At 35.9% G+C, this 72,089-nt stretch overlaps 5 protein-coding genes and 1 pseudogene across 5 annotated transcripts; all 6 read right to left on the reverse strand.

Annotated features, from left to right (window-relative positions):
* Window positions 1-22,843: 22,843 nt before the first annotated feature.
* On the reverse strand, window positions 22,844-23,639 carry LOC149139956 (chaperone protein dnaJ 8, chloroplastic-like). Its single transcript, XM_089450858.1, has 4 exons — window positions 23,558-23,639; window positions 23,438-23,472; window positions 23,130-23,198; window positions 22,844-23,014 (listed from the first exon to the last, which is right to left on the reverse strand). Exons 1-4 carry the CDS (start codon window positions 23,637-23,639, stop codon window positions 22,844-22,846), a joined length of 357 nt encoding a protein of 118 aa, XP_089306984.1.
* Window positions 23,640-26,143: 2,504 nt separating this feature from the next.
* Window positions 26,144-26,938, reverse strand: LOC149139957 (chaperone protein dnaJ 8, chloroplastic-like). The gene is made up of 4 exons (XM_089450859.1): window positions 26,857-26,938; window positions 26,737-26,771; window positions 26,430-26,498; window positions 26,144-26,314 (listed from the first exon to the last, which is right to left on the reverse strand). The coding sequence occupies exons 1-4, from the start codon at window positions 26,936-26,938 to the stop codon at window positions 26,144-26,146; spliced, it is 357 nt and encodes a 118-aa protein (XP_089306985.1).
* Window positions 26,939-28,906: 1,968 nt separating this feature from the next.
* LOC149139958 (chaperone protein dnaJ 8, chloroplastic-like) lies at window positions 28,907-30,352 on the reverse strand. Its single transcript, XM_089449414.1, has 3 exons — window positions 30,008-30,352; window positions 29,700-29,768; window positions 28,907-29,584 (listed from the first exon to the last, which is right to left on the reverse strand). The coding sequence occupies exons 1-3, from the start codon at window positions 30,200-30,202 to the stop codon at window positions 29,414-29,416; spliced, it is 435 nt and encodes a 144-aa protein (XP_089305540.1). The 5' UTR covers window positions 30,203-30,352; the 3' UTR covers window positions 28,907-29,413.
* Window positions 30,353-32,713: 2,361 nt separating this feature from the next.
* Window positions 32,714-33,442, reverse strand: LOC149139959 (uncharacterized). Its single transcript, XM_089450860.1, has 3 exons — window positions 33,309-33,442; window positions 32,999-33,065; window positions 32,714-32,884 (listed from the first exon to the last, which is right to left on the reverse strand). Exons 1-3 carry the CDS (start codon window positions 33,440-33,442, stop codon window positions 32,714-32,716), a joined length of 372 nt encoding a protein of 123 aa, XP_089306986.1.
* A 2,493-nt stretch (window positions 33,443-35,935) lies between these two features.
* Window positions 35,936-37,061, reverse strand: LOC149139960 (chaperone protein dnaJ 8, chloroplastic-like). The gene is made up of 3 exons (XM_089450061.1): window positions 36,603-37,061; window positions 36,295-36,363; window positions 35,936-36,179 (listed from the first exon to the last, which is right to left on the reverse strand). Exons 1-3 carry the CDS (start codon window positions 36,777-36,779, stop codon window positions 36,009-36,011), a joined length of 417 nt encoding a protein of 138 aa, XP_089306187.1. The 5' UTR covers window positions 36,780-37,061; the 3' UTR covers window positions 35,936-36,008.
* Window positions 37,062-39,305: 2,244 nt separating this feature from the next.
* LOC149139961 (chaperone protein dnaJ 8, chloroplastic pseudogene) lies at window positions 39,306-40,037 on the reverse strand (annotated as a pseudogene).
* Window positions 40,038-72,089: the final 32,052 nt, after the last annotated feature.

Here is a 72,089-nt window from a genome sequence, read left to right on the forward strand (position 1 = left end):
ACATGGTACCTGGAGGAGACAAAATTGTAGGCCAGCACCTACGTACTAGTATCTAAGCTAGTACAAGAGCTAAGGGAAATCTATGGAGCATTGTAGCAGGTAGCAGCCTGCGTACTAGTAAATGAATCGACTAGTACAATAGCAAAGGGGGTTGTAGCTCCCGTACTGGTATAAGACTGCACCAGCAAAATATTGTAAAAGAATTTTCTTATTAAGAAGAAGATTGAGATGACTTGCAGCAGGTGGTTTTCTCCCACATTGGGTTTCCACCTTATATCATGGTGTTCATGTGTGTGACTTATGTGTGATGATCTGTTCTATTTTACTGCACCAGTTTACTGTTAATATGATTGATAATGTTCTAACGCACTCAACTAACTGAATCATAAGAAGTTGTGGAAGTAGCATATGGAAATGAAAAAGTTTTATTAATGTGATAATATTGATTCACCCCCCCTCTCAGTATTATTTCCAACAATTGGTATCAGAGCAGGTCCTTTTATAGAAGCTTGATCACTTGAAGGAGATCCGTGGAACAATGGGAAAGAAGCTTAAGAAGAAAGCACCTAAGAAAAAGAAGTCATCTCAGAAGAACTATGACAGTGGGAGAATCGATTGGGGATTAGGTGTAAGAAGCTCTTCAGATTCATAATCAGATTCAGAATCATTATCAGGTATGAATATATTATCCTCTGATGTTCCAGCTATCTTTCCTTTCGGAAGAGATGAAAGTGATAGCGAAACTACTGAATTTGCTCTTATGGGTGAACAAGAAAGATATCAAATAGAGGCAGAATTTAAAAGGCTGACAGACAAAATTAGAGATCAACAAGATCTATTGAACAAAAGGGAAGGTGACTTCAAAGAAGAAGCTACCAAACTAAAGGCCCAACTAGAAGAAGGAAACAAGGTAAGAAAACTACTCAAGGACAAGGAAGACCAATGTCAAAAATTGCAACATGAAGTGACATCATTAAGAAAAGAAGTCAACGAAAGAAGCACAACCATCAAGAAACTCAAAGATAGATCCAGCTACTATGAAAATCTTGAAGCTACAATCCTCTCACTAAAAGGAGATCTTGAAGAATAAAAAAAGAAGAATGAAGATCTACATCAAGCAATTGAAAAACAAGACAACGAAGTCATCAGCTTAAAATCTCAGCTGGAATGTGCCTTTCGAGTTCGTCAAATGCAGCAGGATCTGAATGAAGAACAAGAAAAGGAGATTCTCAAACTAAGGGAACAAATGGAAGAAGGAAGGAAAGCTGAAGAAGAAAAGGAAGAACAGCTTCAGGTTGAGGTAAATATCTTGAAAGGTAAATTAGAAGAAAAGGATAAGCTTTTACGATTTCAAGATAGTTCTAAAGTCTTGGATGATATTCTTAGTAGTCAAAGGTCTCCTGCTATAAAGACTAGTCTTGGTTTCCATGAATCTGTTGAAGGTGAATCTAGTTCACAAGGTGAGGCAAGGAACTCTAAAGAGAAATCTAAAGTGATCAACGAAGAAATGAAAGATCAATCTCATCATCAACGAAGGAAAGAGATTCCTCAAAGAAAATCCTTTACTCCTCCTATGAATAATGTTGAATGTTATGTATGTCATAATCTTGGACATGTTGCAGCTAGATGTAGAAGAAGAAGGGTTCAGTCCCATTATGCAGAAAGATCATCACATTCAAGGTACTTTAATGGATATTGCTTTGCTTGCAATATGTATGGTCATAAAGCTACTGACTGTTACAGGAGGAATATGAAACATGTAAGATGTTATGCATGTAACAAGCTTGGACATATAGCTAAGGAATGCAGGAACAACGTGTGGGCACCATATCAAAAGGAGAAAATGTCATCATCACGCTTGAAGATATGGAAGAAAAAGGAAGTACAGTCAGAAAAAGGCAGCACAGCACAACATACAGACATACCAGAATCAGAGGGAGCTGAAAGTACAAAACTTCAGTGTCCTGAATCTCATATGCAAACTCCATAAAGGGAAGTCACGTATATACGTGAGCTGGATACTGCACAATCGCATATATGATTGTTTGAAGAAAGGCAGTATGGAAAGTGAAGTTGGAAGTGAATCTATGAAGTGTGATCTCTCAAGCACAAGATCCGATCTAGGAATCTGACTGTCAGTAGCACAAAGGAGGACTGTTAATTGGGTTCTAATCAGAGGTACGCAGACCATTCACTGTGAAAGTGCGAGGGTACGCAGCGCAGCAATGGTCCTGGTGCGTAGGTACGCGGCGACATAGGAGGTCGAGCTGCGAAGGTACAGTATAAGTGCGCGGCGTAACAAAAGGGCACATGCGGACGGACGCGGCGAGACAGAAGAAGCGGTGCGGAGCAAGATCGGAGGTACGCGGCGCGATAGAAGGAAAACCTGCGGAGGTACATAGAAGTACGCGACGCGATAGAAGCAAAGAATGCGTGGCCACAGTAGAGGTACGCGGCGCAATTGATGGCACAGGTGCATGGGTACGCGCTGTAGTAGAAGGCTGTCTGCGTGAATACGCAAAAACACAGAAAGTGAAGTGCGGGGATACGCAGAGGCGCGGAAGGTGACGTGCGGAGCCACGCAGGCCATATAATGAGAAACTGCGGATCTGTCTTGAGGCATTTATTGGCTGACTTTTCTTACTGATAAGATCTGACAGATGGCACCAGTTTAGGGGGAGCATATGTTTTTAATGCATTGTTGGCATTATGGTTAATAGTCCTTGGTGATGAAGATTATATGGCTAAATGATATATCTTGCTATGATGTGGTTATGAGTTGTCCATCTCATATGATTCTTGGATTTACATAGTTGATTTTCAGATCAGATTTATGGTTGATTCTCTGATGCTACATATCTGGTGCTTACATGGTGATCTTCATAAAGATAAGAAGAATTATGATGCAAGATTCGTATTGTTCTTGGCATATATGAGGATTGTTAGCTGGATACATGGGTGATTATTCAAAGTTGCATTGTTGGAGACATGATGATGATGAGCTCTTACCTATATGATGATAGGTTGTTTCGTACATATGTTGATTGATGCAGATATTCCCAAATGATGATCTGGATGACTTTGGTGTTTCTCCTTATGATAAAAGATGTTATGGAGCAGATCATACAGTGTTGTTACTGATGTTTATCTTAGGTGATTGGTCTCTGTAAAGGTCATATCAAGACTCATGATGTAATACTATCTATTGTAGTCATCTTTTCAGGTCATGTAACGGCCTATGTTGGTTTCCCCACTATGCCTGGGATGAAGATGTAATATTTTTGATGTATCCCCACTTGGTTGGGTAGATGATCCTCACTTGGTTGGGTGATGGATATATGTATTGAGTCTTTTGGTGATAGGAAGGTCATTTATGATGTATAGAGTCATGTTCTTCTTGTAGAACATCTTTTTGCAGACCTTGCTTACTGTCAGGGGGAGCTTGAGCATGAACAACACTATATAACAGAGCAGACATTTCAGCATGATCAGATTGGTGCACCATGGCATATATAAAGGGGGAGCTCATCTGATTTATAGTCAGGGGGAGCATGTTCTTAGGGGGAGCATAACCCTTTGCCCTTGATGTCAAAGGGGGAGAGTAATGCGGTGTTGTTGCCATCAAGTCCAAAGGGGGAGATTGTTGGCATTATGATGCATGTGTTGTACTTGATGGCAACCCACTCATAGAAGAACATCTCACTTATATACATTCAGATGAATCTACAGAAGAGATATCAGATGTAACATAATTCATGGATGCAGGGCAGTTCAAAGGAATCAAATGACAAGTTCTTAGTATGACAAGTAAGCTTTGCCATCAAGTCCAAAGGGGGAGATTGTTGGCATTATGGCTAAAGTATTGTCCTTGATGGCAACTCATACAGGTGATGGATCACTATACAACAGGTCAGTAGCAAAGATTGATGATTAGCCCACAATAATGAAGAAAATAAGAAGTACACAGTTACACAGTACAAAAGGCGCGGACCCGTAGGAATATCATAGATAAAGTGCGTACATACCCGCAGGTACACCATGTAAAAGGTGCGGACCCAAGTTCACGCACTTTCATGCAGTGAAAAAGTATTCTCACGTGGGAATCCAATGGTGGACCATAGTATTTAGCCCGACGTATTTGATCCTATAGTTTGGCCAGTGGTATTGTTTTATATTATTATTATTATTATTATTATTATTGAGCCCCATGTTTTTGGGCCCCTTGTATTAGTTATATATGGTATTGATTCATGGTTTTAGCAAGAGCTTGCTTATATAAAGCAAAGGAGATCATTTGGCTAGACACTTGTGAAATTAGAAGATCTTAAGAGAAGCTAGATCTGAAATTCTTGTAATCGGTTAGTGAGAGAGAGTTGAATCAATATCAAGGAGAAACATGAGAATTACAAGTCGGATCTACTAATGGGCTGATATCTCCTCGGTGCATGATTAGATATGTAGATCTGATAGTCTGGGTTATCCTTGAAGTCTGAAAATTGTCTATACCCACAGGACCGCAAGTGCAGTGAAAGAAAAGTGTGGAGATACGCAGGCGCAGAAGCGTTGCAGGTGCGCAGATACGCAGGCGCAGAAGTGCTGCAGGTGCGCAGGTTCGCAGGCCCAGAATTGCAGAAGGTGCGGAGGGGCGTAGGCATTCCATTGGACACAGAGCGGAGGTACGCAGGAAGTCCGTGAGACACAGTGCGTGGGTGTGCAGGAAAGCAGTTGGAAACAGTGCGGATGTACGCAGGTGTTCTATGGGTGAAGCTGCAGACTTTTCATGAAATCTATTTAGCTACCCCTGTTTATTATTGTTGTGTTCTGGGTTTTGAAGTGATGTCTGGTATTATGTTCTGATAACAACAGTGATTGATTGAATGATTATGATTAGCTTCAGTATTGATAGATGAATGTATCAGGTTCATAATGACTGGATCTGGTTGATAACTCTCATTGTATATGTATTGATCTGGTGATTGGGTGATTCAGAAAGTTGTTTGATTATGAGCTTCATTGTTGTTGTTGGGTCCAGTATGAAAATTGGATGAAATGTGGCCTTTCAGATTATGTGTTGTGCTTCAGTGTATCCAGTCTGAAAATTGATGAAACGTGGTACTTGGAGGAGAGAAGATTGTAGGCCAGCACCTACGTACTAGTATCTAAGCTAGTACAAGAGCTAAGGGAAATCTATGGAGCATTGTAGCAGGTAGCAGCCTGTGTACTAGTAAATGAATCGGCTAGTACAAGAGCAAAGGGGGTTGTAGCTCCCGTACTGGTATAAGACTGCACCAGTACAAAACATTGTAAAAGAATTTTCTTATTAAGAAGAAGATTGAGATGACTTGCAACAGGTGGTTTTCTACCACATTGGGTTTCCACCTTATATCATGGTGTTCATGTGTGTGACTTATGTGTGATGATATGTTCTATTTTACTGCACCAGTTTACTGTTAATATGATTGATAATGTTCTAATGCACTCAACTAACTGAATCATAAGAAGCTGTGGAAGTAGCATATGGAAATGAAAAAGTTTTATTAATGTGATAATATTGATTCAACCCCCCCCTCTCAGTATTATTTCCAACACCCATTGCAGATATCAACAGGGGCAGTTGATCCATGGCAAGAACCTTTGCTCGCGGGTGAACTGGAAGAATTAGTTCTAGGTTGGGTGGTGGTGCTTCGTTTTCCAAGTGTGTTCTCTCTTCTAATTCGCTTGCATGGGATGTTCTGCATGTTGGTTTCTTACCCTCTATGTTGTAAATTCATTTAGCATATGAGAGAATTTACTTGAGTTTTTTTCGCTATGAGAATGTTTGAATGAATTGCATGTGGTCGTTATAGATGAGTAGATTTACCTGTGTTAATGGTGTTTATGAGATAATTTTATGGATGCATGTGACAATTATGGCACATCAGTAATGGGACATAGCATGTGAGTTTGATGCAATAATTGATATGTGTCACATATTTAAACTTATGAGCTATCTCGGTTCTTAAGATGATGAACAACTATGCATGAGATAGTATATATATATATATATATATATATATATATATATATAATATATATATATATATATATATATATATATATATATATATATATATATATATATATATATATATAATTCTGTTATAATACTTAAAATTATGTAGCCTAAGGTTCAGACTATCTATGCTATGTATTTTACATTATGGAGTGATTTGCATCTACTGAGGCTTATTGTGCATAAGATATATGTCAGTATTCTTCTGACTACACCGTAGGATTTGGACAATGATAACTGTAGTGTATTTATGTTAATGATTTGATTAATGCTTCTATGAAGTCATCAAAGTACCGACATTTTGAATTATGAATCTCATCATGTGAATGCCCATGATTTTTTATTGTCTCCGAGTTGTAATGTATATGCATAAAAATGTTGAAGGGTTATTCTTGATGTAGTTTATGCCTAAGGGTATGAGCATGGTTCCTTACTTAATGTAATTCAATTGTCAAGATTAGGGAAATAGTTGCAGAAATAATAATTGTTCATGTAATACGGGAATAATTATACTTGTGAAGACGATTGAATTTTAACTTTAAACCGAGGAAAAATAAACAAAATGAGAGCCTAGTAATTAATTCTTTGAATAGGCTTAAGAGGTATGTTACATCCAGCTGTTGAGAGTTTGTGCAACTCCTCTAAGAAAAAAAGTTTCAAATTTGTCATCAGGTACATAAATTATTCCCTTAAATAACAATAAATCCTAGTTTACTATTGGAAAATCATTTTTCTCCTCCAATTTTTCAATTTTATGCACTTTTCCTTGATCTTCAAATATTCTAAATCAAAATTTACAGCTACTTTGACTTGTTCTACTAAATTTGTTAACCAACTAATTGATGATGTAGTACAAATGTGATTAATTTTCCTGTTGAAGGCATCAACTATTCTATTTTCTTTTCCCTTGATATGTGTAATCTCAAAATCATATTCACTAATAAATGCTAACCATCTTGCTTGGCTGGAATTTAGATCAGGTTGGTCAAACATATATTTGAGACTAACATAACATTGTTTGTCCTTAACCGAAATTTTCTCCCTATCAGGCAATGTCTCCACATTTTGAATGCATGAATGATGGCTGTTATTTCTAGATCATGAGTAACATAATTTTTCTCATGTTTTTTCAACTTTCTAGACTCATAAAAAATAACATTAACATCTTGCATTAAAAACCCCCCTATGCCTTCCTTACATGCATCAGTACGTAACAAAAAATATTTGTTGGGATCAACCAATTTTATATTGGTGCTATGGTAAAAAGTTGGTTTTAACTTGTCCAAGTTATCTTGACACTTTTGACTCAACTCAAAATTAATCCCCTTCTTCTGTAAAGAGGTATTTGGATATGCAAGTTTGGAAAATCCTTTTATAAATATCCTATAGTATCTTGTGATGCCCATAAAATATCTGACTTCTTTTATATTCTTTGGTGCTAGCCACTCCATTATTTCTTTTTTCTTTTATGGATCAACAACAATTCCTTCTTTTGATATTACATGTCCTAGATAATGAATTTGTTACTAGAAAAATGAGCACTTACTGAATTTGGCATTAATTTCATTATCTCTTAGAGTTTGAAGGACCATCTGCAAGTGTTGGTCATTCTCTTCTTAATCTTTGAGTATACTAGAATATTGTCTATAAAGACAATTACAAACATATCTAGGAATGGTTTTAGCACACTGTTCATAAGACACATGAATGAAGTTGGTGCATTAGTAAATCCATATAGAAGTACTACAAATTCATAATCGCCATAACATGTGTGAAATGTTGACTTGTGAATGTCCTCATCCTAAATTCTGATTTGATCATATGCTGACCTTAGATCAATTTTAGAGAAAATAGAAGCCCCTCTAACTTGATCAAATAAGTCATTTATTCTGGGCAAAGGATATTTGTTTTTATAGTCATATTATTTATTTGTTTACAGTATACACACAACCTCACTGTACGATATTTTCTTTTCATAAACAAAATTGGTGCTCCCCAAGGAGACACACTTGGACTTATATACCTTTTTCCCAGGAGTTCTTGTAATTTAATTTTCAATTCCATCAATTCAGGGATAGTCATTTTGTAGGGAGCATTTGATATTGGAAAACTTCAGGTATTAGATCAATGGTAAAATCAATATCCCTCCTTGGAGGAAGTCTAGGTATTTCTTTTCGAAAAATATCCTTATACTATTCTAATATAGGATATTCTTCTAATGATGGTTATTGTTTATCATTAAAAAGATATTGTACTTGGACAATGAATAATTGACACCCTTTTCTAGCATACTTTTTCATTTGTATTGCAAATATTTGTCTAATATAAATCTTTCTTGGAATTCCTTGAACCATACAGGCTTCCCCTTTATCATTAATACATGTAAAGGACTTTTCTAAGAAATTTAGTATCATTCTATGTGATTCTAACCAGTCCATACCTATGAGGATATCATAATATCCCAAAGGTAGAATATTCAGATTGAGGGTGGTATGCATTCCATTCAGATTTATTATGCAATTTTTTCTTATTTCAATCACCTTTATTTTAGTTCTTGTGGCCAACTGCACTAACCAAGGCTTATATTGTTTTTATTTTGTAAGTTTACACTTTTCAACTGCAACAAGGGAAACATAACTTGATGTAGATCCCGAATCTATAAGTACAGACACATCTTTATCATAAATTTACTTTGAACTTCAACCATGGTTAACTGATGGTCTTCTTGCCTCCCATCCAATGCAGTACTGATTTTGGGTATGTTACAACAACATCATTCATAGTAAATGCTTCCTGAACATTATTTAATGTTGTCTTTTTCTTTAAATGGATTTTTTGGGTAGTCTCTCCATAGGTGGTTTTCACCACAACCCAAACCATTAATTGGTGGTTTTACTGATCCACTGAAATTTCTGCTCCATACTCCCGTTCCTCCTTTTTGACCATAATGCTTTTGCTGATTAAAATTTTTGTTATAATTTCATGCTTGTACACTTTTAGAAAAAGTAGGTTTCTTGAATCCTTTTCTCTTATTACTAAATCTATCAAGTTTGTTCAATACTCATCCTTTGTAGATTTCCCATTTTTTCTTACTCTACTTGAAACATAATTTGGCTTTTCTAATGGTTTTGTCTATAGTTTTGGGTTGGTCAAATTCAATTCTTTCTATATATGAAAAAAGGTAGGCAACAGATAAATCTTTGTATTTTTGCCTTCTCTTTTAAATAGGGTACATATCTTAATAGACTCATGACTTTATTAAGAAATTCATCCATTGTATACTATCCTAATTTTAGCTCATGAAACTCCCTAGCCTTTTCATCAAAATACCTCTCAATTAAATATTTCTTCCTAAATTATTTCTTGAACAATTTCAAAGTTAATTTTTTTCTCCTAATTCTTTTGACAACTTTGTTTTCTTCCCACAATAAGGTTACCTTCCTAGTCAATTGGAAAGTTTCCAATCTTTCCTTTCTATTACTTGGATAATTATATACTTTAAAATATTTAGACATATTGAGGAGCCATGCCGAGTCTGCTCCCTCTTCAGATTTGACTTCAAAATTAAGGGGTCTAATTTTCTTAAACTCTCCCTATAACTGAGAGGAAGATCTCATTTTTCTACACAAAGAGGTGTTGCTACTTGATTGTTGTTCTCCTTGATCACTGGACTCATTTGATTGACTTTCACTAGAATTCATGGAATTAGTTCTACTAATAGATGTACTTTTAGAAATTTTATTGTGAGTCCTTTTGTTGACTCTTTCATCTTCCAATTTTCTTAACAAGTATCCATTAATCTCCTCATGTTCCTCTTTGGCTTTGACCAACCTTCCCTAGATCTATTTTTAAACTTCTTATTACTTATAGTAATTTAGATTCTTGTTTCTCTGCATTTCCAATTCCACCACCCATCATTCCCAATTCAATAACAGGTTCCTCACCACCTCTTATTGATCCTACAAAGGTATGTCCATCGAATTTTCCAACCATGCATCAATCAAACATCGCATGTGGTTTAATATTATGTTAAACATGTCGTATACCATAATTGTTTATTTAAAAGATGGGCCTTGGTCCATTTCGAAATATATGAATGTGTGTGGCGCTGACCATCGGCTATGTTTGCAAACATATGTTATACCTTTACACTACATTACCCTTCAAAGGTTTAATAGTTTTCACCTTGTAAAGGTCATGTTTTCATTCGAAATGTTACCACGGTCAGTTTTATTATTACCACAATCCTGTGATTTTGGCTTTATAAAGGGCAGTGTTCCTCTAATTATTTGTGAATGTGGTATTAATGGTTTACACTTGTGTATTGATTGTATCAAATTTCACATAGTAAATACATAACTTTTGGATAGTTATACTCCTATATGTGGAGCATATTCTTGAAGCCACGTATAGTATATCGACCTAACACATTAATGATTAAATATGGTTTGTTAACTTATCAATGGAAAGGAATGCATTTGGATTTTTATGGCAATGCTAATGACTTCATTGAGTTTTTACTTCGCTGCATTCAATTCGCTAGAGTTCTCTTCCAGTCATGTTTCTTTATGAGTAGGGTTTCAAAGATATTTCTTACTACGTGTTTTTCTCTCTTTTCAACATTGTTTTTATCCATTTATGCATTAAGAACTATTGACTTCCTATTTTGTGAAGTGGAACACATTCCTTCAACAACATGTCAACCTTAGTGACAGAGGTGACAGAGGTAAGCACTATTTAAGTTTTCTTCATGGAATTTGTACTTTCACTTCATATCTAATTATCATTGTTGAGTATGTGAGTAACACCTCTTTTTCTTTGTATTTGTAGGTTAATCAGGTTCCCGACAACATCAAGTTTTTTTTTTTAATTCCAATTTCTCTTATTTATTAGTTTTCATTCAAAGAGTTAACCTGATGGGGTTTGTTTAGAATTTCTAAAGCAGAGTTCCCATGCTTCCTAGATTTTTCATGTCGCCCCTTATAGGTAATCTCTTTATCTATATATATATATATATATATATATATATATCTTGTTTTTCAAGCCTACTTGCCTTTGTTACCTATTTGATTTTTCTAGATTATTTTCAAGATATCTCTGCTGTCTTAAAATATTTACTCTTGGTATTTTTCTTCAAGTTATCTAATTCTTCTAGACACCATAGTTTTGTTCATAGACTATTGTGGATTAATAAAGGTTGGACACTATTTGATTTTCTTTATTAGCATGACCGTATCAACCATGATATCTAGTATTAAGGAAGCTTCACCTTTTGTTTCTATTTCTCCTATAGGGTTAATGCTATTGTATTATATCTTTGTAACTTTGAATAATTCCTTTTTATTACAGAGAGAAGATTATCGTGATTGTACTATGGTTTTTTTCTTAGTTTTGTGTGTGCGCTATTACATAGAACATTTGTGTTTCTGTTTTCGACCATAACAAATCATGGCCATGTACCTTTAGTGGTTACTATGGTTCTTTATTTTTATTTTCAAATACAATTTACAGAGTTTGGGTACTACTATACATAACCCAGTTAGGGTTCAGTTTGGCTTTCAAACCCTAAGGGTCTTGACGTATCATTGCTACTATTTTGTTAATTTACTACTTAGTCATTTTGGTCTTTGTACTCTTTTATTATCATTTATTTATCCTCTCGTTTTTTAGAGCATAGTAAATAGTTTAATTATTTTCTATTCTTAATGTTTCGTTTTAACCACTTATTATTCCTCTCATCTTTTGACACCTAATCTTCATGATTGGGTGAATTTTATGTAAATAATTAAATTAGGAATGTGAACAGTCATCGGGAGATGAACTGAACAGTCACTCCCTATTGTATATAACAATGACCTACCTATGGAATAATATGAATCAGTTTTACTGCCTATTGGAGTTACTACCTGGCCTGACATGGTATCAGAGCCAGCTCCTTGTTTTAGCTATTATGCTCCTGTAACTTCTCTGTCCTGGCCTCTGTCTTGGCCTCTGCCTCTGCCTCTGCCTTATTGCCCTCAATCCTGAAATAACCTGCCTGTGCCAGCCCTGCACATCTGTCCATACTGTCCAGACAGAAGCGTTGTACGTTAAATTTTTTATAGCGCTGTCATTACTTTGATTCCTTAGCAATCGATGTTTCCTTGAATTTGCGTTGAATGCTGAGTGGTGTATGTTGAATGAATCTGCGTTGAATGCGGTATTGAATCATAGTAATGCTGTCCATATCTGTTGAATCATATTAACGTTGTCCCATATCAGTTGAATGCGGTATTGAATCATATTAACGCTGTCCCATATTAACGTTGTATTTCCATTTGAATGCGGTATTGAATGGTATTAACACTGTGTTTCCTACCATGGTAACAGTTGAATGTGGTATTGAAGGGCACACTTTCGAATCCTCACAGGCACCTTAGTAGGAGGAGCTCTGGGATTCTATATCAAGTATCACGTCGAACTTCGTTACAAGCAAAAAAAATGAGGGAGGAAATGCTTAAGTATGATATTGAGCAGCGACTGAAAAGTGAGAAAAGCACAGCAGATTCATCAGAGCTCTTATCTGATTCGTGAGAGATTTGAGAGTGACAAACTGTATCCGTCCGAGTATTAGTCGTACCGTGTCATAGCCTTGTAGAGGCCAGTCTAGTATGTTTTAGGATTTGTTAGTAGTCTATTGTTAAATGTTTTAGTTCTAGGAGAGAACTTCCATGACAGAACGATGATGCTTCATTTTCAAGATGCTGCAAACTGAAAACCAAAAGGGTTGTTTATGAAGAAACCTTCTATGCACGAGATTCAGGGCAACATTTTAATGTTGTCCCATATTTTAAACATTGTCCATCACTTTAACACTGCCATATTTTTTATTACTGGCTTCAAGGTTTAGAGAATCAAAGGGATTTATGGTGTTTTCCTTTCAGTGAGCTTTTAAATTATGATGTCGTTGCTGCTCCAACTTTGTAGAGCTCACGGTTGATGTCGTTGCTGCTCCAACTTTGTAGAGCTCGCGGTGAATGATTTATTATTGACTGTGATATGAATTAAACAACCAAAATTGTTTCCCACAGAAATTTTTGAGTAAAATTTCACTGTATATCAGCAGAAGTGTTTTTTCTATCAGCAGAAGTATTTTTTCTATCAACAGAAGTATTTTTTTTTACAGAATGTATTCAATCATCTCTATGGTAGGAATAGTTCTCACTGGCGAGGAGAACTATCCTGAATGGTCCCGGATGATAAAACACACCCTCATCTTCAATGAGTTGTGGAAAGGAGTGTGTGTCGGAGAAGGAGACAATGACCCAATACAGCCTACATCAGACAAAGAGCTCGTCATTTGGGAAAACAAGAACAGCAAAGCTTATGCATTAATCGCAGCATCTGTAAATGAAGAGGTGAGTCGCCATATTTCATCATATTCAACTACTTTTGAAGCCCTACAAAAACTGAAAGAACTCTATGACTCACATTCTGCACTTGAAGTCGTCCAACTCATGATTAAACTCTTCACTCTTGAACTGCAAAATAATGATCCTCTTGCTCTTGCATCTGAAGTAAAGTCTATAATGCATGATATCAAATCCACTAAGGTTGAGCTGGATATCCCTCTTATTGCTTTTCTCAAGGCACTTTATCCTACTTACTCCAATTATCTTGAGTCTTTACAAGCAAATGGAAATCTTAAAGATATAACCTTTGACTCTCTTGTGAAAAAGTTTGTTGAAAGAGAGAAAGCTTTCGGAAAGAAGACAGCCCCTGAATCTTCTGAAGAGACTGTGTGCCTTGCTCATAAAGAAAATCATCCTGCTCAAGATTCTACAAGAGGAAGAGGTGGACGAAGAGGAAGAGGAAGATATTTCAGAGGCAGGGGGGCAGACATTCTCAAGGAGAAAAGCCAGACTTACACTGCATTCGCTACAAAAGAAATGGATCACATGATGCCTCTACATGCAAGCTACCATGGGACAAAATTGAGTAGAAAAGAAACCAACAGAAAGGTAAAATTGATGATACAGACAAAGGTAAAGCACCTGAATCCGCTCACTATGTTGAGGCACAATGTAACATTGGAGTAAATGAAGATTTGTTTAATGCTTCACTTGCTTCTTCAAAAAATGATTGGTTGCTTGATTCAGGAGCAACCTATCACATGACTCATAGAAAAGATTTTTTTGAATATTTCACTGACAATGTTGATGGAGCAGTATACTTTGCAGATCAGTCAAAAATCAAGCCATCAGGGCTTGGCACAATCAGGCTTAAATTGCCTGGTCTTCCAAACTTTCTTCTGGATCATGTTCTATATCTCCCACAACTCAAGAGAAACTTGCTATCCTTGGTCCACATCCGCCAGCAAGGTCACCCCATTCATATGTTTGATGGCAAGCTTGAGGTAAGAAAAGCATCTAACCACTCACTTGTCATGAGGGGAATAGAAGAAGAAAGGCTTCTCAAACTGCAAGGAACCTCTGCTCATGCACAACATTTCTCATCATGAAGAAGGTACAATTCCATCAAGTTTATTATGGCATGCTAGATTTGGACATTTAAACTATGACAGTCTCCGCTTATTGAAGAAAAATGGTGTTGCTGGTTTGCCTACAATTCCTAGAAAACTTAAGCAATGTGATGCTTGCATTCTAGGAAAGAATAGCAAATAGTCTTTTCATGATTCACATTCAAGAGCACATAGGAAGCTTGAACTTATTCATTCAGATTTATGTGGTCCAATGCCTGTTCCTTTTGCAAATGGAAATAAATATATCATGACATTTATTGATGACTACACCAGAATGTGTTGGGTTTATTTATTGAAGAACAAATCTGATGCTTTTCAAACATTTAAGAATTTTCATAAATGGATTGAAAATGATGCACAATCTCATATTGGGTCTATTCGCACTGATAATGGAAAAGAATATACATCAAATCAATTTGAAAACTATCTTCGCCAACATGGGATCAAACATCAAACAATTGTGCCTTATAATCCCCAACAGAATGGTGTAGCTAAAAGAATGAATAGAACAATCTTGAATATGGTACGATCCATGCTTTTCTTCAAAAATGTAAAGATAATGTTTTGGGCTGATGTTGTTCTATGTGCTGCATATATAAAGAATAGATGTCCATCTAATGCTATAAGAAACAAGATGGTATGGACATGTTCCTTCGGTAAAACATCTCAGGGTCTTTGGTTCCACCTGTTATGCTTTGATACCAAAGGTACATAGAAACAAACTTGGTGCTAGAAGTCGTAAGTGTATCTTCATGGGGTATTCAAACACCTCCAAAGCATATCGTCTCTATGGTGAAGTAAATAAAAAGTTTGTTGTATCTAGAGATGTAATTTTTCTTGAATCATCCAAATCTGACATTGTTGTTGAGCGGCAACTTGATCGCTTGGATAGATTCGCAAAAACAAAATCATTTCAAGAATTTGATAATCAGATTCCACATCTTGAAGGGGGGATTCCTATTCTAGATCAACATGTGGAATCTTATTCTGAAGAACACTCTCCCCCGACTGAAACTCCAACAACGGATGATGCTTTAAGTGATGTAATTGATAGAATTGGGAGACTCAATCTTGATTCAGTCCCAACTCAATCAATGGAGTAGCCTGGACCATCTCAGAAAGGTCCCCCAAAGTGGCTTACAAAGACACTTGAAAGTGTTCATCCTTATGAAATTGGAAAAACAGGAACCAGAAATTCAAACCGGCAAAATGGAGGTGATGTAGATGACTCTAATTCACCTGTTGATATGGATGTTTCTTATGATTGTGAATTGAACTTGTCTACAGATTTTGAACCAACTTCCTTCAAAGAAGCTACTTCTCATGATGAATGGAAAGAAGCGATGCAAAAGGAGTATGATGCCCTCATAAAGAACGGCACTTGGAAGCTGGTTGATCCTCCATTTGGAACCAAACCAATTGGCTGCAAGTGGGTCTACAAGAACAAGTACAAAGCTGATGGCTCACTTGACAAGCACAAAGCTAGGCTTGTGGCAAAAGGTTTTGCATAGAAGGAAGTGGTCGATTATGAGGAAACTTTTGCCCCCACAGCAAAATGCGCCACCATCCGGACACTCTTTGCACTAGCAGCTCAGAACGGTTGGAAAGTCCATCGAATGGATGTAAAAACTGCCTTCTTGAATGGAGATCTAAAAGAGAATGCTTTTTTGTCCCAGCCTGAAGGATTTGTTGTGAAAGGACATGAACATAAAGTATGCAAACTTGTGAAGTCCTTGTATGGCCTCAAACAAGCACCGCGAGCCTGGTATGAAAAACTAACTGAGCATCTTCTGAAACTCAACTTCAATCATTTTGATCGTGATGATGCAACTTTATTTTTCAAGAAAGTTGGAAAAACAATTGTATATCTTGTGGTATATGTAGATTATCTTTTAATGACAGGGAACAATGAAAGCTACATTGCATCCATAAAGAAGGAATTAGGGAAAAGTTTTGAAATGACTAATTTGGGCTATGTTCATTACTATCTTGGCATTGAAGTAACCCAACATCCAAAGTCCATATTTCTTTCTCAAAATAAATACATTGGAGATTTGTTAAACAGATTTGGCATGACAGAGTGCAATCCTCTTACTACTCCAATGGAACAAAACTTAAAGGTCACATCTATTGAAGGAAAGGAATTTGAGGATGCAACAAAGTATAGACAGCTTGTAGGAAGTCTCATCTACCTCACTACTACCAGACCAGACATTTCATTTGCTATTGGAATCCTCTCCAGGTTTATGCAAAAGCCTTGTGAGGGACATTGGTCTGCTGCAAAAAGAGTTCTAAGGTACTTGAAGGGAACTCAAGACCTTGGGATCAAGTATACACAGGTGGACGACTTCAGCTTGATTGGATACTCTGATTCAGACTTCGATGGAGACAAAGAAACTGGGGTATCTACTTCAGGATATGCTATGAGTCTTGGATCAGGAGTTGTCTCCTGGAGATCGCGCAAACTATCAGTTCCAGTAGATTCCACAACAGAAGCAGAATATGTGGCAGCAGCTGAAGCAACGAAAGAAATTGTGTGGCTCAGGAAAATTCTTGAAGATTTGCAGGTAAAACAAGTACAATCAACCCCACTCATGATTGACAATACCTCTGCAATAAAGTTGGCCAAGAACCCAAAGTTCCATGATCGAACGAAGCACATCAATACTAAATATCATCTTATTCGACATCATGTTGAGGCCAAACAATTCATCTCCGTCATTGTTCCACAAATGAGCAAATTGCAGAAATCTTCACCAAAGAACTTGGAAAGGAAAAGCTTGGACTCACCAACATCCCTTCAGATTAAGGGGGGGAATGTTGACACCTAATCTTCATGATTGGGTGAATTTTATGTAAATAATTAAATTAGGAATGTGAACAGTCATCGGGAGATGAACTAAACAGTCACTCCCTATTGTATATAACAATGACCTACCTACGGAATAATATGAATCAGTTTTACTGCCTAGTGGAGTTACTACCTGGCCTGACATCGTCCTTAGGGTTTTACATAGTATTTTTCCTTCTCGTTTTTATATTCATTAAATTTTTCTTAATTAAAATAATATAATGACTATTTAGTTTAAATATACAAGGAAAAGGGTATGCAACAATTCAGTCAATACTTGTTCAGGTAACTTATCTTCCTCCATTAATTTTTCAGTCTTATTTTATCACCCTTGGTGTTTTATTTTAATCATTATTCACCAAGAGTTTCTAACAACTACTTGCGTTCATTTTATTTTCTTTACAGGTATTATCTTCACTAAAATAGGCATAATCTTATGAATTCCTTGAGGGTAAATGTTCTTCTTGTTTACCGACTCATGTCTCTCTTTTAATAGGTCGGGGTCCCCAACTCTTAATTCCATCTCCCATTTGGGCTATTTTTTCCTCTGCTTGAAGGATTGAGTACAAAGTGTTTTGGATTCTAGAATTTATGTCTTAAATGCTTTATGCCTCTCATGAGATATATATGGTCCATTGACAATTTGTTTTTGGATTTTAATGTCATCATGCTATGTGCCTATTCTTGTATTCAATTGTTAAGTACTAAAGAATAAAATTATTTTTGTCTCCATGAATACTATTATATTCTCTGAAGCTATAGAAAGCCTTTGAATTCCAAATTCTATCTTTTGTTTTTTAAATTCCTAAGGTTTTACTACTAGTCCTTTCTCAATAAAATATTGATGTTTATCTTTTGTAAATAAACATTCTAGTGGGATACTTCTATTTTTGTTATGTCTCTACTCTAATATAACTTTCTATTTAACTCATACTTCTATTATTTTCAAGTTGAAAATTTGTATTCTAAGAAATACCTTATAGAATATAACTTGTTTCCACAATATTATTTCCAAATCTACTATATAAATTTAGTTTTGTATAAAATAGAGATTCTTTTTGTTTGTTGTTATGTATGCATATAATAGTATTCTACATATACTACTTTTACATTTTAATTATGGTTGTAAATATTCTAAAAACAACTCTGCTACAAAGTTAATATGTCTGTTCTTGTGTTTATAACAATATATACAAATCTATTCCAAATTCGTTTCATACTTAACATTTATTCTACAAACATCCCATTTGAATGAATTCGTTTTTATAGTCCAACAATAAACAAATGAATTTAGATAATAAGAAAACAATTTACAACATAATCAATATTATTTGAATCTACTAATTTTAAGAAAATATATTAAAAATTCGCAATTGAATATTTCTCTTCCACTTGTCTTTATGTGTAGAGTATAAATTGAATTTTACAATGTAAACTTCATAAAACAAATATAAAATATAGCCATGTCCTTCCCTCTTCACATTTAACAACTAAATAGAAAGTTAGAGATACAAAATTGATATATGTTTTTCTTTCTGGGAAATTGTTTGTTGGATATTTGGCTCCTCCCAACCATGACACTACTACACAACCAATGCCCCCCCAAGCAACCAAGCTTGCAAATATTTTTCCTTTCCTATCTTCTGCTTCTTGCTTCTTCCCAGTCTCTATTTTCTCTTAGAATAATGAGACAAAATCAAGTAAAAACAACATATATTACACCATCTACCACCCTTTTAATGTTTAATAACTGCCTCTACCTCACCTACAGGTGGCATGTAGTTATATGATCATTAATGAGCTCCTGTTTCCCACTCTGGAGGACAACTTCATGTCTTCTAGGAACAATTAATTGGCCAAAATTCTAATTCCTTAATTAAATTTAATCACCCAGATTAAATGCCTAGGACTTCCTTGTAGGTAATAACATTTCCTCAATAATTGCAAACATTTTTTCTCTTTCAACTATTTATATTCAAAAATTAATTTATAGTTTTTTTCTTTATCCACAAAATAAAAAGATCTACTTACAAATTTACATCATATATTATCAACATTAAATTTTGTTGATAATTAAAGTGTTTATTTGTCTTTCAATTTAACATACTTTAACCAAAATTAAACATATGCATAATTAATTACAAAATCATTAGGCTAAGGGATATCACATATTGTGTCCTCAGCTCAAAGGTCGGCACAAACAGGTAAGGGAAGTTCACAAAAATTAATAACAAAACCATGCAGTTTATACTGAATTAATCCCTATCTAAATCACCTTAACAACTGGAGATTAAAAGTAAGGGATGGAATTTACAAGTGGCATCATGTGCTAAATCTCAAAAGGATGGATGAAACTATATTAGTGCTAAAATCCTCGGTGATGGCAAAGCGGGATGGTGGTAATTCACCTATTCCTGTATATGTGGGAGCCTGATATATCATTGGCTCAGAGTGCAGTTCAGAAGGATCCAAGATTATTTAGGGAGGGGTGTAATTTCACATATGCTACGACCAAGGATACACTTCTGTGACCAAAATTGGTTTACTTTCATTGCAATTTCCAGTTTGAAGCATCACCACTTTGCTATGACGAATCCGTGGTCAGTCTCAGGATGTTGAGCAATCTAAATTCAATGATTTTTTTGCACACTTGCTTTATTTTTTCAAAGCATTGTTGGTCACTCTCTAGCATAGGAAAGATGTAGAGGAAAATGTGTGAAATTCCATCCAAATTCTCATGGATACTGTAAAGAAGCTATTTTCAAGAAAACTGGAGAAACACTAGATGGAGGATTAGATTGAATTGTTAGTGTTAAATGCTTAGGTGACAAACATGGAGGAAAAATCCATCAAGGTTGACTTGTTCAATGAAGAAGCATACCATACTAGCATGGAATCTATGAAGAAAAAGGCTCGAGGCAAGCACATGGACGGAACATCAGGATGAACTTGAATTTCTATCACGATATGTTGATATGTTCCTATCTTGATTTTGGTTTATTTTGATGCTTTATCGATAGATCGTACTATTAGGAGTGTTTCTTGACTCTATAGTAGACATGTGTTTAGAATATGGGGCAAAAGTTGTCATAAGGACACAATTTCAGTTTTTTGGCCTTCTGATAGCAATGAATTTTAGAACATGAATATTTTTGTAAAGGCACTGACATAGAAACCAAGTTTTTTTATCTAATACAAACCAGTACCAATTCATTGAAAAAATAAATTAATTAAATAACAAGTGAAATGATTAAATTATTTTTTAATAAATAAAATGTATAGAAAGAAAATAAAGGTATGTGTAAAAATGTACATACTATATTAAAGGAAATTGATTTTATAATATATATTTAATTAAAATTAAATATTTAGTTTCAACAGTAAAATTTAAAATGAAAAGATAAATCAAAATACATTTAAAATATGCCCATGTGGTGTAGAATAGACTATGTGGGGTGTACTATTAAGTCACTCTATAATGTAAAAGTCATTGGTTCGAAACTCCATGTGAAAAAATCTAGTCATGCTAAAGATTAGTGATTTTAACAACTTATATACCCTTGGGTCATAGTTTTTCAAGCCATAGATCAAACCTAATGTAATCTCTGATGAACTAAAACCACTTAACAAACAAAAAAATACATTTAAAAAATTAATATTGAAATATTATTTTTAATTAATTATTTAATTAAAAAATTAAAAATATTAGAAAATAAAAATTAGAATCTCATAAATTTTATTCAAACAAAATTAATATATTATTTTTATTAATATATTATTTTTTTGAAAACCTATATGCATAAGAAGAAATGTAATTGTGATTTAATTAAAATCCTTCTTTTATATAAATAAAGACACTTAATACGGCCCACGGGGCTTTGGATTGATGGTGAATGGGTGCGCTGTTAAGGCACTCCTTGCGATAGGTCACTGGTTCAATTCCCCGTGGGTACTTAGTTTAGTCTTAACCTAGAAAAAAAAAATAAAGACACTCAATACATATTTTTTAAGATAAATTAATTTAAATGAACATTAAAAATTATTCTTTATCATTAAAACATTAACATCTATATAAAGTTAATTAAAAATTTACAAATTATCTATCGTCCATCTATTTCATTAAAACATTAACATCTATATAAAATTAATTAAAAATTTACAAATTATTTATCGTCCATTTATTTTTTTAATATTATATTGCATTTTCTTAAGAGCTGAATGAAAATTTCCCTAATTAAAGAGCTGAACGAAAATTTCCGAGTTTTATTTTCATCACATAAGGAATTGAATATCAAGGAAAATGAGCTTTCTAAACAAGCCCTTACTATTCAATCTGTCGTTTTCAGGCCAGAGGTGGAAGAATGTTCCCGCCGGCTTCTTGTAAGGTGATCCAACCGGACTTCGATTATTCCGCAAATATTTTAAATGTTCTATTTACTTGTCTGAATTTCTACAAATAAAATATATATCTTACATCCCCACCCCACCTTTAAGGGGTTTAAAAAGAAGAAAGGGCGGACTCAAAAAAATTAGCAGGATCTACGCATCAATTCTGCACTCAATGGCTCCACAATTATAGCCCCAACCATAATTTGTCAAGGATTACCCTAGATTTGTCACGGTAACAATCTAGAAAGCAAATACTCAAAACTAATTGATTGAATATATCTCAATCCCAGATGAAACATATAAAATTAACATTAATGGTAAAACTTAACAACATTTGAATCCTGCAAATACAGGCATGGATTGCCTATAGTTACAGCCAAGAATAATGCCTTGTTCAGGATGATATACAATAGAAAAATTCATTATGGAATGAAACGGTTTCATTATGTCTCAAGGATCAAATATGTAGAAATTTTGCATTATGTAATGAAACGGCAGCATTTCATCTCAATGATCAAAGATCTCTTAATCAAAATAATGGTTTCCATTAAATGAATGTCATTACAAATTGCAAGAAGAATAGTTAGGAGCTCTTTAATGAAGAGCAGATCCCCATAATAATCACATGGTCCAGAGAGATATCCCGCAGGTATGTACAAGTAGTTGAGAGTATAAATGAACATAACATATGTACAGGTAGTCTAATGATCAGGACCCATGACCAAATCAAATGACTCACTAAAACAGAGACAACTCAGAAAGTTGTTGCTTCATCGGGATCAGTAAGTCCTTTGTGTTATGGAAACCAACGGAAGATAAATAAAATCAACTATACAGTTAGAAGAACATATTGTATTTCCAGGAGATGAATGAAGAAGCTTTATGGGCTTTCTAAAACAGTTGTTTTTCTGCCAATAGCAGGAACTTTATAGATAGCCCATAACAGTCAACATGGGATCAGTAATGGAGAGGCCATAACTGTTTGCAAGGCCGGACAATAGACACCTACACAGTCTATGATAAAATTTCATCAGGCATAAATGTTAATATGAGAGGAATAATCAAGGGTTCCAGCTCCTTCCCATCCCATCCATTCTTCCCACTCGTCCCAATAAGCGTTATTGATTCCCATCATGCCCTCGACAGAGTAATCGGCAGAATAGCTTTGCTGCTTTGCCTTTGCTAAACTAGACATTAACGTCTCCTCATTATCACAAAAGTAACAACAATCAGCAAACCGTGGGCCTTCATAAGAGTCCCATATTACAGAATGAAAATGCATATAGATAAAGATTACTCTTAGGCAGGCAATTTACCTCATAAGCCTGATTGATCTTGTGAAAATGAACCCCACGCACATCTCCTTCGCAAACATCCGGATGATACTGTAAGCAGATTATATCAACATATGAGTGCAATATTAATGTTTTCTGACATTATATATGACCAGGGATATTGCCAGACAAATTTTCTTAAAAATTCTCAAGAATGTGTGAAGCCTCACATTTTTAATTTCTATTTCAAACCTGTATCTCTTTTTCTATTTGCTTCAGAAATGGAAGATTTATTGAAAATATCTGATCTTGAAAGTAGGAGACATAGCTTCAAATGGATACTTGCATACCTGCAACGCAAGGCGACGGTAGGCTCTCTTCACATCTTTTTCAGAAGCCCCAGGGCTCAATCTCAGCGTCTCATACTACTCTTTCATCCCAGGAAAAGCAACAGAGGCCATCACAGTTACATTCCTCCTGCCTCCCATTTGTAATAGAATACAGATTAATAGCAGTGTGCAACCCATTGTGAGTCTCTGGAGCATCTTCCATAGTAGAGAAAACAAGGGATCTATCTTATTTGTGAAAATAACTCACCATAATCCCTAACTTTCTGACAGAATTAAGTCTTCTTGTTTCATGACACATGTACACACTTGGCTCACAAAAGTTTGAATGATCCATAGTAATCTATATCTACCAAAAACAATTGCAACATAGCAAAATCATCCTGAACCAAAAACTATCACATGCCACGTACCAACACTAATTCTGAAGGGTTAATCCATAATAGTAATACTTTAGGTGAGATCATGTAATTACAGAAAACCATCTCTAAGCATCTTGAACCCAAATGTCTATAGGTCTCGTGTGAATTCTATGATAGGTGCAACAAAATATATAAGAGTTCAGTTTTGCAACAGTTAACGGAGGTTTTGCAATTTTTATGCAGGTAATGGAGATTTTGCAATTTTTATGCAGGTGTAAGCAAGCCTAATATGATTTCACAAAATTAGACAAGAACAACAAATCGTTTTGCTTATGACTGCTTTCAGATTAACATTTACGAATGCGGTCTCCATTGAGCTATTAAAATAATACAGTTAAGGAAGCAGCTGATGCAATTAAACCACGAGGAAATTTGATATGAAACCTTTCTCACTGATAAAGCTATAAGTCAAAAAAATTGTTCTCCAGGCACCAAAAACTTTCAGATGGCAACCAATGACACCTTTTCATTTACCTTTCACAAAGATGAACAGGACCTAAACTTATCCACATTATAAGCCAGCAGCTGTAATCTACAGTAAAGAATGTCAACTGAACAAACCTGTCCTCCAAAATGAAAATGATAGCACTTCTAATTTCCAAGGAGTAAAGGCCCAAGAGCCATATCTAGAAAATATGAAACTAAAATAACTGAACTCACAATACTTGGCACTCTAACATGCATCACCAAGCATGTGAAGAGCCCAGAATAAAAGAAATAGTTCATTATAAAGAAAACACCTCTACTGTCAAGAACTATCCTCATCTACTATTTTAATTGCAAATATGAATATGAAATGCATGAGACATAAAATTCCCATAAATTCCAGGGATTTGTGGTGCTGGACGTGTGTTATTTCTGAAGGAAAACCATAGTTTCTGTTTCAATGCTGCATTGGCAGAAGGTACCAACTACTGGGCAGAGTTAAGTGCATTTTCGATACTGGAAAATTTAACAATTAAGAAAGGTACTGCTCAAATCCAGATACTGGGAGATTCAGAGCTACTCATCAACTGGGTAAATGATAAAAAACAATATGCAGATTTTGACCCTAGCAACACTAATAGAAAGAATTAAAGAGCTGAATGAAAATTTCCCTAATTAAAGAGCTGAATGAAAATTTCCGAGTTTTATTTTCATCACATAAGGAATTGAATATCAAGGAAAATGAGCTTTCTAAACAAGCCCTTACTATTCAATCTGTCGTTTTCAGGCCAGAGGTGGAAGAATGTTCCCGCCGACTTCTTGTAAGGTGATTCAACCGGACTTCGATTATTCCGCAAATATTTTAAATGTTCTATTTACTTGTCTGAATTTCTACAAATAAAATATATATCTTACATCCCCACCCCACCTTTATGGGGTTTAAAAAGAAGAAAGAGCGGACTCAAAAAAAATTAGCAGGATCTACGCATCAATTTTGCACTCAATGGCTCCACAATTATAGCCCCAAGCATAATTTGTCAGGGATTACCCTAGATTTGTCACGGTAACAATCTAGAAAGCAAATACTCAAAACTAATTGATTGAATATATCTCAGTCCCAGATGAAACATATAAAATTAACATTAATGGTAAAACTTAACAACATTTGAATCCTGCAAATACAGGCAGGGATTGCCTATAGTTACAACCAAGAATAATGCCTTGTTCAGGATGATATACAATAGAAAAATTCATTATGGAATGAAACGGTTTCATTATGTCTCAAGGATCAAATATGTAGAAATTTTGCATTATGTAATGAAACGGCAGCATTTCATCTCAATGATCAAAGATCTCTTAATCAAAATAATGGTTTCCATTAAATGAATGTCATTACAAATTGCAGGAAGAATAGTTAGGAGCTATTTAATGAAGAGCAGATCCCCATAATAATCACATGGTCCAGAGAGATATCCCGCAGGTATGTACAAGTAGTTGAGAGTATAAATGAGCAGAACATATGTACAGGTAGTCTAATAATCAGGACCCATGACCAAATCAAATGACTCACTAAAACAGAGACAACTCAGAAAGTTGTTGCTTCATCGGGATCAGTAAGTCCTTTGTGTTATGGAAACCAACGGAAGATAAATAAAATCAACTATACAGTTAGAAGAACATATTGTATTTCCAGGAGATGAATGAAGAAGCTTTATGGGCTTTCTAAAACAGTTGTTTTTCTGCCAATAGCAGGAACTTTATAGATAGCCCATAACAGTCAACATGGGATTGATAATGGAGAGGCCATAACTGTTTGCAAGGCCGGACAATAGACACCTACACAGTCTATGATAAAATTTCATCAGGCATAAATGTTAATATGAGAGGAATAATCAAGGGTTCCAGCTCCTTCCCATCCCATCCATTCTTCCCACTCGTCCCAATAAGCGTTATTAATTCCCATCATGCCCTCGACAGAGTAATCAGCAGAATAGCTTTGCTGCTTTGCCTTTGCTAAACTGGACATTAACGTCTGCTCATTATCACAAAAGTAACAACAATCAGAAAATCGTGGGCCTGCATAAGAGTCCCATATTACAGAATGAAAATGCATATAGATAAAGATTACTCTTAGGCAGGCAATTTACCTCATAAGCCCGATTGATCTTGTGAAATTGAACCCCACGCACATCTCCTTCGCAAACATCCGGATGATACTGTAAGCAGATTATATCAACATATGACTGCAATATTAATGTTTTCTAACATTATATATGACCAGGATATTGCCAGACAAATTTTCTTAAAAATTCTCAAGAATGTGTGAAGCCTGACATTTTTAATTTCTATTTCAAACCTATATCTCTTTTTCTATTTTCTTCAAAAATGGAAGATTTATTGAAAATATTTGATCTTGAAAGTAAGAGACATAGCTTCAAATGGATACTTGCATACCTGCAACGCAAGGCGACGGTAGGCTCTCTTCACATCTTTTTCAGAAGCCCCAGGGCTCAATCTCAGCGTCTCATACTACTCTTTCATCCCAGGAAAAGCAACAGAGGCCATCACAGTTACATTCCTCCTGCCTCCCATTTGTAATAGAATACAGATTAATAGCAGTGTGCAACCCATTGTGAGTGTCTGGAGCATCTTCCATAGTAGAGAAAACAAGGGATCTATATTATTTGTGAAAAGCACTCACCATAATCCCCAACTTTCTGACAGAATTAAGTCTTCTTGTTTCATGACACATGTACACACTTGGCTCACAAAAGTTTGAATGATCCATAGTAATCTATATCTACCAGAAACAATTGCAACATAGCAAAATCATCCTGAACCAAAAACTATCACATGCCACGTACCAACACTAATTCTGAAGGGTTAATCCATAATAGTAATACTTTAGGTGAGATCACGTAATTACAGAAAACCATCTCTAAGCATCTTGAACCCAAATGTCTATAGGTCTCGTGTGAATTCTATGATAGGTGCAACAAAATATATAAGAGTTCAGTTTTGCAACAGTTAACGGAGGTTTTGCAATTTTTATGCAGGTAATGGAGATTTTGCAATTTTTATGCAGGTGTAAGCAAGCCTAATATGATTTCACAAAATTAGACAAGAACAACAAATCGTTTTGCTTATGACTGCTTTCAGATTAACATTTACGAATGCGGTCTCCATTGAGCTATTAAAATAATACAGTTGAGGAAGCAGCTGATGCAATTAAACCACGAGGAAATTTGATATGAAACCTTTCTCACTGATAAAGCTATAAGTAAAAAAAATTGTTCTCCAGGCACCAAAAACTTTCAGATGGCAACCAATGACACCATTTCATTTACCTTTCACAAAGATGAACAGGACCTAAACTTATCCACATTATAAGCCAGCAGCTGTAATCTACAGTAAAGAATGTCAACTGAACAAACCTGTCCTCCAAAATGAAAATGATAGCACTTCTAATTTCCAAGGAGTAAAGGCCCAAGAGCCATATCTAGACAATATGAAACTAAAATAACTGAACTCACAATACTTGGCACTCTAACATGCATCACCAAGCATGTGAAGAGCCCAGAATAAAAGAAATAGTTCATTATAAAGAAAACACCTCTACTGTCAAGAACTATCCTCATCTACTATTTTAATTGCAAATATGAATATGAAATGCATGAGACATAAAATTCCCATAAATTCCAGGGATTTGTGGTGCTGGACGTGTGTTATTTCTGAAGGAAAACCATAGTTTCTGTTTCAATGCTGCATTGGCAGAAGGTACCAACTACTGGGCAGAGTTAAGTGCATTTTCGATGCTGGAAAATTTAACAATTAAGAAAGGTACTGCTCAAATCCAGATACTGGGAGATTCAGAGCTAGTCATCAACTGGGTAAATGATAAAAAACAATATGCAGATTCTGACCCTATCAATACTAATAGAAAGAATTAAAGAGCTGAATGAAAATTTCCGAGTTTTATTTTCATCACATAAGGAATTGAATATCAAGGAAAATGAGCTTTCTAAACAAGCCCTTACTATTCAATCTGTCGTTTTCAGGCCAGAGGTGGAAGAATGTTCCCGCCGGCTTCTTGTAAGGTGATTCAACCGGACTTCGATTATTCCGCAAATATTTTAAATGTTCTATTTACTTGTCTGAATTTATACAAATAAAATATATATCTTACATCCCCACCCCACCTTTAAGGGGTTTAAAAAGAAGAAAGAGCGGACTCAAAAAAATTAGCAGGATCTACGCATCAATTCTGCACTCAATGGCTCCACAATTATAGCCCCAACCATAATTTGTCAGGGATTACCCTAGATTTGTCACGGTAACAATCTAGAAAGCAAATACTCAAAACTAATTGATTGAATATATCTCAGTCCCAGATGAAACATATAAAATTAACATTAATGGTAAAACTTAACAACATTTGAATCCTGCAAATACGGGCAGGGATTGCCTATAGTTACAGCCAAGAATAATGCCTTGTTCAGGATGATATACAATAGAAAAATTCATTATGGAATGAAACGGTTTCATTATGTCTCAAGGATCAAATATGTAGAAATTTTGCATTATGTAATGAAACGGCAGCATTTCATCTCAATGATCAAAGATCTCTTAATCAAAATAATGGTTTCCATTAAATGAATGTCATTACAAATTGCAGGAAGAATAGTTAGGAGCTCTTTAATGAAGAGCAGATCCCCATAATAATCACATGGTCCAGAGAGATATCCCGCAGGTATGTACAAGTAGTTGAGAGTATAAATGAACAGAACATATGTACAGGTAGTCTAATAATCAGGACCCATGACCAAATCAAATGACTCACTAAAATAGAGACAACTCAGAAAGCTGTTGCTTCATCTGGATCAGTAAGTCCTTTGTGTTATGGAAACCAACGGAAGATAAATAAAATCAACTATACAGTTAGAAGAACATATTGTATTTCCAGGAGATGAATGAAGAAGCTTTATGGGCTTTCTAAAACAGTTGTTTTTCTGCCAATAGCAGGAACTTTCTAGATAGCCCATAACAGTCAACATGGGATCGGTAATGGAGAGGCCATAACTGTTTGCAAGGCCGGACAATAGACACCTACACAGTCTATGATAAAATTTCATCAGGCATAAATGTTAATATGAGAGGAATAATCAAGGGTTCCAGCTCCTTCCCATCCCATCCATTCTTCCCACTCGTCCCAATAAGCGTTATTGATTCCCATCATGCCCTCGACAGAGTAATCAGCGGAATAGCTTTGTTGCTTTACCTTTGCTAAACTGGACATTAACGTCTGCTCATTATCACAAAAGTAACAACAATCAGAAAATCGTGGGCCTGCATAAGAGTCCCATATTACAGAATGAAAATGCATATAGATAAAGATTACTCTTAGGCAGCCAATTTACCTCATAAGCCTGATTGATCTTGTGAAATTGAACCCCACGCACATCTCCTTTGCAAACATCCGGATGATACTGTAAACAGATTATATCAACATATGAGTGCAATATTAACGTTTTCTGACATTATATATGACTAGGGATATTGCCAGACAAATTTTCTTAAAAATTCTCAAGAATGTGTGAAGCCTGACATTTTTAATTTCTATTTCAAACCTGTATCTCTTTTTCTATTTGCTTCAGAAATGGAAGATTAATTGAAAATATCTGATCTTGAAAGTAAGAGACATAGCTTCAAATGGATACTTGCATACCTGCAACGCAAGGCGACGGTAGGCTCTCTTCACATCTTTTTCAGAAGCCCCAGGGCTCAATCTCAGCGTCTCATACTGCTCTTTCATCCCAGGAAAAGCAACAGAGGCCATCACAGTTACATTCCTCCTGCCTCCCATTTGTAATAGAATACAGATTAATAGCAGTGTGCAACCCATTGTGAGTGTCTGGAGCATCTTCCATAGTAGAGAAAACAAGGGATCTATCTTATTTGTGAAAAGCACTCACCATAATCCCCAACTTTCTGACAGAATTAAGTCTTCTTGTTTCATGACACATGTACACACTTGGCTCACAAAAGTTTGAATGATCCATAGTAATCTATATCTACCAGAAACAATTACAACATAGCAAAATCATCCTGAACCAAAAACTATCACATGCCACATACCAACACTAATTCTGAAGGGTTAATCCATAATAGTAATACTTTAGGTGAGATCACGTAATTACAGAAAACCATCTCTAAGCATATTGAACCCAAATATCTATAGGTCTCGTGTGAATTCTATGATAGGTGCAACAAAATATATAAGAGTTCAGTTTTGCAACAGTTAACGGAGGTTTTGAAATTTTTATGCAGGTAATGGAGATTTTGCAATTTTTATGCAGGTAATGGAGATTTTGCAATTTTTATGCAGGTGTAAGCAAGCCTAATATGATTTCACAAAATTAGACAAGAACAACAAATCGTTTTGCTTATGACTGCTTTCAGATTAACATTTACGAATGCGGTCTCCATTGAGCTATTAAAATAATACAGTTAAGGAAGCAGCTGATGCAATTAAACCACGAGGAAATTTGATATGAAACCTTTCTCACTGATAAAGCTATAAGTCAAAAAAACTGTTCTCCAGGCACCAAAAACTTTCAGATGGCAACCAATGACACCATTTCATTTACCTTTCAAAAAGATGAACAGGACCTAAACTTATCCACATTATAAGCCAGCAGCTGTAATCTACAGTAAAGAATGTCAACTGAACAAACCTATCCTCCAAAATGAAAATGATAGCACTTCTAATTTCCAAGGAGTAAAGGCCCAAGAGCCATATCTAGACAATATGAAACTAAAATAACTGAACTCACAATACTTGGCACTCTAACATGCATCACCAAGCATGTGAAGAGCCCAGAATAAAAGAAATACTTCATTATAAAGAAAACACCTCTACTGTCAAGAACTATCCTCATCTACTATTTTAATTGCAAATATGAATATGAAATGCATGAGACATAAAATTCCCATAAATTCCAGGGATTTGTGGTGTTGGACGTGTGTTATTTCTGAAGGAAAACCATAGTTTCTGTTTCAATGCTGCATTGGCAAAAGGTACCAACTACTTGGCAGAGTTAAGTGCATTTTCGATACTGGAAAATTTAACAATTAAGAAAGGCACTGCTCCAATCCAGATACTGGGAGATTCAGAGCTAGTCATCAACTGGGTCAATGATAAAAAACAATATGCAGATTTTGACCCTATCAACACTAATAGAAAGAATTAAAGAGCTGAATGAAAATTTCCAAGTTTTGTTTTCATCACATAAGGAATTGAATATCAAGGAAAATGAGCTTTCTAAACAAGCCCTTACTATTCAATCTGTCGTTTTCAGGCCAGAGGTGGAAGAATGTTCCCGCCGGCTTCTTGTAAGGTGATTCAACCGGACTTCGATTATTCCGCAAATATTTTAAATGTTCTATTTACTTGTCTGAATTTCTACAAATAAAATATATATCTTACATCCCCACCCCACCTTTAAGGGGTTTAAAAAGAAGAAAGAGCGGACTCAAAAAAATTAGCAGGATCTACGCATCAGTTCTGCACTCAATGGCTCCACAATTATAGCCCCAAGCATAATTTGTCAGGGATTACCCTAGATTTGTCACGGTAACAATCTAGAAAGCAAATACTCAAAACTAATTGATTGAATATATCTCAGTCCCAGATGAAACATATAAAATTAACATTAATGGTAAAACTTAACAACATTTGAATCCTGCAAATACAGGCAGGGATTGCCTATAGTTATAGCCCAGAATAATGCCTTGTTCAGGATGATATACAATAGAAAAATTCATTATGGAATGAAACGGTTTCATTATGTCTCAAGGATCAAATATGTAGAAATTTTGCATTATGTAATGAAACGGCAACATTTCATCTCAATGATAAAAGATCTCTTAATCAAAATAATGGTTTACATTAAATGAATGTCATTACAAATTGCAGGAAGAATAGTTAGGAGCTCTTTAATGAAGAGTAGATCCCCATAATAATCACATGGTCCAGAGAGATATCCCGCAGGTATGTACAAGTAGTTGAGAGTATAAATGAACAGAACATATGTACAGGTAGTCTAATAATCAGGACCCATGACCAAATCAAATGACTCACTAAAACAGAGACAACTCAGAAATCTGTTGCTTCATCTGGATCAGTAAGTCCTTTGTGTTATGGAAACCAACGGAAGATAAATAAAATCAACTATACAGTTAGAAGAACATATTGTATTTCCAGGAGATGAATGAAGAAGCTTTATGGGCTTTCTAAAACAGTTGTTTTTCTGCCAATAGCAGGAACTTTATAGATAGCCCATAACAGTCAACATGGGATCGGTATTGGAGAGGCCATAACTGTTTGCAAGGCCGGACAATAGACACCTACACAGTCTATGATAAAATTTCATCAGGCATAAATGTTAATATGAGAGGAATAATCAAGGGTTTCTGCTCCTTCCCATCCCATCCGTTCTTCCCACTCGTCCCAATAAGCGTTATTGATTCCCATCATGCCCTCGACAGAGTAATCAGCAGAATAGCTTTGCTGCTTTGCCTTTGCTAAACTGGACATTAACATCTGCTCATTATCACAAAAGTAACAACAATAAGAAAACCGTGGGCCTGCATAAGAGTCCATATTACAGAATGAAAATGCATATAGATAAAGATTACTCTTAGGCAGGCAATTTACCTCATAAGCCTGAGATCTTGTGAAATTGAACCCCACGCACATCTCCTTTGCAAACATCCGGATGATACTGTAAGCAGATTATATCAACATATGAGTGCAATATTAATGTTTTCTGACATTATATATGACCAGGGATATTGCCAGACAAATTTTCTTAAAAATTCTCAAGAATGTGTGAAGTCTGACATTTTTAATTTCTATTTCAAACCTGTATCTCTTTTTCTATTTGCTTCAAAAATGGAAGATTTATTGAAAATATCTGATCTTGAAAGTAAGAGACATAGCTTCAAATGGATACTTGCATACCTACAACGCAAGGCGACGATAGGCTCTCTTCACATCTTTTTCAGAAGCCCCAAGGCTCAATCTCAGCGTCTCATACTGCTCTTTCATCCTAGGAAAAGCAACAAAGGCCATCACAGTTACATTCCTCCTGCCTCCCATTTGTAATAGAATACAGATTAATAGCAGTGTGCAACCCATTGTGAGTGTCTGGAGCATCTTCCATAGTAGAGAAAACAAGGGATCTATCTTATTTGTGAAAAGCACTCACCATAATCCCCAACTTTCTGACAGAATTAAGTCTTCTTGTTTCATGACACATGTACACACTTGGCTCACAAAAGTTTGAATGATCCATAGTAATCTATATCTACCAGAAAATTTTGCAACATAGCAAAATCATCCTGAACCAAAAACTATCACATGCCACGCACCAACACTAATTCTGAAGGGTTAATCCATAATAGTAATACTTTAGGTGAGATCATGTAATTACAGAAAACCATCTCTAAGCATCTTGAACCCAAATGTCTATAGGTCTCGTGTGAATTCTATGATAGGTGCAACAAAATATATAAGAGTTCAGTTTTGCAACAGTTAACGGAGGTTTTGCAATTTTTATGCAGGTAATGGAGATTTTGAAATTTTTATGCAGGTGTAAGCAAGCCTAATATGATTTCACAAAATTAGACAAGAACAACAAATCGTTTTGCTTATGACTGCTTTCAGATTAACATTTACGAATGCGGTCTCCATTGAGCTATTAAAATAATACAGTTAAGGAAGCAGCTGATGCAATTAAACCACGAGGAAATTTGATATGAAACCTTTCTCACTGATAAAGCTATAAGTCAAAAAAACTGTTCTCCAGGCACCAAAAACTTTCAGATGGCAACCAATGACACCATTTCATTTACCTTTCAAAAATATGAACAGGACCTAAACTTATCCACATTATAAGCCAGCAGCTGTAATCTACAGTAAAGAATGTCAACTGAACAAACCTGTCCTCCAAAATGAAAATGATAGCACTTCTAATTTCCAAGGAGTAAAGGCCCAAGAGCCATATCTAGACAATATGAAACTAAAATAACTGAACTCACAATACTTGGCACTCTAACATGCATCACCAAGCATGTGAAGAGCCCAGAATAAAACAAATAGTTCATTATAAAGAAAACACCTCTACTGTCAAGAACTATACTCATCTACTATTTTAATTGCAAATATGAATATGAAATGCATGAGACATAAAATTCCCATAAATTCCAGGGATTTGTGGTGCTGGACGTGTGTTATTTCTGAAGGAAAACCATAGTTTCTGTTTCAATGCTACATTGGCAGAAGGTACCAACTACTGGGCAGAGTTAAGTGCATTTTCGATACTGGAAAATTTAACAATTAAGAAAGGTACTGCTCAAATCCAGATACTGGGAGATTCAGAGCTAGTCATCAACTGGGTAAATGATAAAAAACAATATGCAGATTTTGACCCTATCAACACTAATAAAAAGAATTAAAGAGCTGAATGAAAATTTCCCTAATTAAAGAGCTGAATGAAAATTTCCGAGTTTTATTTTCATCACATAAGGAATTGAATATCAAGGAAAATGATCTTTCTAAACAAGCCCTTACTATTCAATCTGTCGTTTTCAGGACAGAGGTGGAAGAATGTTCCCGCCGGCTTCTTGTAAGGTGATTCAACCGGACTTCGATTATTCCGCAAATATTTTAAATGTTCTATTTACTTGTCTGAATTTCTACAAATAAAATATATATCTTACATCCCCACCCCACCTTTAAGGGGTTTAAAAAGAAGAAAGAGCTGACTCAAAAAAATTAGCAGGATCTACGCATCAATTATGCACTCAATGGCTCCACAATTATAGCCCCAACCATAATTTGTCAGGGATTACCCTAGATTTGTCACGGTAACAATCTAGAAAGCAAATACTCAAAACTAATTGATTGAATATATCTCAGTCCCAGATGAAACATATAAAATTAACATTAATGGTAAAACTTAACAACATTTGAATCCTGCAAATACAGGCAGGGATTGCCTATAGTTACAGCCAAGAATAATGCCTTGTTCAGGATGATATACAATAGAAAAATTCATTATGGAATGAAACGGTTTCATTATGTCTCAAGGATCAAATATGTAGAAATTTTGCATTATGTAATGAAACGGCAGCATTTCATCTCAATGATCAAAGATCTCTTAATCGAAATAATGGTTTCCATTAAATGAATGTCATTACAAATTGCAGGAAGAATAGTTAGGAGCTCTTTAATGAAGAGCAGATCCCCATAATAATCACATGGTCCAGAGAGATATCCCGTAGGTATGTACAAGTAGTTGAGAGTATAAATGAACAGAACATATGTACAGGTAGTCTAATAATCAGGACCCATGACCAAATCAAATGACTCACTAAAACAGAGACAACTCAGAAAGCTGTTGCTTCATCTGGATCAGTAAGTCCTTTGTGTTATGGAAACCAACGAAGATAAATAAAATCAACTATAAAGTTAGAAGAACATATTGTATTTCCATGAGATGAATGAAGAAGCTTTATGGGCTTTCTAAAACAGTTGTTTTTCTGCCAATAGCAGGAACTTTATAGATAGCCCATAACAGACAACATGGGATCGGTAATGGAGAGGCCATAACTGTTTGCAAGGTCGGACAATAAACACCTACACAGTCTATGATAAAATTTCATCAGGCATAAATGTTAATATGAGAGGAATAATCAAGGGTTCCAGCTCCTTCCCATCCCATCCATTCTTCCCACTCGTCCCAATAAGCGTTATTGATTCCCATCATGCCCTCGACAGAGTAATCAGCAGAATAGCTTTGCTGCTTTGCCTTTGCTAAACTGGACATTAACGTCTGCTCATTATCACAAAAGTAACAACAATCAGAAAACCGTGGGCCTGCATAAGAGTCCCATATTACAAAATGAAAATGCATATAGATAAAGATTACTCTTAGGCAGGCAATTTACCTCATAAGCCTGATTGATCTTGTGAAATTGAACCCCACGCACATCTCCTTTGCAAACATCCGGATGATACTGTAAGCAGATTATATCAACATATGAGTGCAATATTAATGTTTTCTGACATTATATATGACCAGGGATATTGCCAGACAAATTTTCTTAAAAATTCTCAAGAATGTGTGAAGGCTGACATTTTTAATTTCTATTTCAAACCTGTATCTCTTTTTCTATTTGCTTCAGAAATGGAAGATTTATTGAAAATATCTGATCTTGAAAGTAAGAGACATAGCTTCAAATGGATACTTGCATACCTGCAACGCAAGGCGACGGTAGGCTCTCTTCACATCGTTTTCAGAAGCCCCAAGGCTCAATCTCAGCGTCTCATACTGCTCTTTCATCCCAGGAAAAGCAACAGAGGCCATCACAGTTACATTCCTCCTGCCTCCCATTTGTAATAGAATACAGATTAATAGCAGTGTGCAACCCATTGTGAGTGTCTGGAGCTTCTTCCATAGTAGAGAAAATAAGGGATTTATCTTATTTGTGAAAAGCACTCACCATAATCCCCAACTTTCTGACAGAATTAAGTCTTCTTGTTTCATGACACATGTACACACTTGGCTCACAAAAGTTTGAATGATCCATAGTAATCTATATCTACCAGAAACAATTGCAACATAGCAAAATCATCCTGAACCAAAAACTATCACATGCCACGTACCAACACTAATTCTGAAGGGTTAATCCATAATAGTAATACTTTAGGTGAGATCACGTAATTATATAAAACCATCTCTAAGCATCTTGAACCCAAATGTCTATAGGTCTCGTGTGAATTCTATGATAGGTGCAACAAAATATATGAGAGTTCAGTTTTGCAACAGTTAACGGAGGTTTTGCAATTTTTATGCAGGTAATGGAGATTTTGCAATTTTATGAAGGTGTAAGCAAGCCTAATATGATTTCACAAAATTAAACAAGAACAACAAATCATTTTGCTTACGATTGCTTTCATATTAACATTTACGAATGCGGTCTCCATTGAGCTATTAAAATAATACAGTTAAGGAAGCAGCTGATGCAATTAAACCACGAGGAAATTTGATATGAAACCTTTCTCGCTGATAAAGCTTTAAGTCAAAAAAACTGTTCTCCAGGCACCAAAAACTTTCAGATGGCAACCAATGACACCATTTCATTTACCTTTCAAAAAGATGAACAGGACCTAAACTTATCCACATTATAAGCCAGCAGCTGTAATCTACAGTAAAGAATGTCAACTGAACAAACCTGTCCTCCAAAATGAAAATGATAGCACTTCTAATTTCCAAGGAGTAAAGTCCCAAGAGCCATATCTAGACAATATGAAACTAAAATAATTGAACTCACAATACTTGGCACTCTAACATGCATCACCAAGCATGTGAAGAGCCCAGAATAAAAGAAATACTTCATTATAAAGAAAACACCTCTACTGTCAAGAACTATCCTCATCTACTATTTTAATTGCAAATATGAATATGAAATGCATGAGACATAAAATTCCCATAAATTCCAGGGATTTGTGGTGCTGGACACGTGTTATTTCTGAAGGAAAACCATAGTTTCTGTTTCAATGCTGCATTGGCAGAAGGTACCAACTACTGGGCAGAGTTAAGTGCATTTTCGATACTGGAAAATTTAACAATTAAGAAAGGTACTGCTCAAATCCAGACACTGGGAGATTCAGAGCTAGTCATCAACTGGGTAATGATAAAAAACAATATGCAGATTTTGACCCTATCAACACTAATAGAAAGAATTAAAGAGCTGAATGAAAATTTCCCTAATTAAAGAGCTGAATGAAAATTTTCGAGTTCTATTTTCATCACATAAGGAATTGAATATCAAGGAAAATGAGCTTTCTAAACAAGCCCTTACTATTCAATCTGTCGTTTTCAGGCCAGAGGTGGAAGAATGTTCCCGCCAGCTTCTTGTAAGGTGATTCAACCGGACTTCGATTATTCTGCAAACATTTTAAATGATCTATTTACTTGTCTGAATTTCTACAAATAAAATATATATCTTACATCCCCACCCCACCTTTAAGGGGTTTAAAAAGAAGAAAGAGTGGACTCAAAAAAATTAGCAGGATCTACGCATCAATTCTGCACTCAATGGCTCCACAATTATAGCCCCAACCATAATTTGTCAGGGATTACCCTAGATTTGTCACGGTAACAATCTAGAAAGCAAATACTCAAAACTAATTGATTGAATATATCTCAGTCCCAGATGAAACATATAAAATTAACATTAATGGTAAAACTTAACAACATTTGAATCCTGCAAATACAGGCAGGGATTGCCTATAGTTACAGCCAATAATAATGCCTTGTTCAGGATGATATACAATAGAAAAATTCATTATGGAATGAAACGGTTTCATTATGTCTCAAGGATCAAATATGTAGAAATTTTGCATTATGTAATGAAACGGCAGCATTTCATCTCAATGATCAAAGATCTCTTAATCAAAATAATGGTTTCCATTAAATGAATGTCATTACAAATTGCAGGAAGAATAGTTAGGAGCTCTTTAATGAAGAGCAGATCCCCATAATAATCACATGGTCCAGAGAGATATCCCGCAGGTATGTACAAGTAGTTGAGAGTATAAATGAACAGAACATATGTACAGGTAGTCTAATAATCAGGACCCATGACCAAATCAAATGACTCACTAAAACAGAGACAACTCAGAAAGCTGTTGCTTCATCTGGATCAGTAAGTCCTTTGTGTTATGGAAACCAACGGAAGATAAATAAAATCAACTATACAGTTAGAAGAACATATTGTATTTCTAGGAGATGAATGAAGAAGCTTTATGGGCTTTCTAAAACAGTTGTTTTTCTGCCAATAGCAGGAACTTTATAGCTAACCCATAACAGTCAACATGGGATCGGTAATGGAGAGGCCATAACTGTTTGCAAGGCCGGACAATAAACACCTACACAGTCTATGATAAAATTTCATCAGGGATAAATGTTAATATGAGAGGAATAATCAAGGGTTCCAGCTCCTTCCCATCCCATCCATTCTTCCCACTCATCCCAATAAGCGTTATTGATTCCCATCATGCCCTCGACAGAGTAATCAGCAGAATAGCTTTGTTGCTTTGCCTTTGCTAAACTGGACATTAACGTCTGCTCATTATCACAAAAGTAACAACAATCAGAAAATCGTGGGCCTGCATAAAAGTCCCATATTATAGAATGAAAATGCATATAGATAAATATTACTCTTAGGCAGGAAATTTACCTCATAAGCCTGATTGATCTTGTGAAATTGAACCCCACGCACATCTCCTTTGCAAACATCCGGATGATACTGTAAGCAGATTATATCAACATATGAGTGCAATATTAATGTTTTCTGACATTATATATGACCATGGATATTGCGAAACAAATTTTCTTAAAAATTCTCAAGAATGTGTGAAGGCTCACATTTTTAATTTCTATTTCAAACCTGTATCTCTTTTTCTATTTGCTTCAGAAATGGAAGATTTATTGAAAATATTTGATCTTGAAAGTAAGAGACATAGCTTCAAATGGATACTTGCATACCTGCAATGCAAGGCGACGGTAGGCTCTCTTCACATCTTTTTCAGAAGCCCCAAGGCTCAATATCAGCGTCTCATACTGCTCTTTCATCCCAGGAAAAGCAACAGAGGCCATCACAATTACATTCCTCCTGCCTCCCATTTGTAATAGAATACAGATTAATAGCAGTGTGCAACCCATTGTGAGTGTCAGGAGCATCTTCCATAGTAGAGAAAACAACGGATCTATCTTATTTGTGAAAAGCACTCACCATAATCCCCAACTTTCTGGCAGAATTAAGTCTTCTTGTTTCATGACGCATGTACACACTTGGCTCACAAAAGTTTGAATGATCCATAGTAATCTATATCTACCGGAACAATTGCAACATAGCAAAATTATCCTGAACCAAAAACTATCACATGCCACGTACCAACACTAATTCTGAAGGGTTAATCCATAATAGTAATACTTTAGGTGAGATCACGTAATTACAGAAAACCATCTCTAAGCATCTTGAACCCAAATGTCTATAGGTCTTGTGTGAATTCTATGATAGGTGCAACAAAATATATAAGAGTTCAGTTTTGCAACAGTTAACGGAGGTTTTGCAATTTTTATGCAGGTAATGGAGATTTTGCAATTTTTATGTAGGTGTAACCAAGCCTAATATGATTTCACAAAATTAGACAAGAACAACAAATCGTTTTGCTTATGACTGCTTTCAGATTAACATTTACGAATGCGGTCTCCATTGAGCTATTAAAATAATACAGTTAAGGAAGCAGCTGATGCAATTAAACCACAAGGAAATTTGATATGAAACCTTTCTCACTGATAAAGCTATAAGTCAAAAAAACTGTTCTCCAGGCACCAAAAACTTTCAGATGGCAACCAATGACACCATTTCATTTACCTTTCAAAAAGATGAACAGGACCTAAACTTATCCACATTATAAGCCAGCAGCTGTAATCTACAGTAAAGAATGTCAACTGAACAAACCTATCCTCCAAAATGAAAATGATAGCACTTCTAATTTCCAAGGAGTAAAGGCCCAAGAGCCATATCTAGACAATATGAAACTAAAATAACTGAACTCACAATACTTGGCACTCTAACATGCATCACCAAGCATGTGAAGAGCCCAGAATAAAAGAAATACTTCATTATAAAGAAAACACCTCTACTGTCAAGAACTATCCTCATCTACTATTTTAATTGCAAATATGAATATGAAATGCATGAGACATAAAATTCCCATAAATTCCAGGGATTTGTGGTGTTGGACGTGTGTTATTTCTGAAGGAAAACCATAGTTTCTGTTTCAATGCTGCATTGGCAGAAGGTACCAACTACTGGGCAGAGTTAAGTGCATTTTCAATACTGGAAAATTTAACAATTAAGAAAGGTACTGCTCAAATCCAGACACTGGGAGATTCAGAGCTAGTCATCAACTGGGTAAATGATAAAAAACAATATGCAGATTTTGACCCTATCAACACTAATAGAAAGAATTAAAGAGCTGAATGAAAATTTCCGAGTTATATTTTCATCACATAAGGAATTGAATATCAAGGAAAATGAGCTTTCTAAACAAGCCCTTACTATTCAATCTGTCGTTTTCAGGCCAGAGGTGGAAGAATGTTCCCGCCGGCTTCTTGTAAGGTGATTCAACCGGACTTCGATTATTCCTTCTGTTAAAGCCCTGTTTATCCTTTAAAGCACCCCCAGCCATATCCGAATCAATGTTGGGCATCACGACGAAAAGGGGTTTGCTTGCCACTTTTGAACCCTTATTGCGCTCAGCATTAACCTCGGCAGCTCCGTTATCGCTACCATCGGCCAAGGGATCCCCTTCAAACTGATCAACATTTGTCATATTTTCACTCTGCTTGTTCATACAGATACCTTGAACATCAACCGGTGGAATCTCAGCTTGAACGTCCCTAGGGACTTGATCATTGCTCTGATTAAACCGTGACTGGGTAATTTTTCTTGTTCTGACTGCAGAAGGAGGCCTGGCTTTCGAAGTCGGCCGCATTGGCAGTACAGGAGGGATACTGTTGTCACGGGATCTATCCTCACGGCCCTTTTCGAGAGCACTAACCTGCAATTTAAACAGAACAGAGGAATTCTGAGAACCTGGGAAACAGAGAGTTGTACCTGCATTAAAATTCACATCGAGTCCTGTGTTGGTTATTTGTGGTCTCATTGCCACTGTCAGTTGAAGGAGCCGCTACAAAGTTTGTAAATGCTGCGAGATTGTCGTAATGGAAGCCTCCAACAGTTGGAGGAGGCGGTGAATGTAAATGCTGCGAGATTGTCGTAATGGAAGCCTCCAACAGCTGGAGGAGGCGGTGAAGTTCTCGGCGCGAATAAACAGAAATCACGACAGATGCTACCAAACGGACGGAAACCCGGAAGTTCTCGGCACTGAGAATAAACAGAAGCCCGCCGAATATGCATGCCAGGTGTCAACCTGATATTGAAAAGGACGACGAAAGTCTGTTTCAATAGGAAAGGCCTATCGGCCTAAAAAAGCCTATCGGCCTAATTATATTATAAATTATATATATATTTATTTATTTATTTATTTTGTGGACTTAATTTCGGTAAGTTTAAAAGTTTTATTAATCAAAAATCATATATAAATATGTCAAAATGTATGTGTTCTCGCTCTGCTAAGTTTGTTGAGTAATACTATAACCATGCAACATAAAAAAAAAAACAAAATACCGAGCTAAAAAGATCAAAATAATATAAATTTTATGTATGTTATTAAATTAGATAAAAATAAAATAAAATAATATTTTCAAATAAATATCTTATAAATTTTAATGAGCATGAAGCAAACTAAATGTGATTAGGTTGTAGTTACGTTTTTATCTATGTTTATGATCAGTTTAAATTTTTTTATTAGCATGAGTTTTTAGTTCAATTAAGATATATATATAAATTTATATTTATTTATTTATTTATTTTCTCTCATCAATTTTTCCTAAATAAAATAAAAATATTTTTTAATCTCTGTTTTCCATGAACTCACTTTTAAATAAATCCTTTGATTCTCTGCTCTAAAAGCACTTAAAAGCACTTAGTTACTCTAATCTGGTTTTCAAAAATAACCGGTAAAACAATGATTTTGCTGATTAATATAAACCTTTTCTATTCCCATTAAAAAAAAGCTTTAAAATATTGAATTGATTTCTCATTTGAAATTTATGTTTCATTTTACAAAAATATTAAATTAAAAATTGATAATTCATTGAATTAAAATATTGATAAAATCTTATCTCAGTTTGAAATGTATTATTGGCTTGACCAAAATATTAATTATTGCCAATGAAGTGGGGATTGCATTTGTATGAAATATGGAAAGTTGTATTTTTTATAAACATATAGAGGTTGATATGAGCTATGGATTTAGTATCATGGAATTTACCCATGACTTAGAATGGGAGAGTAGTCGGCTATATTGATGTTGATGGATGTATGGGAGTTTTTATTTTGATGTGTATTTGAAGTTGATAGGTGTAGTTGAAGTTCATGAGGTATGGGAGTCTTTATGTTGATTTAAATTTTTGGATCAATTATGGTATCTGAAAATCTTGTAGGTAAAAGTGGGCACTTATGATTAAATATGAAGGATTATTTTAAATTATGAGTAAGATTTTATTAAATTGATAAAAAATATTTATATATTTAAAATAAATTTATAAAATATATAAAATTTGGAATTTATTGAATTAAAAAATTAATAAAATTTTATTTTAATTTAAAATATATAATTTATTTAAGTGAATTGTATTTTTAAAAATATTAATATATAAAGTAAATAAATTAATTGAGTTTGGAGGTTTATTTTACAGCTTAGTATGATATGTAATTTTGTTTCTTTTTTATTAAAATTGAAATTTTACTTATTTCAACTAAAATTAAATAAATATACAAAACATTTAAATAATATTGTCTCATAAAAAAATTACCAAATTAAATCTCACTCAACTTTAAATCCGTATTTAAAATATATTTGTGAAAAAATTAAATCCTCTCGAAATCGCATTTAAAATACATTTAAACTCATAAAAAAATAATTTATTTTTTTATTATATACCATTTGAATAAATTTAATAATTAAAAATTTATAAATTTAGATTCATAAATGATAGACTATATACACTCCATGGTATTTACTCTAATGAAGTTTACCCATAACTTATTACAATGGCTAATATGCATCTTAAAAGAGAAAATAATCGAGAAGTTGAAGTTAACACTCTAAAAACTTATGAATGATTAAGGATGATATTAATCTATTTAAAGTTGATATTATAGGTTAATTGTATTATGAAGTCAAAAGTAGCAAGCGTGACAAGGATGAATTTATATATTTATTATTATGTGGTTTATGGAGTTAGTTTGATTTATTAGTGGAGTTTTCCTAGGTAACTAGTGAACATATTAAATGAGATTTAGCAGATAAAATGTAAAAAATGGTTTATGTTTAAAACTGTGTATTATTAGAGGAATTGATTTCGTAAGTTTTAGGAACATGTGTATTTAAGGCGAATGTGTTTTTTATTATAATTAGAGATAATGTGAGTGTTGTCATATGAAGAAATTAATATGTTTTTTTATAATTAGGGGTGATATGGATGTTGATAAGTGTCTTTAAAGTTATTGGGTAGGTTAAAGGTATTAGGAAGTCAAATGTAGTGTAATAATTATGTATTGGGTATTAATTATTATGTGATTTATTGTATGGTTTTAATTTATTAGTATATGTTAAAGTGTGATATGAGTTTTTTATTATGGGATTTGTGTTTTTAAATATTTTGAATAATTAAAATTAAAATAAAATATTAATTTTAATCAATGAAATTTAATATGATAAAGTGGATCAAACATATATATTTACACACTTTAATTAATAGATAAAATGATTTTTTTTAAATAAATTTTTTAGTTTTGTTCAAAATTTAGTAGAGAGTTTTAAGAACCATAAGTTTAAGTTGTTTAATCTGCAATGTTGGAGTGTTTTTTAGGGTTTTTTTAGGGTGCTCTCATGCATTCAAAAAATTCATTTTAAATAATAAGAAATCATAATCTTACTCGAAATTGCATTACCTGATTCTTATAAAAAAAAGTCATTTAGTCTATTAGTTAGACTATATATATATATATATATATATATATATATATATATATATATATATATATATATATATATATATTTGTGTGTGTCTGAGAGAGAAGAAAGTAAAATTATATATATATATATATATATATATATATAACAAGAATGTAAAATCAAATAGAATATGAAGTCAAATATAATTTGTATAATAAGAATGTATTTGTAATGTATTATTATATAAATTTATTGTATGTACTTGATTTATTGAAGTAAGTTTTCTTTTACTATAAACTGTTACTTTTTTGTTATTCATAGAATAAAAAAAGGTTCAATGTATACTGCAACATTTTGAGATTAATTTTTTTCATATTTTTACACTTATATAGCAGGAAGTGATTCTGCACGGTGAAACTATGTCTCCAAGATTTGGATGGTCTATCAACAAAAGCTACAGATTTCACTATGACCTTTCAACATTATTTATGTATAGCCTAAATAAAACTAAATACCATCAAACCATCTGATAAAAAATTATTTGATTGGTTGTAATACAATGAGCCAACAAAATATCCAAAATTATGTCGGGACTTGAAGCTTTCGTCTGTAGCACTCAAATATTTGTGATACAGAGGGTCAATAGTATGTCGAATAAGTGTTGATTGCTATAGGGATGAAACAATTCCACTCTTTGCTTCGTGAAGTAGTATTTTCAACCTATTAAGAAGCCAAAATTTAGATAATTAATGCTATGGGAATCGAGTGTGTTACTTGGATAAATTCGGCATCGGGTTCTTCATATATTATGTATCCTGGCTCCAGAGTTAAATCTCTCTTAGATATGATGTATGGAACTTTGTTGTATTCTCTATAGATATGTTGGAATTTGATATCATGGAATTGATTTTTTATTTCCTCTATTCTGAGCTTCCATGCTGCTAAATTTAGGACATCTAAATGTGCATGATATTTCAACTAGTCAATGACACATTTGCAGTCTCCAAGAATATGAATGCATCTAATATTTTTAATTTTAGCTAAGGTTAGAAGTGCCTAAACTACAATAAGCTTTGCTTTTGGTGTTAGTCCCGGATCTGAGACCAATTTTAAAGTGAATTGATTTTGTTCCTGACAACTTTATCATAGCTCCTCCACAAGAATTTCCTTGAGTTGCTTCATCAAATAAGCCTACAAGCAAACCTTGAGGTATATCTAGAAATGGAGATCTTCTCCAAATTCTAGAGTTATAGAGAGGGAGATATTCCCTAGACAGAAAAATGATTTTGGATGCTTCGGAGTGATAAAAATATTTTCATTTTTTAAAATGGCTCTATTTCTAAGAAGCCAAATTCCAAAAGCAACGAAGATAGGGAGACTATGAATGTATTGGTATTTCTCCACCAAGAAAAGGAGCAAATCCTCAAAGGTGTTCTCACGCAAAATTTATCTGATGTCCAAGCCTTGGAGAACAATAGACCATATGTCCTAAGTAGTAATACATTTCACAAAAAGGTGATCTATGGTTTCTTCATTATGTCTACAAAGACAACATCCACTTGGCCCCATGAAACCTCTTTTTTTCAAGTTTTCCCAGGTCAATATTTTATTATGGAGGACCAACCAAGCGGAACACTTTATATCGTTGGCGATGTTCCACTTCCAAATGATTTTGTTCCACCATTTAGGGATCAGAATAACCTCCGAGAGTGTAAGCACTTCATAGGAAAGGTGTCTAATTACCTTTCTGGATGAGGAATCCAAACTCCACACCAACTTGTCTTTTGAGTTGTTTAGTCTCACCCCATTGAGATTTATCTCATTTGTCAATGAATTCAATTTCAAAGATAACGAACCCACCAATACAATCTTTGCTAAAGTTACCTAATAATTTGAGGAAGTTAGAGAGGAATCCACTCTTTTGATATTGGACAAGTAGGAAAGTCCTTTGGAGTATAAGCTTTGGATCAATTTAGATGATAGATTGTAGACACATGCACCTCCTATAAATGAATATTTTCCAAGAACAATCTGCTTTCCCTCCCCAAATTTCCATGCTAACCAATTGAAGAGGGTGGGGAAAGAGGCCATGGTTTTTTTCCAAACTATAGAGCCTCTTTTGGTGGGTTTCCCTACCTATACATTGAGACAATCAACCACTACCAAATTGTTTAAATATTTTCCTTTTAAAACCTGGCTCCAATGACCCTCACTGAATATTCCTCTCCATAGGTCTTTTAGAGCCAAGGCTTTTGCAAACCAAGTCAATTTTTTTAACCCATATCCTCCAAGGATTTTTGGAATTGATAGAGCGGACCAGTTTACAAGGTGAAACCCCTCTTTGTTATTTTTTCCACCATAGGAATATGAACATTAACTGTCTGATCGAGGTAATAATAACAATGGAATATTTGTCAAAGACAACCAGTAAAGGGGTGTATTTTCCAATACAGATTTAACAAGAATCATCTTACCTCCCAAAGACAGCCAATTGTAACACCATACATTTATTTTCTTCTCTACTTTTTTTATCACCCACATCCAATACCCTTTATGATAGTCATTTGGTTTTAGAAAATAGTCAAGATACTTAATACCATTCTCCAAAGAGGAAGTATACAGGGGAAAAAAGAAATGAATATCCAAGAGAGTATCTAGACTGAAAGAGAACTGATGAAAGGAGGATTTGTTCATATTGATTTCCATTCCAGAAGCACTGCAAAAAAGGTTTATAGCTCTGTGAAAAGCCTACAATTCCTTTATAATGCCCATTCCTAGGAGAAACACATCATTCACAAATAGGAGGTGAGTGATGTATAACCTTTGAGATATTTTTATACCCTTTACTGCCTACTTCTCCTTCAGTAGCAAGAGGCTCAATCATTCCATCACCAGTAAAAATAACAGAGGTGACAACGAACATCCCTGTCTGATTCCTCTACTACTAGTGAACGTTTTGGAGGGTGAGCCATTTATTAAGATGGAGAAATTGGTTGAGGAAAGACAAACCATGATGCAGTTTGTAACATCCAAACCCAACCCAATTTGGAGGAGGAAAAGTCTAAGATAGGCCCAATTTACTCTGTCAAATGCTTTTTTGAGGTCCATATTTAGCACAAGGGAATTATGATTTTTTATTTTAATAGAGTGAATATCTTCTTGTGAAATTCCTATGGCATCATGGATCTACATGTCTACAAGGAAAAAAAAAGTGATCCGTAGACATCTTCTCAACTAGAAATCACTTGATCTTGTACAAGATGACGTTTATGATTAGTTTGTATACTAGATTACATAGGGATATTGGCCTGGAGTCAAGGAAAGACTTGGGCTTCAAGCATTTAGGGATCAAAAAATATCAATAGCATTGGTGGCCATTATAACTTTCCTTGATTCTTTAGATTCCTCCAACATGGAGCATAGATTAGGCCCCATAATATCAAATAAGGAAAGGAACAATTTGATCATCCAACTGTTAGGGCCTGACCTCTTTGATTTCATCAAGATTGACAGGGAAACTGATTTGAACAACATCCTCCTGGTTGAAATAACTCAGGTAATTTTTTGTGAGGTGTAGTTGGGTGTTGATATTATTGTTACCCTGATCTTTAAAAAGAGAGGAGAAATATGAGGAGGATGCTTCCTTTAAATCTTTGCAAGAAGAGACACTATTTCCCTCTTTAGTCTCTAGTTCCCATATACAGTTAATGTTTCTTCTATGATTAGCATAATTGTGGAAAAATTGTGTATTACCATCCCCATTCTTTATACTAGTTTCCCTACTTTTCAATCTCCAAGCCTCTTCTTCCAATTTGAAAATATGGGTTTTTCTAGCTTCAAGAGCACTAATTTTCTGAGCTAATTCTACAAGGAAGGAGGAATCAGAGAAAGTTAAGGAGTTGTGCTCATATTTTGCTTCAATGGCCCAGAGTTCTTCTTGATGCTCAATTTTTTTTTTTTTTTTCCCATACCAACAATGCCTTCCTTAGCTCCATAAGTTTTCTAGCCAAATTTATCATAGTAGAGGAGCTGTTATAAGAAGGGCAGTTCAGCCAGGTATCCCTCACCAACATTATAAAGGATTCTACTTACAACCAATAATGGTTAAATTTGAAGGGATATTTGTTTTGGTAAGAGGCAAAGTCCAATTCCAAGAAAATAGGCATATGGTCCAAGATCCTATCTTGAAAGATCCAGGTTCTAAGCCTCCCCACCTTTTTGACCAATTGGTCGGTCATCAAGAATCTATCTAGCCTCTTTGCAATGCCATCCTTCCCAGTCCTATCATTTCTCTAGGTAGGAGCTAAGAGAAATGAGGTTATGTCCCAAAGATTATGATTTTGCAACACCGATGAGAAATAAGAGTTCAAAGCATCTGATTGGGCATAGATACCCTAGGATTCTCCTCCTAAAGTAGTAAATTTTAAGTCCCTGGCCAAGAGGAGTGAGTTGTATGAGAGAAGGTTGCTTGCTTGGATGAGATCCGAAAAATATTGTCTGTCACCATATGACCCTCACCAATTCACCAGTTTAATGGGCATAGCGAGACCTTTGGTGTATCCTTCTAAAATGATACCAACAATGGATAAAAAATCATGTAAGGAAACCTCCTTCAGATCCCATAGAGAGAGAATCCCCCCAATTGGCATAAGTTGAACATGAATACCAACTTGACCACAACTTATGACGGGCCTCTCTGGATTTATAGCCAGAGACCATAGTCTCTTGAAACAAAATGATAGAGCCTCTATGGATCTTGATCAGTCTCTTGAGAGAAAAGAATTTTGAGGCTCCCCCAACCCCTCGAATGTTGAGAGAGGATTTTAATTGTTTGAAGGAGAGTGAGGGCATCTGTGCTCTAAGGGCCCATGAGTCATTTTCCTTGTCCATGGGAGGAGATAGACTTAAACCACCTTGCATAAGTTCCATAGGATTTCCTTCTCTAGCCAAAGTTTTTTTATTTTTCTTTATCTTCCTAATAGTGACATTCTGGAATGAAAAGCATGGATAAATCGGTAAGGTGTCTATTGTAAAAGAGATTCCATTAAACAAAGGCAATGTGGCTTGCTTCAACACTTATTTGTAGGAAAGAATAAGAGTATCTATTAAAGAGTCTATAGGTTACAGATAGAGGGAGGCAAGAGTTTATCAAGAGTTCGAAGAAGGCTCAGGCGGTATGGGAAAGTGGATGTAAGATTTGAATGAAAGAGAGGGGTCATGGGACAACCTTTGGATCTTAGAACAAGGTCCTTAGAAGTCTCTTTGTTAGTTATATTAGTTATGTTGATTTTAGAGTTGTAAGATGTTACAGGGTTCAATGTAGTGTTTAGTAAGTTTTGGGAAGTGAAAGGACCCTTAGGAAGTGAACGGGCCCTTCCCTAGAAACACTCTATAAGGTTTTTTTTGTAAGTGAAATTTCTAGAGGCCTGTGGGATTTTTTTGGATTTTGGAAACGTACCCTTGCAACCGAGAAGTCTCACAATATTTGATTAGGTGTCCCACCTCTCTACAATTTTTTTTTTGAAATAACCCATCATAAGATGAGATTTTTATTTGTTTAAAATAAAATTGGCTTTAAAAAACATGTAAAATGATGTGATTAATTTTTAATAATAAAATGTATAAAGATAAAATAGTAATGTGTAATATATATTATAAAAAAAAAAAAATTGAAATTAAAATCAATTTTATAAATTATATATATATATATATATATATATATTTAAATCTGAGCCTGGTCACAACAAATACACAAGAGGATTTACATTATAAGCATCATCTTACAATGCCATAGAGTTAAATAACTTTCATAACAAAATTACTAGACTACATATTGTTTCAAATTTTAGGACATTCTTAAAGCTATATACTTGACAAAAGGTTCCTAGTAAGAGGCAAAATTTACATGGCAACATACTTAAAAAAAAACTAGTGGTCTTCCCCAACTGCTAGCAGATTGAGGTCCAAGACTGCTCTTCAAATGGCCTGGTTGCATCTTCATATCATCATTCTCATTGAGTGAAGCTTTCAACATATTGATTTGGTCCTAGACGTCTAATAACCGATTGATTCCTCCATCTTGTAATCTTTCCAAAAAAACATAAAAAATATTCAAAGTAAATTTTATTTAAAATAAAATTAAGATATTTCCCAATGGGAGAGACCAATGTGGAAAGCAATTAGCTTAGGGGGGAATTAACTCTCCCCACATGTAGTGGTCATGAAATGTCAGAGGGTAGATGGTAAGCGTGCTTCAGCGAGGAAGGATCTAGAGGGCATGTAGGTTTTAACCCTATACAAAAATTACTTGCAAATGAATTCTTAAAAACAGAAAATATACAATTTCGATAAACACAAAACAAATACATAGATATTTTCCCCTGGATCCTAAAACCAAAACTACCAGACTGATTTTTCATTATCTTCCTTTCAATGTTACACTATCTATCTATATATAGATATATATATATATATATATATATATATATATATATATATAATATATATATATATATATATAATATATATATATATATATATATATATATATATATAGATATATATATATATATATATGCCAAAGCATTCATAAACCCCAATCCATTTACCATAGATTAGAACATAACCATAGTTCCCTTGACCAGATCTACAAAATACCATGGGTAGAAAACCATCATGCCCAAAACCATGTGTGAAACTCAGGCACAAAACCATAGGTAGGTCTGTCCACCTAATATAGGGTCCAAAAATATTTTCCTTGTAGGTTTTAACCCCGTAGAGAAATTACCTGCATACAATTCTAAAACACAGAAAATAAATAATGCTACAGCAGAACACATAAAACACATATACACAGAGATTTTCCCCTGGATCCCAAAACCGGGACTACCAGCTTGATTTTTCATTATGTTCCTTTCAATGTTACAATACATATTTATACATGCCGAAGCATCCAATACCATGGACCGAAAACCATCGCGTCCAATACCATGGACCGAAAAACCATCGCGTCCAAAAAAACATGTGTGAAAATCATGCACAAAACCATAGGTGGGTCCGCCCAACCTAACATAGGGTACAAAACCAAAAATTTTCGGGGCGCTGCCGCGAACCCCATAAAGTGGGGTTACGGGTGCCCTTCTAACCCTCTGTTAACTACGTGGAAAGAAAATAACACAACCCAACATTCTCCCACTTGTTGTTTTCTTTCCACAGGGGGCCACAAGAGAGATTAGTCATTTTCCTAGCCCTGATATGCCCATTGTCTCTCTACACAAAGAGAACCTCTCAGAGCTCACAGATTTTGTCAATGCATCTGCAGTATTCTTCAAAGTGTCCACCTTTACCAGCAACACCCTTTTGTCTTCTATTATATCCCTCACAAAGTGATATTGAACATCAATGTGCTTTGTCTTTGAATGATATGCAAGGTTCTTTGCCAAGAAAATTGCACTTTGGCTGTCACAGTCTATCCTTATAGCTTTCTGTACTAACCCCATACCTGAACACAATCTCTGCAACCAAACTGCTTCCTTGTTTGCATGAGTGGCTGCCATGTATTCTGCCTTTGTAGTTGATAGTGCCACTACAGATTGTTTCTTACTCATCCAACTGACTGCACCTCCAAATAGGTTAAACACATACCCACTTGTAGATCTTCTCTAATCCAGATCTCTAGCCTAATCTACATCAACAAAGCCACGAATATCCAACACTTTGTCCAATCCTGGTCTTCCTTGGTAGCACAGACCATAATCACTAGTGCCACACAAATACCTGAAAACCTGCTTCACTGCTGTCCAATGCTCCTTTCTTGGTTTTGACATAAACCTGCTCAATACTCCCAATGCATGTGCAATGTCTGGTCTAGTACAGACCATTGCATACATCAGGCTACCGAATTCACTTGCATATGGAACACGGGACATGTCCTCTTCCTCTTCTTGTGTCTTGGGACATTGTTCAGCAGATAACCTTACACCTACAGGAATAGGAACCTTCATCGGTTTACTATCCTACATATTAAACCTATGCAGTATTGTCTCGACATACTTCCTCTAGTTTAACCAGAGCTTCCTCTTTGCCCGATCTCTTTTAATTTCCATGCCCAAAATATAGTTTACAGCACCAAGATCTTTCATGTCGAATTTGGAGGACAATTGGGTCTTCAAATCCTAGATAATATCATTGTCATTTCCAACCAACAACATATCATCCACATACAAGACCAGATAAATAACACAATCACAAATTAATTTAAAATACACACAGTGATCTGCTTTTCTTCTGGTGAAGCCAAGTCCCCGTATAAATGTATCAAATTTCTGATACCACATCCTTGGTGACTATTTTAACCCATATAGAGACTTCTTTAACTTGCATACCAGTTCTTTCTTACCCTTCATCGCAAAGCCTTCAGGTTGCTTCATTTAGATTTCCTCTTCCAGATCCCCATGAAGAAATGTTGTCTTTACATCCATCTGTTCTACCTCAAAATCAAAAGTAGCAGCAACAGATAAAAGTAATCTAATAGAAGTTACCTTGGCAACAGGAGAAAAAATATCGCCAAAATCAATTCCTGACACCTGGGAATAACCTTTTGCTACCAATCGAGCTTTGTATTTCTCCACTTTTCCTTCTGCATTTGTCTTCTTTTTGAACACCCATTTGCTACCAATGGGTTTCCTTCCAGCCAGCAACTCCACTAGATCCCAAGCCTCATTTTTGTGCAAAGATGCCATTTCATCAACCATGGCCTCTTTCTAGAGTTTTCCATCCTCTAAATCCACTGCTTCCTTCACAGTTCTGGGATCATCATCAGTAACAGACAAAGAAAAATTTAAACAGAAAGTAGATGGACTATACCTTTCTCGCTACCTTCTTTCTCGAACTGATCTTCTCACAGCCGGAGTTTGTGGCTCTTCATCTTCTGATTCCTCCTCTACTGTAGAGTATGATTCTTCTTCCTTTAGCTCAAACTCTATCTTCTCAGGTTCCTTTGGTTGCACTTCATGTTTAATAACATCTTTCACCTCTTTGAACACCACATCTCGGTTGTACACAAACTTCCTTGTTACTGGGTTCCAAAGCTTATAACCCTTTAAACCATCCTTATACCCAATAAAGATGCACTTTTCAGATTTACTATCCAACTTGGTTATTTTCTCCTTTGGAACATGTACATATGCATCACATCCAAATACCCTTAGATTTGAAAGAGAGGGTTTCTTACAAATCCATACCTCTTGTGGAGTCTTATCCTCCAACGCTGATGAAGGTGACTTGTTGACCAGGTAACATGCAGTATCCACTGCCTCTGCCTAGAATTCCTATCCTAACCCGGCACCACTGAGCATGCTTCTTGCCCTTTCCATCAACGTCTTGTTCATTCTTTCTACAACTTCATTTTGCTGAGGTGTATATGGAGTAGTCTTTTGCCGTGATATACCACACTTCTTACAGAATTCTTCAAATTCCCTGCTGCAAAACTCTCCACCATTATCTGTCCTTAGCACCTTTATCTTCTTCTCTGTCTCGTTTTCCACCAGAGCCTTAACTTCTTTAAACCTGTCAAAGACTTCAGATTTATTCTTAAGGATATATATCCATGTATTCCTTGAGAAGTCATCTATAAATGATACATAGTACACAGACTTACCCAGTGATGGAACCTTCACAGGTCCAAATACATCACTATGCACAAGTTCTAATATCTGTTTCGCCCTCTTACCACCAGAGGGGAAACTCACCCGATTCTGCTTCCCATATGCACAATTTTCACAGAAATCAAAATCCAGAGAGTTATTACTCATACCTTCTACCATACCTTTACCATGAAGTATTCGAAGGCCCTTCTCTCCAATATGTCCAAGCCTTTGATGCCACAGCATGGTCTTCTCACTAGAGATCACTATATTTTCTGCTCCACTTTCAGGAACCATAGAACTATTGCACCCATCAATAACAGTGCTACCTTGCAGCTTGTACAGAGTTCCAATCCGAACTCCCCGCATCAATATCAGTGCTCCTCGAACCATCTTGCAGGTATCCTTCTCGAACACTGTTTTTACAGCTGCATCATCCAGCTTGCTTACAGAATCAGATTTCTGGCCAATGTAGGAATATGTAGAACACCCGGAAGTGTTCTAACCTTTCCACCTTGCAACTTCAACTTTACTTTTCCGCAACCAATGATTCTAGCCTTCCTATCATCCCCCAAGAAGACATCACCACCATCATATTTCTCAAACTCGCAGAACCACTCTCTATGGGGAGTGAAGTGAAAGGATGCACCTGAGTCAATCAACCATGCCTCATGATCTACATGTGTACTTGAAGAAGCCAAGTACACATCCCCACCTTCATCTGAGGTGGTTTTCGCCTCTGCAGAAGGAGCCTCATCAGATCCCTTTCCTTTGTCAGGAACTTTAGATTTATAGTCCCTTTTAAAGTGGCCTTCCTTTCCGCATTTCCAGCACACCACCTTTACAGGTTTTCCTGGAGATTTAGATCTCCCTCTAGATTTAAATCTCTCACTCGATGACTTATTTTTGTTTCTGTTCTGGGACCGTCTTCGTACAGACAACGCATCACCATTCTGGCTCTCCATATTTTTCCGTCTCATCTCCTCCGTCAGCAAAGATGAGACTATTTCATCAAACTGCAAGGTAGTTGCATTGCTACCTATTGTAATAACCAGACTATCCGATGAATCTAGTAGAGAACACAACAAACTGATGCACTTATCTTCATCTGAAATTTTAATATCAACAGATGCTAATTGACTTACCACAGTATTAAATGCGTTCAGATGCTCTGTCACCGAGTCTCCATCCTTCATCCTCAGGTTATATAGCTTTTTCCGCAGGAACAGTTTATTCACCAGAGACTTAGATTGGTACAAAGTCCCTAACTTGTCCCACAAAGCCTTTGTCATAGCTTCCCCTGGTACATTCAGCAATACTAAATCTGAGACACACAATCGTATTGTGCTCTTTGCCTTTCGATCCAACTTCTTCCATTCTTTATCGAACACTCCCGTTGGTTTAGTACCCGGATATACCGCGATCCACTGATCTTTATCCACCAATAGATCCTCCATCTTGAGTTTCCACAACTCAAAAATCTGACCATTAAATTTCTCAATCTCTATCTTTCCACTGCTCGCCATCTTCTTTCACCACCAGAATCGATCTCGCAGATCTCCCACTGAACAGGGTCTACCACAGGCCCGAGCGAAACCCCTCAGCAACAAAGGCGTCCCCTTGAAGCCAAAACTGCTCTGATACCAAAAGTAGGTTTTAACCCCGTAGAGAAATTACCTGCATATGAATTCTAAAACACAGAAAATAAATAATGCAAGAGTAGAACACATAAAACACATATACACAAAGATTCTCCCCTGGATCCCAAAACCGGGACTACCAACTTGATTTTTCATTATGTTGCTTTCAATGTTACAATACATATTTATACATGTCGAAGCATCCAATACCATGGACCGAAAAACCATCGCTTCCAAAAAAACATGTGTGAAAATCATGCAAAAACCCATAGGTGGGTCCGCCCAACCTAACATAGGGTCCAAAACCAAAATTTTCCAGGGTGCTGCCCTAGACGCCATAAAGTGGGGTTACGGATGCCCTTCAAACCCCCTATTAACTACGTGGAAAGAATATAACACAACCCAACATTCCTAGGGCGCTACCTTGGACACCATACAGTGGGGATAATGCCCCCCTGAAACCCCCTAACTATGGGGGGGCTGCATCCCCCCTACTGCGCCTGACGTAATGAACTAGTCGTGGAAATAATATAACACACACCCAACAAGGCATAAGTGATATATCAGGCCAGAGGTTGGTAGAGGAAATTCTCAGAAGCGTTTGGGTTATAGGAGTTGTGTGGTGGTCAAACTTTAAAACGAATTTAGAGGAGGGTGTGTTATAGGCCATTTTATCGTATATGGTCAATAGGCATACAAACTGGATCAATCAATATCCTTTTACCCCTTCTCATCATCCTTGCACAAAAACTTAAGCATGAATCTGCTAAATCCTTGAGTTTCTGCTCTTGACTGCTAAGTTTCCAAGCTTTTAAGGACCAACGCACCCTACATCACTGAGCAGCTGTGTTGCGGTGCATCTTACATAATTGTGGGGGTGCGTTGATTCTAGAAATTTAGGAAAAAATAAAAAAATTCCTAAGCTTCCTCTTTTACCTTGGAGAAATCACCATATTATCCCTTGAGCTCATCCTGCCATCACTTTTGGATCTCAAGCCTAGATTGGTAAATGGATAAGAATTCATGAACTACCTCTCCTTCGTATATATTTACCTCATTCCAAAAGCACTTGGTTGGTTTTAAGTTGGCTTTTGGAGAGTGATTCTACCTTTATGTTTCCGTAGTGAGTGGTCATCATCTCATGCATTTAGGGTGATTGGAGGTGCATATTGTGATAAGGAAAGGACAAGTCAACAACTTGGAGGAGCTCTTCTACAAGATCAACTGCTACTTATGGTTGTAATATCCTTCCATTTATATTAATGAAAATAATTCATTGTTTTCCTATATGTGATGTTGTTATTTCATATATTTCAATACCATGTTGATCTATTGAATGAAGTACTTAGATGATACTGCATAGATCTCGTAGTTTCTTGGCTTGTGTTATCTGATTGTGCAAGTTCTAATTTTGGCATTCGAAGCTGGAATTGGAGCTTCCAAGCTAAAGAAGGAGTGAAGTGTGCGAAGGATTCCAGGTAGGCCTCACTCTGTCATCTATTTACTTTAAGGAAAAACATTGTGTTCCTTGTCTCTCTGTTGTTCTAGGTTAGCCACTGATCTAGGGGAGATACTTTTGTCCGCAATCATAAATCTCGAATAACAAATTAGTGACTATACTGAGCAAGGAAGTATTTCCTCGCTGGTTTCCTTTTCCATTGTGTTTGATTACCTTCCTAGCATACCTTTGTTCTATCATCCAACCAAGAATAGACCTAGGAAGTGATTTCATTGAGCTTTTTTTGCAAGTTTTTTGCCAGAATCGTCGTTCCTAGTCCCAACGCTCCCCCAGTTCCTCTGAAAGAGCGTTGCACCTCACCCAGGCCCCCTCTGTATTAGTGTTGCAACATGACTATTGCCTCTTTTGCACCAGCGTTGGTCCCTGTTTTTGCACAAAATTTTCCTTGGTTCTTGAGCCTCTCTTTGGTCATCCTACTTCCAGCTGAACTTCCCTAAGCCTTGAGTGCCTTATGGTCTCTCTAAAGCCTCCATTTGGTTTTCATTTGTGTTGTTTGGCTTTGGTAAGAATTGGTTTAATTTTTCTTTTCTCTTATCATTTGGTGGCTTGCAAATTGAGTTCGTTTGATTGTTGATCACTTAGAATTTTTGTTTTAGTCCTCATTTTGTAAAGTGCAATTGAATAAGTAATTGAATATTTGCATCTTAGTTTTCTTCATTTCAAAAATTAAGTGTGTTGAAAAGAAAAATCTTTGCATTTCGATTTAGGGTGTGAAATTGGAATTCTCTGGTGTGAAATTACATATTTTTTCTTTCATTTTTGCAAAATACCCCCCTCAATCACGGGGTGGGGGGGCTTAATTTTGTATGAGTGTTAATCTCCTTTGAGTGACATCTCTTTTGATTTTTGGAATTTTCACCCAATTTTAGTTTGAGTCCTTTGTTCATGAAATCCGAGATTACGTTTGATTTCATTGGAATCCTCTTGTGTTTGTTTTGAATAATTCTCTTGCATAGATCACATTTGCATAGTTAGAATTCTCATTTTCACAGTTGGAAAGGAAATTGTGCATAGATTACATTTTCATAGTTTTCAGGGGAATCATGCATAGATTACATTGCATGGTTTGGCATCTTTTAATCCTTTGAATTGAATTGGAATAGTGAAATTGAAAGATCTAGTTAGGAAGCTCTTGTTGGTTGCATATTTGATTGTTGCATCATTGTTTGCACCTATTCCCTACACTTGATAGATTTCATTGAAAATGAAAAGAGCTATTTTTCTCATATTAGTTCCATCATAGGTGTGTTTAGGTGACACGAATTTTGATCCTTGAAATTGAAATCTAATTCAAGATCAACTTAAAATTTACTGAATCAACCTAAGGAGTATTTGTAACATTAATGAAAACACATAGAGGTCTAGGCTACAGACATGTTCCAACATCATTAAATGTAGGAAGTGTCGTTGTTTTCTAGTGTTGCATCCCAAGGGTGAAATCTCCTTCCACTTACGTAAGTGTATATGATCATTCTCCACGTACCTTCGGGTATATCAGATGGCGCTCCATGCATGATAAGTATATGGGAATGTTCTCATCGAACGATTATGCATTAGACAACACTACTACGAACTGCACTCCCATGTACCGTCGAGTATATTTTGGGAGTCCCCAGTAGGTTGTTATCCATCCATAGGTAACCAAGTCGGTTGCCTTGTATACCGTGATACATCGAACACAACATTCAGGGAGATTTCCTATATGTACATTAATTCCTCGGTTCGCCAAGGTGTATATTACAGTTCACAGTTGCTTGGTAAACATGTATGCCTAGTTACCCCTTTGTTTTATTTTGTGTTTGTTAATTTATAAAATCAATTAATTGACCATGAAATAACATCCTCTTCGTGAAAAAACTCCTTAATGGATCTTAGGTTGAGACTAATGGAAAAATTTGTGTAGCCTACTAGTCAAGGAAACCCCCATGACAGGAATTTTGGTCCTTTTCCTTCTTTTGGAAATGTTGGTGCCCTTATATGGAAACATTGTCCCTTCCCAGATTTACCATTGGTTTGCCAATTTTGGTTATTTTCGACCCCTACGTTTCTGAATGCCCAAACTGCTTCTCAACCGAGTTCTCCTCCACCTAAACAACATCAACCTCATGTTGATCCTAAACTTGACCCTTTTCCTTCTTCACCTATTGTTTCTTCATCCCTTTCTTCCTCTTCACCTGGTGAAAGTCTTGATTCTAGTAACCAAGAAGCCAAGAAGAAGAAGAAGAAGAAGAAAAATAAGCATGGGGGAAACCAAGCAACCATTGTTATGGACACAACTAGTATTAAAAAGTATTCCAATAAGCCCTGTAAAGTTAAATTCCCTTGCATGTTATGTAAGGGTGACAACCTTCTTAGAGATTATCTTGGCATTCCCAAGGTATTAGAAGTGTGGTCCAGAGGCTCACATCGACCTTTTTCGTCATCTTTTGGAGATCATACTAGTGACAAATCATCCACTAGTGATAGCAAGGTCCATGGGAAAAAGGGTAAAGTCAAAGTTCCATGTAAGATATGTAAATGGAATCATCCTATTAACCTTTGTCCTCATATGGATGAAGCCTCAAAAGCATTACAAAACCTTATAACTTATCATCCTAGACTTCTAGTTGGTTACCGAAATATTTCTCCCAATCCTCCACTAGTTGATGAAGTGATTGATCAGAATTTGAACCCCATCAATCCCACTCTCCCTGAAAGTGAATCCCATGAGTTTTTTCTCGACCAACCATTGGTTGAGAAATTGTTTACCCAATTCCACCTTCAATAGATCATACCTTTCCCATAGAGAGTAAGGATCATATCTCTCAAGTTCCTCTTGTTTCTTCTGATTCTACCAGACAAGGGGGAATTTCTCTCATCCCTAATAAACCCCCTCCAAGGAAACGGGTCATTTCCTTTGATTGGAGTCGATTGGTAAAACCTCGTCTCCCTTCTTACATGCCTTTTAAGATTTTGTTAAAGGCTTATAATAAGGATATCCATCACACTAGTATAGTTGAGGGAGCTTCCGTTAGTATTATATCCTCCTCTGCTTGGCAAGATTTGGGTTCCCCACAACTTGTGTCCACCTTTCCGAACCTTTTATATTTTAACGGAAGAACCAGTCAACCCTTAGGGATCCTTGCTTAGTTTCTTGTTACCTTGGGAGGAAAAACTATATGTATTTATGTTATGATTTTCATAGACCCTTTGGACTTCAATTTTCTCCTAGGGCGATACTATGTTTATGCTATGAATGTTGTTGTATCCACACTCTTTTGAGTGATGTTCTTCCCGCATGATGGACATATTGTGGCTATGTATCAACTTTCAGTTGTTGGTCCTGAATTGACCTCCAATCATCCTACTTCCCTAAGTGTTCTGAATGTGCAAGTGGTATCTTCCCCGCCACAGGTTAATTATGTGGAAACCTATCCCATTCACATACCTACTATTGAAGATGAGCCTTTCACTGTCTACTCAACTTCTTTCGACCTAGATCCGGTAGGTGATATGGTGAATCATTTACTGGGGGCATTGGAGTCTGATCTTTCCATTGGATCCTTTGATCCCTTCCAGAGCGTTGTTCTCCCATCTAATGAGAACCTCTTGGAAGCCATGGTCTCTTGGAGGCCATGATCTAGATTGGAGCAGAGTTCCTTTTCTTGTGTCAAGCTCCTTAAAAAATGAAACAAGGTGTTGGAGCAGAGTTATTTTCCTTGTGTCAAGCTCCTTAAAAATTGAAACAAGCTTTTGAGAAAAGTTCTTTTTCTTGTGTCAAGCTCATTAAAAAATGAAACAAGGTTGGAGCAGAGTTCCTTTTTTTTGTGTCAAGCTCCTTAAAAAATGAAATAAGGTCTCATAGCAAAGTTCCTTTTCTTGTATCAATATCGTTAAAAAATGAAACAAGATCTTATGAGCATAGTTATTTTGATTTGTCAAGCTCGTTAAAAAATGAAACGAATCCCCTTTCAATTAGAGTCTTTGATTAGATCTCGTAAATTCCCAGTAGAGTCTTTCACTTGATCTCGTAAACAGACCTTCATTCCATCCACCTGTTAGTACCCAGTAGTCTACTTAGGTGCATGAAATGAATCTTGGGGGGCATGGACCTTGAATTAAGTCAGTATGCTGGGGGCATGCAACTTATTTCAAGAATAGTTTTTCCTTTGTTTCAAGCTTGTGTTAAAATGAAACTAATTTCAAGCATAGTTTCCCATATTTCAAGCTTATGTAAAAATGAAACCATTCCCATTTGATCCCTCGTGATTGCCATTTTTATCAGCACGTTTTTTTCCATATGAGCCTTGGTTTTCTCATTCCATCACTATCATCTGCTTAGCTGATCATACACTTTCACTTGGTTGTTTTACCCTTGCTCGAGGAATAGCTACAATGAGTGGCCTTATTATCCAACCTCTTGACCTTTGTGTGTTTTGAGAAGTTCCATCATGATTGGAACTAGTTGCTACCCTTTATACCACTCATTCCTCTAGGAGGAGTCCTCTTTCAGCTCTTTTCAGACTCCCAAAATATGAAAATATTGTCGAGCACTTGTCTTTTCGAACTCGTAAAAGTAAATGAAAAGACGTATACTTAGTATAAGTTTAACCCTTTTATGGACTGAGATAGACTAGCTACGAAAAAGGAATACCTTAGTTGAACATGGCTAAGAGGTTCTCTTGGGTATTTTTTCTACGTTTTCGGACCTAAGGGACTACCTACGAAAAGGGACATTTGGAGTTTTCTTTTTCGCCTCTTTTTCAAACTCTCTAAACATGAAAAAGATGTCAAGTTACCTTTGTTGGACTCGTTAAAACATCAAACAATGATGGAATTATTGAACATGACAAGGCCGAACCAATCCTTATTAGGGTTCGTTAAATATACTTTGAGGGATTCATCCGAAGGATGAACTTACATATCAAGAATATGTTATCCTCCTCAAGATTGTTAAAAAATAAAGAGGTATTGACGAGTATGGGTGGGGAAATAGGGAAAACAAGGGATTCCATTTTTCTAGTGGCAACGAGTCACTCTTGAACACGACACTCTTCCACTTCATCTTCGTGGATGTTGGGTTGGGTAATATTCTTTTCTTTTGGTTATCATATCGTTTTCAGAGCCTCCATTTCGGTTGTGGGTCAATGCTGCCAACTCCATTCAATGTTGCTAGTGTGTTCAAGAAAATTCATTCAGTTGATCTCTGCTACAATACCCTTAATCCTTCATTTCATGTTTTCCTTTCCTGATCTCGTTCCATATCAACATCATTCTGATCATTCTATCTCAATCATGATACCCATTTCATGTCATTGAAGGGGGATACATCAAGGCCCTCCTCTGACGAGTCACTTCCTGTCGACATCATCACATCATCTAGGAAGTTGACTTAGAAACACATCTTTGGTACCTTGGTGCTTGCATACATCAATGACAATATTACTCACTCTTGGCCAAAGGTTTACATCAATGGCCTTCGACCGAAAGGTTCTGTGTGGTGTTCGACATCAACTCATTTACTCACAACATATAAATTGTACATCATCAGTGGTTTCTCTCGCATCTGTTAACAATTCACATCATTGTTCTGTAATCAGATGGTGTCTACCATGTTCGACTCCAGCTCATTGATTCACATGGTAATACTCGTACATTGGTTGGTTTTTGGAACGAGATAGAAGACCCTAGATCTAGTTTCCTCCATTCAGGCTATGATTTCAAGATTATACAAGATCACTATGTATGATGGACATGATCATACTGATAGTCATCCAGTCATGAGTCCACCATCAGTCATCAATGGAAATGTCTTTTGATCATTGTACATGTTATGTTAGCTTATGTGTTGAGTATGGGTATGCTTGCCTCGACACACAAAGATGTCATGTTGTAAATGTATTATAATAGATGAATCTCATCGGTTGTTCTTGATCCCAACTTAATCAAATTCCATTTTTGACTTTGTGCTTTAGGGGGAAATCTGTTATAGGCCATTTTGTCGCATCAGGTCAATAGGCCTACAAACTAGATCAATCAACATCCTTTTATCTCTTTTCATCATCCTCGTAGAAAGCCCTAAGAATGACTCTGCTAAATCCCTGAGTTTCTTCTCTTCGCTGCTAATTTTCAAAGATTTTAAGGACCATCACACCTTGCATAACTAAGAAACTGCATTGCAGTGCACTCTCTCCTTCTCTCAGGGTGCTATGCAGTGCACCTTGCATAATTGTGGGGGTGTGTTGATTCTAGAAATTTGGGAAAAAATAAAAAAAATTCTGAAACTTCCTCTTCCAGAAGCTTCCAAAGGTTGTTTCAACCATTTACCTTGGATAAACATTTTAATCCTATCTAATTCCACCTTGGAGAAATCACCATATTATCCCTTGAGCTCATCCTCCCATCATTGTTGCATCTCAAGCCTAGATTGGTAAATGGATAAGAATTCATGAACTACCTCTCCTTCCTATATATGTACCTCATTCCACAAGCACCTGGTTATTTTTGGGTGGGATTTTGGAGAGTGATTCTGCCCTTATGCTATTGTGGTGAGTGGTTATCATATCATGCATTTAGGGTGATTGGAGATGCATATTGTGACAAGGAAAGGAGAATTCAACAAATTGGAGGAGCTCTTCTAAAAGATCAACTACTACTTACGGTTGTAATCTCCTTCCATTTATATTAATGCAAATAATTCATTGTTTTCCTATATGTGATGTTGTTATTTCATATATTTCACTACCATGTTGGTCTATTGAATGAAGTACTTAGATGATACTGCACATATCTTATAGTTTCTTGGCTTGTGTTATCTGACTGTGTAGGTTCTAATTTTGGAATTCGGAAATGAATTGAAGCTTCTAAGCTAAAGAAGGAGCGGAATGTGCGAAGGATTCCAAGTAGGCCTCACTTCGTCATATATTTACTTTAAGGAAAAGCATTGTGTTCATTTTCTCTGTTATTATATGTTAGCCACTGACCTAGGGGAGATACTTTTGTCCGAAATCATAAATATCATATAACAGGGTGGATGCTAGAACAAGCTAAGCTATGGCTTCAACCTTGTAGCACCAGAAGAGTTCGCCTAGAAGGCTGGAGAGAATGGAGAATTAAGAGTAAGTTACATCACCTAGGACCCTGGACTAATGAAGGATAAAACAATTAGGAGTTGGATTCTATCATAGACGTTAAACCTAAATGATGGTTATGTTACAAAGGATCATCCTCTGTCTTCAATTACCACAACTCTACACCCCTCTCATTATTTACCTGCTAATTCATTTTATAATTCGAAAGTTGGAATGTTTTCCTGAGAATGGGAGGGGTTGGAGGAGGAAACCCACGTTGTTGAGGGATATTTTTGGTGGCTCTAGAACCCCATACCTCTAGAGTATTATTCGTTATATACTAGATGAGGGAGGGTTTGTGGGGTTTCTAATTTCAGCCTCAATGAATCATTTAGAAAGAAATCATAGGGGATAGTAGGAATTGTTATTAATTGTTGTTTTCTGTGGGCAACAATGCTACTCCCTTGATCTGAGGACTTTAATCTCGGGAGTCTCGTGGGGTGGTAGGCAGAATCTGATGTGTCTTCAGTGAGAGGTGACGTTGTAGGGTGGATGGTGAAAAAGAAGTAGTCGAGTGGCGTGGAAAGAGGGGGTGGTGTGTGTGTGGTTCTTTTCTATGGTGAGCAATGGAACAGGGGTGACAGAGAGGGTCTCAAAGCTATCAACTTAGACACTAGTAGTGGACAATTGAAGGGGTGGCCTGTCATAGTCTTTTTAGGGGTGGCATATTAAGACTAGACGGGTTTGAAGAGTGTGTCAGCAATTAACTTGTGGCATTTCCCAGGTTGGTCTGCTAATTTCATAGCCATGAAATGACAGAGGGGAAACCTAAGGAGGAGTGTGGGACCCGAGGCCAGCGAGTGGGGTGTGGATAACAGATTGACCTTGACAAAGTTCTGGAGCTGCAACGTGGACCATCTCTTGGAAGATTGGAATTTTCTCCACCATTTGATTCTTTCGAAGCTCAAATTTGATTTACTAACATTACAAGTATAGTAATTGAAGCTTATATTTTACGTTGAAAATTTTCACACAAACATATGCTCACATAGTATAATTAAGAAAGAAGTAAGTTGTCCATCATCCACACATCATTTCTTTTCTTGCAAGGAACAAACATCACTTGGTGTAATTATGGGAATTGTATTAAAGGATCATAAACCACATATACACATACTTGTAATTCAAACACTTTGTATGTGCATTAGATTCACCTTGCACACACCATCACTACTAAACAATTTTCTTTACTATTACCATTACAAGTAGAGTAATTGCGTAATTTTATTTTGAAATTTTTCACACAAACATATGCTCACATAGTATAATTAGGAAATAAGTAAATGACCCATCATCCACACATCATTTTTTTTCTTGCAAGGAACAAACATCACATAGTTTAATTAAGGGAATTGTAAAGGATAGAACCATGGCGCTAGGAAAAACATAAGTCGTCATGGCTATTTTTCATATTGAAACATAGAAAGCTATCTTTTAGGGAGCTTAAAATCATGCATCATCTAGTGAAAAATCTTATACATGGAAAGAAACCCATGAAGGGGGTAAGGCCTAGGTGGTGGATTATGACATACCTTCATGTTGTCTCCCAACACACGGTAGGGGTTCTGGGTCCAAAACTAATAACAAGAAGATGAGATTCATCCATTCCCATTAGACATAGGTAACTTAGTGGCCAAATCTTAGGGAATCTTTCCATATAGGTTTAGGTGTATGAGCACTTAGACCTAGGTGATCTTGGTAATGCTATAGGAAGCATCGCCAGCTCTTCCGAGATGTAGCCCTAGTATGCCTAGCCACTATAATGATATCCATACCTTGGTTTGTTTATTGGATGTTGGAAGCATCGCCAGTGACATTTGTGACGTGGCCCCAATACCCTATTCTAAAATATTCACAAGGCCCAGTTGCTACTTGAGTGGAAGGACATTGAGTATTTTTAGGAAACTTCTTCATATGTAAAACCTCAGATAAATTTTTTTTGTTAATTGTTTCACACATTAGAATTAAAGGTAAAATTAACCATTTATTTTTCTCTTTGTCTTATGTATGTGATTCATTTGGTTTTCCTAAAGAAAATGTATGTGTTCAAGTGTGCTTACAAATGCAACAATATCGAGTGTTGTTGATTTCTTTCCTTTATTTCCAACTGATTTCTTTCTTAGAATAAAATTCTTGTCATTATTACATGTTTCATAGGGACTAGATCATCTTTAGGTGCCTCCTACATACCATTCACATCGTCATTAAAATTCTTTTACCTTTCATACATGTTGAATGCTTTTACATTTCATCATATTCTAAATCACCCTTTTTATTGACATATGGGCTGATACTTTTACTAACTTGATCTCTTCTTTGACCCATCTATTCCTGAGCTCGAAACCATTTTCTTTTCATGTTTCAACTTAGAACCCTTGGCCCATATCAAGTTCTGCTACCTAGTTTCCAAATGTCAACTTGCTTTTCATTTAACTTTTCCCTAGGGTTTGTGACTAGAACCCTAGGTGTTATACAAGATTTAAAATCACAGAAAAAAGTATCTCCCCTAGGTCGGTGGCTAACCTATAAAAACAGAGAGATAAGGAATCCAATGCTTTTCCTTAAAGTAAATATATGACATAGTGAGGCCTACCTGGAATCCTTCAAACACTTGGCTCCTTCTTTAGTTTTGAAGCTCCAATTCGAGCTCTGAATGGAAAAATTAGAACCTGCACAGTCAGATAACACAAGCCAAGAAAATACGAGATATATGTAGTATCATCTAAGTAATTCATTCAATAGATCAACATGTTATTGAAATAAGTGAAATAACAACATCACATATAGGAAAGCAATGAATTAGTTTTATTAATATAAATGGAAGGTGATTACAACCATAACTAGAAGTTGATCTTGTAGAAGAGCTCCTCCAAGTTGTTGACTTGTCCTTTCCTTGTCACAATATGCACCTCCAATCACCCTAAATGCATGAGATGATGACCATTCACTATAGCATGATCACTCTCCAAAAGCCAACCCCCAACCTCATAGAAGGCTCAGAATATATAAAGAAGTAGGGTAAGTTGGGATTTCTTTTCAAATTACCAATCTAGGGTTTGAGATCCACCTTTGATGGAGAGATAGAATTAAACGATAAGCGGTGAAAATTCCAAAGTAGGGAAGGATAGGATCCAAATGTTTTATCCAAGGTAAGTAGATAAAAAACTTCTGGAAACTCCTAGAAAGAGAAGCTTCCAGAATCCCAATCATTCTCCCAAATTTCTAGAACCAATGCAGGTGAAAAGGGGAGCAGCATGCTGGTGACCAACGCAAACCATAGTGGATCATCCTACTGATGAACGCACCCCAGTAGGCTTACAGGGAGCGTTGGTCCTCAAACTAGCTCAGAAGAAGCAGTTTAGGGTTGAAACTCTGGGGGATGAAGGGAATATACTTAGGGATTTGTGCAATATGGTGACAAGGGGGAGTAGGATGTTGATTTCTCCCATTAGGAGGCTCACTGATAGGATGTGAAAAAATGGCCTATAACATAATCCCCCCTAAAGCGAAAAGTCAGAGATGATGACTAATGATTGAAGTTCTTTACCTTATGATAAGTCAGGATCAAGGACAATCGACGAGCTTCATTTGTTAAAATAAATTTACAACATGACATCTTTTTTTGCTAAGGGAGGCATACACATAAGCTAACATAACATGTACAATAATCAAATGATGTGTCCACATATGAAATTGGTGGACCCCTGGATGATTGTCTATATGATCATGACCATTATACATGGTGATCTTTCTATAACTCATGAAATCATAGCCTGGATGGATGAAACTAGATCCAGGGTCCTTTATCTCATTCACACGACCAACCAAATGTACTAGTCTAACAATGTGAATCAATGAGCTGGAGTCGAACATGGAGGAGACCATCTGATTACGAGCCAATGATGTAAGCCATTAACAGACACGAGATAAACCACCGATGATGTTAATGGATATCAAGGTACTATAGTACAATTTGTATGCTATGATAAATGAGTTGATGTCAAACACCACACAAAACCTTTTGGTTGAAGGTCATTGATGTAAAACTATCTCCAAGAGTGAGGAAACTTGACATTGATGTATGCAAACACCAAGGTACCAAAGGTGTGTTTCTAAGTCAACTTCCTGGATGATGTGTTGATGTCGATAGGAAGTGACATGTCGCAAGAGGGCCTTGATGTATCCCCCATCAACGACACAAAATGAGTATCATGATGGAGACAGAATTATCATAATGATGTTGATATGGAACTGGATCATGAAAGGTATACATGAAATGAAGGCTTAAGAGTATTGTAGCAGAGATCAACTAAATGACTTCTCATGAACACGCGGACGACACTAAATGGAGTTGGAAGCATTGACCCAAAATTGAAATGGAGGCTCTAAAAATGTTATGATAACCAAAATACAAGTAGATTACCCAACCCAACATCCATGGAGATGAAGCGAAAGAGTGTCGTATTCAAGAGTGACTCACTGCTATTACAAAAATGGAATCCCTTGTTTTCCCAATTTTCCCAACCATACAGGTTAGTACCTCTTTATTTTTTAACAAGCATGAGGAGTATAACATATGCTTGAGAGTGGTTTTATTTTTACACGAGCTTGAAACAGGGGAAACTATGCTTGAAATATTTTTTCATGCCCCCAACATAATGACTCAATTCAAGGTACATACCCCCCAAGCTTAATTTCATGCACCTAAGTAGACTATTAGGTACTAACAAGTGGATGGAATGAAGGCTCATTTATGAGATCAAGTGAAAGACTCGACTAGGAATTTACAAGATCTAATCAAAGAATATAATTGAAAGGGGATTTGTTTCATTTTTTAATGAGCTTGACACAAGAAAAAAACTATGCTCATAGGAACCTATTTCATTTTATAACGAGGTTGACATAGTAAAAGAATTATCCTCATAAAAGCTTGTTTCATTTTTTAATGAGTTTGACACAAGAAAAGGAACTCTCCTCAAGACATTGTTTCATTTTTTATCGAGCTTGACACAAGAAAAGAAACTTTGCTCCAAGGACCTTGTTTCATTTTTTAACAAGATGGACACAAGAAAAGGAACTTTTCTCCAAGGACCTTGTTTCATTTTTTAACGAGCTTGACAAAAGAAAAGGAACTCTGCTCCAAGGACCTTGTTTCAATTTTTATGGAGATTAACATAAGACAAAGAAATATGCTCAGAAATCAGATCATGGCCTCCAAGAGGTCATGGCTTCCAAGAGGTTCTCATCAAATAGGAGAACAACACTCTAGAAGGGATACATATCACAGGATCCAATGGCAAGATCAGACTCCAATGCCCCCAATATTTGATTCTCCATATCACCTACTTGGTCTAGGTCGAAAGAAGTTGAGCAGATAGTGAAAGGCTCATCTTCAATAGTAGGTACATGAATGGTATAGGTGTCCACATAATTAACATGTGGCAGGAAGATGCCACTTTCATAAAAGGACTATTTAGGGATGATGGAGTATTGGGAGTCAAATTAGGACCAATGAACGAAATTTGGTCAATAGTCACGATTCTTCCTTCACGTGGGAAACACATCACACGAAAGAGTGAAGAGACAAGAGATCCCATGACATAAAAATAGTCATGACCAAGGAGTGAATCAAAATCCAAAGGGCTTTGTACTACCATCACATTGATATAGATAGTATTTTCTCCCAAAGTAATATGCAACTTAGGAAGGATCCCTAACGGTTGACTGGTTCCTCTGTTAAAAGCCAAAATATTTTGGGTAATGGCTACAATTTGTGGAGAACCAAAAGATTTCCAAGTTGTGGAGGATAAAATACTAACAAACGTGCCTTCGTCTATGATTTTTCTAAGTACGAGAACTTTATAAACATGTAGTATGACCTGGAAGGGCACATAAGGAGGAAGAAAATATCCTGTCAGTCGACTCCAATCAAAGGAAGTGATCATGCTACTTGGAGGAGGTGTTGTAGGAATGGAAGGACTACACCCATGTGTTATGGGAATGGGATAACTTCTCTCCAGTGTTGTGGGAATGGGAGGATTTCCTCCCTGTTCCATTGGAATGGGAGGATTTCTCCCTAGCTCATTGGAATATGAAGAAATGAGAAGAACTTGAGAAGTATGAAGTTCAGTTTCTATGGGAAAGATACAATCAATTGAAGGTGGAATCAAGTCAACTATTTTCTCAACCAATGGTTGGCCAGGAATAGACTCATGGGATTCATGTTTAGAGAGAGTGGGATTTATGGGGTTCAGATTATAATCAATCACTTCATAAACTAGTGGAGGATTGGGAGATAGCTTTTGGTAACTAGTTGGAAGTCTAGGTTGATAAGATGTAAGGTTTTCCAACACTTTTTAGGCTTCATCCATATAAGGAAAAAGGTGAATAGGATTATTTCCTTCACATAACTTATAGGGAAATTTGACTTTAACCTTTTTCCCATGGAAGTTACTATCACTAGTTGAAGGTTTGTCACCAACATGATCTCCAGAAGTTGACGACAAAGGCCGATGTGAGCCTATGGACCACACTTATAATACCTTTGGAATACTAGGACAATATCTAAGAAGGTGATCACCTTTACGTAACATGCAAGGGAATTTAACTTTACATGGATGATTGTAAGATCTCAACCTAAGATCTACGAAGGAGTATTTCCACAGGAGGGATGTTGTTCCGTGGTCAATTAATTGATTTTAGAAATTAAAGACACAAACAAAAACAAAGTGGGGTAACTAGGCAAAAGGGTTTACCAAGCAACCATGAACTACAATTTACACCTTAGATAACCAACGACTTAACGTATGTGTAGGTAATCTCCTCGAATGCTATGTTTGGTGTATCACGGTATACAAGGCGGCCGACTTGATTACCTATGGATGGATAGAAACCTATAGGGGACTTCCAAAATATACATGATGGTACATGGAATCACAGTCAGTAGTAGTGTTGTCTAATGTGTACCCATTCGATGAGAGCGTTCCCATATACTTTACATGCATGTAGAGCCACCAATATACCAAAAGGTACGTGGAGTACGATCCTATACACTCACATATGTGGAATGAGATTTCACCCCCGAGATGCAATACTAGAAGACAATGACAACTCCTACATTTAACGATGTCGGAACATGTATCTAACCTTGACCTCTATGTGTGTCGTTAA

Source organism: Pinus tabuliformis, chromosome X (genome assembly GCF_031772625.1).
Source record: "Pinus tabuliformis cultivar Carrire ecotype Pingquan chromosome X, CPIR1, whole genome shotgun sequence".
In the NCBI taxonomy this organism is placed as follows: domain Eukaryota; kingdom Viridiplantae; phylum Streptophyta; class Pinopsida; order Pinales; family Pinaceae; genus Pinus; species Pinus tabuliformis.

Excerpts from the sequence above, each read along its gene's own strand:
- LOC149139957 (XM_089450859.1), bottom strand. The coding sequence starts at position 26,938 with ATGGAAGATGCTCCAGACACTCACAATGGGTTGCACACTGCTATTAAT. Across the intron at positions 26,772-26,856 it reads AAATGGGAGGCAGGAGGAAT|ATGTGAAGAGAGCCTACCGT; the intron begins GTAACTGTGATG and ends CTTCTGAAAAAG. Across the intron at positions 26,315-26,429 it reads AGATCAATCGGGCTTATGAG|ACGTTAATGTCCAGTTTAGC; the intron begins GTAAATTGCCTG and ends GATAATGAGCAG.
- LOC149139958 (XM_089449414.1), bottom strand. The coding sequence starts at position 30,202 with ATGCTCCAGACACTCACAATGGGTTGCACACTGCTATTAATCTGTATT. Across the intron at positions 29,769-30,007 it reads ACCGTCGCCTTGCGTTGCAG|TATCATCCGGATGTTTGCAA; the intron begins GTATGCAAGTAT and ends ATCTGTTTACAG. Across the intron at positions 29,585-29,699 it reads AGATCAATCAGGCTTATGAG|ACGTTAATGTCCAGTTTAGC; the intron begins GTAAATTGGCTG and ends GATAATGAGCAG.
- LOC149139960 (XM_089450061.1), bottom strand. The coding sequence starts at position 36,779 with ATGGGTTGCACACTGCTATTAATCTGTATTCTATTACAAATGGGAGGC. Across the intron at positions 36,364-36,602 it reads ACCGTCGCCTTGCGTTGCAG|TATCATCCGGATGTTTGCAA; the intron begins GTATGCAAGTAT and ends ATCTGCTTACAG. Across the intron at positions 36,180-36,294 it reads AGATCAATCAGGCTTATGAG|ACGTTAATGTCCAGTTTAGC; the intron begins GTAAATTGCCTG and ends GATAATGAGCAG.
- LOC149139956 (XM_089450858.1), bottom strand. The coding sequence starts at position 23,639 with ATGGAAGATGCTCCAGAGACTCACAATGGGTTGCACACTGCTATTAAT. Across the intron at positions 23,473-23,557 it reads AAATGGGAGGCAGGAGGAAT|ATGTGAAGAGAGCCTACCGT; the intron begins GTAACTGTGATG and ends CTTCTGAAAAAG. Across the intron at positions 23,199-23,437 it reads ACCGTCGCCTTGCGTTGCAG|TATCATCCGGATGTTTGCGA; the intron begins GTATGCAAGTAT and ends ATCTGCTTACAG.
- LOC149139959 (XM_089450860.1), bottom strand. The coding sequence starts at position 33,442 with ATGGGAGGCAGGAGGAATGTAACTGTGATGGCCTTTGTTGCTTTTCCT. Across the intron at positions 33,066-33,308 it reads GCCTATCGTCGCCTTGCGTT|TATCATCCGGATGTTTGCAA; the intron begins GTAGGTATGCAA and ends ATCTGCTTACAG. Across the intron at positions 32,885-32,998 it reads CAAGATCTCAGGCTTATGAG|ATGTTAATGTCCAGTTTAGC; the intron begins GTAAATTGCCTG and ends GATAATGAGCAG.